The 72,089-nt window shown below is 39.4% G+C and overlaps 1 protein-coding gene across 1 annotated transcript; it reads left to right on the plus strand.

Moving 5' to 3' along the window:
• Window positions 1–18,411: 18,411 nt before the first annotated feature.
• Window positions 18,412–52,644, plus strand: LOC133754986 (MLV-related proviral Env polyprotein-like). The gene is given in 5 exon segments (XM_062185313.1): window positions 18,412–18,597; window positions 19,245–19,520; window positions 20,255–21,487; window positions 51,945–52,245; window positions 52,577–52,644. Coding segments are annotated over 5 exon segments (2,064 nt in total).
• The last annotated feature ends 19,445 nt before the right edge of the window (window positions 52,645–72,089 follow it).

Here is a 72,089-nt window from a genome sequence, read left to right on the forward strand (position 1 = left end):
CCCAGATCTTGCTACAGGCTCTGCTTTGTGTTTTTTGATATTATCAATGGACTTTATGGTTTTGAATGAATTTAAGCAGGGAATATTTTCTTTGGTGCTGGGAAACACTAATTAGTTCCACATGGATACACAAACTCAACACATTCGTGCTGTCTAGGCAGAAAACTACAGCAATTGCTGCAAACAAATATGATATTTGTTTTTGTGTAGATGACATTATATGCACTTGCCTAAGAAAATACTTTGCTATTCTCCAAAACCAGTTTGACTCTGATTATCTGAGTCCATTGCACACCAATTCCAGTGCACTTTGTCCGGATATGCCTGGAGGAAACCAGAAATATCCTCTTGTGTTATGGCTAACTCTATCCCAGATCTTGCTACAACCTCTGTGTTTGTGTTTTCTGGATATTATCAATGGACTTTACGTTTTAGAATGAATTTCAGTAGAGGAAATTTTGTTTTGTGCTGGAAATGCCTATTGGTTTCATATGCAGGACAAACAGGTTCACATCCGTGTTCTCTACACAGTAAGCTAGAGCTATCATGCAAACAGGATATTTATATTTGCAAACATGAATTTTTATCAACTTGGCCAAGAAAAAGAGTTTGCTTTTCTCAAAAACGAGTTTGAGGGTGATTTTCTGAGTCCATTGCATACCAGTTCCACAACACTTTTTATGGAAATGACTGGATGAAACCAGAAATATCATCTGGTGTTATGGCAAACTCAATCCCAGATCTTGCTAAAGGCTCTGCTTTGTGTTTTTGGATATTATCAATGGACTTTATGGTTTTGAATGAATTTAATCAGGGAATATTTTCTTTGGTGCTGGGAAACACTAATTAGTTCCACAGGGGGACACAAACTCAACACATTCGTGCTGTCTAGGCAGAAAACTACAGCAATTGCTGCAAAGAAACATGATATTTGTGTTGGTGTAGATGACATTTTATGCACTTGGCTAAGAAAATACTTTGCTAGTCTCCAAAACCAGTTTGACTGTCATTATCTGAGTCCATTGCATGCCAGTTCCACAGCACTTTGTCTGGATATGCCTGGATGAAACCAGAAATAGCCTCTTGTGTTATGGCTAACTCAATCCCAGATCTTGCTACAACCTGTGTGTTTGTGTTTTCTGGATATTATCAATAGACTCTATGTTTTAGAATGAATTTCAGTAGAAGAAATTCTGTTTGTGCTGGAAATGCTAAGTGCTTCCATATGCAGGCCGAACGTGTTCACATTCGTGTTCTCTACGCAGTAAGCTAGAGCTATCATTGCAAACAAACAGGATATTTATATTCGTAAACATGATTATTAGGCACTTGGCCAAGAAAAAGAGTTTGCTTTTCTCCAAAACCAGTTTGAGGGTGATTTTCTGAGTCCATTGCCTACCAGTTCCAAACAGGTTGAATGGAAATTACTGGATGAGACCAGAAATATCCTCTTGTGTTATGGCTAACTCAATCCCAGATCTTGCTACAGGCTCTGCTTTGTGTTTTTTGATATTATCAATGGACTTTATGGTTTTGAATGAATATAAGCAGGGAATATTTTCTTTGATGCTGGGAAACTCTATTTCCACATGGAGACTCAAACTCATTCATTTGTGTTTCTAGGCAGAAAACTACAGCAATTGCTGCAAAGAAACGTGATATTTGTGTTGGTGTAGATGGCATTTTATGCACTTGCCTAAGAAAATACTTTGCTAGTCTCTAAAACCAGCTTGACTGTGATTATCGGAGTACATTGCATACCACATCAAGTGCACTTTGTCCGGATATGCCTGAATGAAACCAGAAATCCCCACTTGTGTATGGCTAACTCAATCCCAGATCTTGCTACAGGCTCTGCTTTGTGTTTTTTGATATTATCAATGGACTTTATAGTTTTGAATGAATTTAAGGAGGGAAAATTTTCTTTGGTGCTGGGAAGCACTAATTATTTCCACATGGAGACACAAACTCAACACATTCGTGCTGTCTAGGCAGAAAACTACAGCAAATGCTGCAAAGAAACATGATATTTGTGTTGGTATAGATGACATTTCATGCACTTGCCTAACAAATTAATTTGCAGTTCTCCAAAATCAGTTTGACTGTGATTATCTGAGTCCATTGCATAAGCAGTTCCACAGCACTTTGTCTGGATATGCCTGGATGAAACCAGAAATATCCTCTTGTGTTATGGCTAACACAATCCCAGATCTTGCTACAAACTTTGTGTTTGTGTTTTTTGGATATTATCAATGGACTTTAGGTTTTTGAATGAATTTCAGTGGAGGAAATTTTGTTTTGTGCTGGAAATACTAATTGGTTCCATATGCAGGCCAAACATGTTCACATTTGTGTTTTCTAGGCAGAAAGCTAGAGCTATCATTGCAAACAAACAGGATATTGATATTCGTAAACATGACTGTTTAGAAACTTGGCCTAGAAAAGGAGTTTGCTTTTCTCCAAAACCAGTTTGAGGGTGCTTTTCTGAGTCCATTTCATACTAGTCCCACAACACTTTGTCTGGAAATGACTGGATGAAACCAGAAATATCCTCTTCTGTTATGGCAAACTCAATCCCAGATCTTGCTACAGGCTCTGCTTTGTGTTTTTTTGATATTATCAATGGACTTTATGGTTTTGAATGAATTTAAGCAGGGAATATTTTTTTTGATGCTGGGAAACTCTATTTCCACATGGAGCCTCAAACTCATTCATTTGTGTTTCTCGGCAGAAAACTACAGCAATTGCTGCAAAGAAACGTGATATTTGTGTTGGTGTAGATTTCATTTTATGCACTTCCCTATGAAAATACTTTGCTAGTCTCCAAAACCAGTTTGACTGTGATTATCTGAGTCCATTGCATACAAGTTTTACAGCACTTTGTGTGGATATGACTTGATGAAAGCAGAAATATCCTCTTGTGTTATGGCTAACTCAATCCCAGATCTTGCTACAACCTCTGTGTTTGTGTTTTCTCGAAATTATCAATGGACTTTACGTTCTAGAATGAATTTCTGTAGGAGAAATTCTGTTTTGTGCTGGAAATGCTAAGTGATTGCATATGCAGGCCCAATGTGTTCACATTTGTGTTTTCTACGCAGAAAGCTAGAGCAATCGTTGCAAACAAACAGGATATTGATATTGCAAACATGACTTTTTAGGCACTTGGCCAAAAAAAAGAGTTAGCTTTTCTCCAAAACCAGTTTGAGGGTGATTTTCTGAGTCCATTGCCTACCAGTTCCACAACAGGTTGAATGGAAATGACTGGATGAAACCACAAATATCCTCTTGTGTTATGGCTAACTCAATCCCAGACCTTGCTACAGGCTCTGCTTTGTGTTTTTTGATATTATCAATGGACTTTATGGTTTTGAATGAATTTAAGCAGGGAATATTTTCTTTGAAGCTGGGAAGCACTAAATAGTTCCACATGGGGACACAAACTCAACACATTCTTGCTGTCTAGGCAGAAAACTTCAGCAATTGCTGCAAACAAACATGATATTTGTGTTGTTGTAGATGACATTTTATGCACTTGCCTAAGAAAATACTTTGCTATTCTCCAAAACCAGCTTGACTGTGGTTATCTGAGTCCATTGCATACCAGTTCCACAGCACTTTGTCTGGATATGCCTGGATGAAACCAGAAATATCCTCTTGTGTTGTGGCTAACTCAATCCCAGATCTTGCTACAACCTCTGTGTTTGTGTTTTCTGGATATTATCAATGGACTCAATGTTTTAGAATGAATTTCAGTAGAAGAAATTCTGTTTTGTGCTGGAAATTCTAAGTGCTTCCATATGCAGGCCAAACGTGTTCACTTTCGTGTTCTCTAAGCAGTAAGCTAGAGCTATCATTGCAAACAAACAGGATATTGATATTTGCACACATGAGTTTTTATCCACTTGGCCAAGAAAAAGAGTTTGCTTTTCTCCTAAATCAGTATGAGGGTGATTTTCTGAGTCCATTGCATACCAGTTCCACAACACTTTGTCTGGAAATGACTGGATTAAACAGAAATCTCCTCTTGTGTTATGGCTAACTCAATCCCAGATCTTGCCACAACATCTGTGTTTGTATTTTCTGGATATTATCAATGCTCTTTACGTTTTAGAATGAATTTCAGTAGAGGAAATTTTGTTTTGAGCTGGAAGTGCTAAGTGCTTCCATATGCAGGCAAAACGTGTTCACATTTGTGTTTTCTGTGCAGAAAGCTATAGCAATCATTGCAAACAAACAGGATATTGATATTTGCACACATGAGTTTTTATCCACTTGGCCAAGAAAAAGAGTTTGCTTTTCTCCAAAACCAGTTTGAGGGTGATTTTCTGAGTCCATTGCCTACCAGTTCCACAACACTTTTCAGATATGACTTGATGAAACTATAAATATCCTCTGTGTTATGGCTAACTCAATCGCAGATCTTGCTACAGGCTCTGCTTTGTGTTTTTGGATATTATCAATGGACTTTATGGTTTTGAATGAATTTAAGCAGGGAATATTTACTTTGGTGCTTGGAAACACTAATTAGTTCCTCATGGAGACACAAACTCAACACATTCGTGCTTTCTAGGCAGAAAACTACAGCAATCGCTACAAACAAACATGATATTTGTGTTTGTGTAGATGACATTTTATGCACTACTCTAAGAAAATACTTTGCTGTTCTCCAAAACCAGTTTGACTGTGATTATCTGAGTACACTGCAAACCATTTCCACAGCACTCTGTCCGGATATGAATGGGTGAGAGCAGAAATCTCCTCTTGTGTTATGGCTAACTCAATCCCAGATCTTGCTACAGGCTCTGCTTTGTGTTTTTTGATATTATGAAATGACTTTTTGTTTTGAATGAATTTAAGCAGGGAATATTTTCTTTGGTGCTGGGAAACACTAATTAGTTCCACATGGAGACACAAACTCAACATGTTCGTGCTGTCTAGGCAGAAAACTACAGCAATTGCTGCCAACAAAATGATATTTGTGTTTGTGTAGATGATATTTGATGCACTTGCCTAAGAAAATAATTTGCTAATCTCCAAAACCAGTTTGACTGTGATTAACTGAGTCCATTGCATACCAGTTCCACAGCACTCTGTCCAGATATGCCTGGATGAAACCTGAAATCTCCTCTTGTGTTATGGCTTACTCAATCCCAGATCTTGCTACAACCTGTGTGTTTGTGTTTTCTTGATATTATCAATGGACTTTACATTTTAGAATGGATTTCAGTAGAGGAAATTTTGTTTTGTGCTGGAAATGCTAAGTGCTTCCATATGCAGGCCCAACGTGTTCACATTTGTGTTTTCTATGCAGCAAGCTTTAGCAATCGTTGCAAACAAGCATGATATTTATATTTGTAAATATGACTTTTTATCCTCTTGGCCAAGAAAAAGAGTTTGTTTTTCTCCAAATCCAGTTTGAGGGTGATTTTCTGAGTCCATTGCATACTAGTTCCACAACACTTTGTCCGGACATGACCGGATGAAACCAGAAATATATCCTCTTGTGTTATGGCTAACTCAATCCCAGATCATGCTAAAGGCTCTGTGTTTGTGTTTTCTGCATATCATCAATGGACTTTACGTTTTAGAATGAATTTCAGTAGAGGAAATTTTGTTTTGTGCTGGAAATTCTAAGTGCTTCCATATGCAGGCCAAACATGTTCACATTTGTGTTTTCTACGAATAAATTTAGAGCAATCGTTGCAAACAAACAGGATATTGATATTGCAAACATGACTTTTTATCCACTTGGCCAAGAAAAAGAGTTTGCTTTTCTCCAAAACCAGTTTGAGGGTGATTTTCTGAGTACACTGCATACCAGTTCCACTAAACTTTGTCTGGAAATGACTGGATGAAACCAGAAATATCGTCCTGTGTTATGGCAAACTCAATCCCAGATCTTGCTACAGGCTCTGCTTTGTGTTTTTTGGTATTATCAATATACTTTATGGTTTTGAATGAATTTAAGCAGCGAATATTTTCTTTGGTGCTGGGAAACACTAATTAGCTCCACAAGGAGACACAATCTCAACACATTCGTGCTGTCTAGCCAGAACTACAGCAATTGCTGCAAAGAAACATATTTGTGTTTGTGTAGATGACATTTTATGCACTTGCCTAGGAAAATACTTTGCTATTCTCCAAAACCAGTTTGACTGTGATTATCTGAGTTCATTGCATACCAGTTCCACAGCACTTTGTCCGGATATGCCTGGATGAAACCAGAAATATCCTCTTGTGTTATGGCTCACTAAATCCCAGATCTTGCTACTACATCTGTGTTTGTTTTTTCTGGATATTATCAATCCACTTTATTGTTTTGGATGTTTTTTATCAGGGAATATTTTATTTTATACTGGGAAACTCTAATTGTTTCCACATGGAGACACCAGCTCCACACATTCGTATTTTCTAGGAGAATGCTAGATGAACTGTGGGAAAAAAACATGATATTGCTGTTTCTATAGATGACATTTTATGCACTTGCCTAACGAAAATACTTTGTTTTTCTCCAAAACCATTTTTACTGTGATTTTCTCGGTCCATTGCATACGAATTCTACACCACTTTGTCCGGATATGCCTGGATGAAAACGGAAATATCCGGTTGTGTTTTGGCTAACTCGATCCCAGATATTGCTACAGCCCCTGTGTTCGTGTTTTGTGGATTTTATCGATGGAGTTCATTGTTTTGAAAGATTTTTTTTTATCAGGGAACATTTAATTTTGTGCTATGAAATACTAACTGGTTCTACATGGAGACACCAGCTCTACACATTCGTATATTCTAGGGAGAAAGCGAGAGGAACTGTGGCAAACAAACATGGTATTTCTGTTTGTTTACATGACATTTTATGCACTTGCCTAACTTAAAAACTTTGCTTTTCTCCAAAGCCATTTTTACTGGGATTTTCTCGGACCATTGCATACGAATTCCACACCACTTTGTCCGGATATGACTGGATGAAACCGGAAATACTCGGTTGTGTTTTGGCTAATTTAATCCCAAATTTTGCGACAGTCTCTGTGTTTGTGTTTTCTGGATATTATCAATACACTTTATTGTTTTGAATGTTTTTTATCAGGGAAATATTTTATTTTGTACTGGGAAACTCTAATTGGTTCCACATGGAGACACCAGCTCTACACATTCGTATTTTCTAGGGAGAAAGCAAGAGGAACTGTTGCAAACAAACATGATATTTCTGATTGTATACATGACATTTTATGCACTTGCCTAACGAGAAGACTTTTCTTTTTTCCAAAACCTTTTTCACTGTGATTTTCTCGGCCCATTGCATACGAATTCTGCACCACTTTGTCCGGATATGCCTGGATGAAACCGGAAACATCCGGTTTTGCTTTGGCTAACACAATCACAGATATTGTGGCAGCTCCTGTGTGTGTGTTTTCTGGATATTATCGATGTACCTTATTGTTTTCAATGTTTTTATCAGGGAACATTTAATTTTGTACTAGGAAACACACGCATTCCTATTTTCTAAGGAGAAAGCTAGAAGAACAACGCAAATAAACATTATATTTCGCTTTGTATAGGTGACATTTTATGCACTTGCCTAATGAAAAGACTCGCTTTTCTCCAAAACCATTTTTATTGTGATGTTCCCGGTTTGTTGCATATGAACTCCACACAACTTTGTTCGTATATCACTGGATGAAACCAGAAATATCTGCTTGTGTTTTGGCTAACTCAATCCCACATATTGCGACAGCCTCTGCATTTGTATTTTCTGGATATTATCGTTGGACTTTATTGTTTTGAATGTTTTCTATCAGAGAACATTTAATTTTGAGGTGGGAAACAATAGTTGGTTCAACATAGAGAAACCAGCTCTACACATTCGTATGTTCTAGGGAGAAAGCAAGAGGAACTGCGGCAAACAAACTTGATATTTCTGTTTGTATAGATGACATTTTAAGCATTTTCCTAATGAAAAGACTTTCCTTTTCTCAAAACCATTTTTACAGTGATTTTCTCGGTCGATTGCCTACGAATTCCAAACCAGTTTGTCCGGATATCACTGGATGAAACCAGAAATATCCAGTTGTGTTTTGGCTAACTCAATCCCAGATATTGCGACAGCCACTGTGTTTGTGTTTTCTTGATATTATCGTTGGAATTTATTGTTTTGAATGTTTTTTATCAGAGAACATTTAATTTTTTGCTTGAAACACTAATTGGTTCCACATGGAGACACCAGCTCTACACATTCGTGATTTCTAGGGAGAAAGCTAGAGGAACTGTCTAAAGAAACATGATGTTTCTGTTTGTATATTTGACATTTTATTCACTTGCCTAACGAAAAGACTTTGCTTTTCTCCAAAATCATTTTTACTGTGATGGTCTGTGTCCATTGTATACGAATTTCACAACACTTTGTCAGGATATGACTGGATGAAACCAGAAATATCCAGTTGTGTTTTGGCTAACAGTATCCCAGATTTTGCAACAGCCTCTGTGTTTGTGTTTTCTGGATATTATCGATGGACTTTATTGTTTTAAATGTTTTTTATCAGGGAACATTTAATTTTGCGCTTGGAAAAAGTAATTGTTTCCACATGGAGACACCAGCTGTACACATTCGTATTTTCTAGGGAGGAAGCTAGAGGAACTGCTGCAAAGAAACATGATATTTCTGTTTGTATAGATGACATTTTATGCACTAGCCAAAGGAAAAGACTTTGCTTTTCTCCATCACCATTCTTATTGTGATTTTCTTGGTCCATTGCGTATGAATTCCACACCACATTGTACAGATATGCCTGGATGAAACCAGAAATATCCGGTTGTGTTTTGGCTAACTCAATCCCAGATATTGCTACAGCCTCTGTGTTTGTGTTTTCCGGATATTATCAACGGACTTTATTGTTTTGAATGTTTTTATCAGGGAACATACAATTTTGTACCATAGAAACCCTAACTGGTTCCACATGGAGACACCAGCTCTACACATTCATATTTTCGAGGGAGAAAGCTAGAGGAACTGCGGCAAACAAACATGACATTTCTGTTTGAATAGATGACTTTTTATACACTTCCCTAACGAAAAGACTTTGCTTTTCTCCAAAACCATTTTATTGTGATTTTCTCGGTATATTAAATACGAATTCCACACCACTTTGTCTGGATATGACGGGATGAAACCAGAATTATCCGGTTGTGTTTTGGCTAACTGAATTCCAGATATTGCTACAGCATCTATGTTTGTGTTTGCCAGATATTATCGACAGACTTCATTGTTTTGAATGTTTTTTATCAGGGAACATTTAATTTTGTGCTGGGAAACACTAATTGACTCCACATGGAGACACCAGCTCTACACATTCGTATTTTCGAGGGAGAAAGCTAGAGGAACTGCGGCAAATAAACATGATATTTCTGTTTGTATAGATGACATTTTATGCACTTGCCTAAAGAAAACACTTTGTTTTCCTCCAAATCCATTTTTATTGTGATTTTCTCGATCCATTGCATACAAACTCCACACCAGTTTGTCCCGGTATGACTTTATGAAACCAGAAATATCCGGTTGTGTTTTGGCTAACTCAATCCCAGTTATTGCTACAGCCTCTGTGTTTGTGTTTCCTGGATATTATCTATGGAGTTTATTGTTTTGAATGTTTTTTATCAGGGAACATTTAGTTTTGTGCTGGGAAACACTAGTTGACTCTTCATGGAGACACCAGCTCTACACATTCGTATTTTCTAGGGAGAAAGCTAGAGGAACTGCGTCAAATAAACATGACATTTCAGTTTGAATAGATGACTTTTTATGCACTTGCCTAACGAAAAGACTTTGCTTCTCTCCAAAAACATTTTTACTGTGATTTTCTCGGTGCATTTCATATGAATTCATCCCCTTTTTGTACGGATATGACTGGATGAAACCAGAAATATCTGGTTGTGTTTTTGCTAGCTCAATTCCAGATATTGCGACAGCCTCTGTGTTTGTGTTTTCCGGATATTATCATCCGACTTTATGGTATTGAATGTTTTTATCAGGGAGCATTTAATTTTTTACCGTAGAAACACTAACTGGTTCCATATGGAGACTCCAGCTATGCACATTCGTATTTTCTAGGGAGAAACCTAGAGGAACTGTGGCAAACAAACATGATATTTCTGTTTGTATAGATAACATTTTATGCACTTGCCTAACAAAAAGACTTTGCTTTTCTCCAAAACCATTTTTACTGTGATTCTCTCGGTCCATTGCATACGAATTCCACACCACGTTGTCCTGATATGACTGGATGAAACCAGAAATATGTGGTTGTGTTTTGGCTAAATCAATCCAAAATATTGTGAAAACTTCTGTGTTTTTTTTTCTGGATATTATCAATGGATATTATTTATTTGAATGTTTTTATCAGGGAACATTTAATTTTGTACTGTTGAAACTCTAATTGGTTCAACATGGAGAGACCAGCTCTACACATTCATAATTTTAGGGAGAAAGCTAGAGGATCTGCATCAAATAAACATGACATTTCTGTTTGTGTAGATGACATTTTATGCACTTGCCTAACGAAAAACTTTGCTTTTCTCCACAATCATTTTACTGTGATTTTCCCTGTCCATTTCATACGAATTCCACACCACGATGTCCGGATATGACTGGTGAAACCAGAAATATCCGGTTGTGTTTTGGCTAATTCAATCTCAAATATTGTGAAATCCTCCGTGTTTTTATTTTCTGGATATTATCGATGGACTTTATTGTTTTGAATTTTTTTTTATCAGGGAACATTTAATTTTGTACTTGGAAACACACGCATTCCTATTTTCTAAGGAGAAAGCTAGAAGAACAACGCAAATAAACATTATATTTCGGTTTATATAGATGACATTTTATGCACTTGCCTAATGAAAAGACTCACTTTTCTCCAAAAACATTTTTATTGTGATGTCCCGGTCTGTTGCATATGAACTCCACACCACTTTGTTCGTATATGACTGGATGAAACAAGAAATATCTGCTTGTGTTTTGGCTAACTCAATCCCACATATTGCGACAGCCTCTGCGTTTGTGTTTTCTGGATATTATCGATGGTCTTTAACATTTTATGCACTTTCCTAACGAGAAGACTTTTCTTTTCTCAAAACCATTTTTACAGTGATTTTCTCGGTCGATTGCATACGAATTCCACACCAGTTTGTCCGGATATCCCTGGATGAAACCAGAAATATCCAGTTGTGTTTTGGCTAACTCAATCCGATATTACGACAGCCACTGTGTTTGTGTTTTCTTGATATTATCGTTGGAATTTATTGTTTTGAATGTTTTTTATCAGAGAACATTTAATTTTTTGCTTGAAAAACTAATTGGTTCCACATGGATACCCCAGCTCTACACATTCGTGTTTTCTAGGGAGGAAGCTGGAGCAACTGTCTAAAGAAACATGATATTTCTGTTTGTATAGATGACATTTTATTCACTTGCCTAACGAAAAGACTTTGCTTTTCTCCAAAATCATTTTTACTGTGATTGTCTGTGTCCATTGTATACGAATTTCACAAAACTTTGTCAGGATACGACTGGATGAAACCAGAAATATCCAGTTGTGTTTTGGCTAACAGTACCCCAGATTTTGCAACAGCCTCTGTGTTTGTGTTTTCTGGATATTATCGATGGACTTTATTGTTTTAAATGTTTTTTATCAGGGAACATTTAATTTTGCGCATGGAAACAGTAATTGTTTCCACATGGAGACACCAGCTGTACACATTCGTATTTTCTAGGGAGGAAGCTAGAGGAACTGCTGCAAAGAGACATGATATTTCTGTTTGTATAGATGACATTTTATGCACTAGCCAAAGGAAAAGACTTTGTTTTTCTCCATCACCATTCTTATTGTGATTTTCTTGGTCGATTGCGTATGAATTCCACACCACATTGTACAGATATGCCTGGATGAAACCAGAAATATCCGGTTGTGTTTTGGCTAACTCAATCCCAGATATTGCTACAGCCTCTGTGTTTGTGTTTTCCGGATATTATCAACGGACTTTATTGTTTTGAATGTTTTTATCAGGGAACATACAATTTTGTACCATAGAAACCCTAACTGGTTCCACATGGAGACACCAGCTCTACACATTCATATTTTCGAGGGAGAAAGCTAGAGGAACTGTGGCAAACAAACATGATATTTCTGTTTGTATAGATGACATTTTATGCACTTGCCTAAAGAAAACACTTTGTTTTCCTCCAAATCCATTTTTATTGTGATTTTCTCGATCCATTGCATACAAATTCCACACCAGTTTGTCCCGGTATGACTTTATGAAATCAGAAATATCCGGTTGTGTTTTGGCTAACTCAATCCCAGATATTGCTACAGCCTCTGTGTTTGTGTTTCCCGGATATTATCTACGGAGTTTATTGTTTTGAATGTTTTTTATCAGGGAACATTTAATTTTGTGCTGGGAAACACTAGTTGACTCTACATGGAGACACCAGCTCTACACATTCGTATTTTCTAGGGAGAAAGCTAGAGGAACTGCGGCCATCGAACATGATATTTCTGTTTGTATAGATGATATTTAATACACTTGCCTAACGAAAAGACTTTGCTTTTCTCCAAAACCATTTTATTGTGATTTTCTCGGTATATTAAACATGAATTCCACAAATGTTTGTCCAGATATGACGGGATGAAACCAGAATTATTCGGTTGTGTTTTCGCTAACTGAATTCCAGATATTGCTACAGCATCTATATTTGTGTTTGCCAGATATTATCAACAGACTTCATTGTTTTGAATGTTTTTTATCAGGGAACATTTAATTTTGTGCTGGGAAACACTAATTGATTCCACATGGAGACACCAGCTCTACACATTCGTATTTTCTAGGGAGAAAGCTAGAGGAACTGCGGCAAACAAACATGATATTTCTGTTTGTATAGATGACATTTTATGCACTTGCCTAAAGAAAACACTTTGTTTTCCTCCAAATCCATTTTTATTGAGATTTTCTCGATCCATTGCATACAAACTCCACACCAGTTTGTCCTGGTATGACTTTATGAAACCAGAAATATCCGGTTGTGTTTTGGCTAACTCAATCCCAGATATTGCTACAGCCTCTGTGTTTGTGTTTCCTGGATATTATCTATGGAGTTTATTGTTTTGAATGTTTTTTATCAGGGAACATTTAGTTTTGTGCTGGGAAACACTAGTTGACTCTACATGGAGACACCAGCTCTACACATTCGTATTTTCTAGGGAGAAAGCTAGAGGAACTACGGCAAACAAACATGATATTTCTGTTTGAATAGATGACTTTTTATACACTTCCCTAACGAAAAGACTTTGCTTTTCTCCAAAACCATTTTATTGTGATTTTCTCGATCCATTGCATACAAATTCCACACCACGTTGTCCGGATATGACTGGATGAAAACAGAAATATCCGGTTCTGTTTTGGCTAGCTCAATCCCAGATATTGTGACAGCCTCTGTGTTTGTGTTTTCCGGATATTATCAAAGGACTTTATGGTATTGAATGTTTTTATCTGGGAGCATTTAATTTTTTACCGTAGAAACACTAACTGGTTCCACATGGAGAATCCAGCTATACACATTTGTATTTTCTAGGGAGAAACCTAGAGGAACTGTGGCAAACAAACATGATATTTCTGTTTGTATAGATGACATTTTATGCACGTGCCTAACAAAAAGACTTTGCTTTTCTCCAAAACCATTTTTACTGTGATTCTCTCGGTCCATTGCATACGAATTCCACACCACTTGTCCGGATATGACTGGATGAAACCAGAAATATGTGGTTGTGTTTTGGCTAAATCAATCCAAAATATTGTGAAAACTTCTGTGTTTTTTTTTTCTGGATATTATCGATGGATTTTATTGATTTGAATGTTTTTATCAGGGAATATTTAAATTTGTACTGTTGAAACTCTAATTGGTTCAACATGGAGAGACCAGCTCTACACATTCATATTTTTTAGGGAGGAAGCTAGAGGAGCTGCATCAAATAAACCTGATATTTCTGTTTGTGTAGATGACATTTTTTGCACTTGCCTAACAAAAAGACTTTGCTTTTCTCCAATAGCCTTTTTACTGCGATTTCCTCGGTCCATAGCATACGAATTCCATACCACATTATTCGGATATGCCTGGATTTGACCCAAAATGTCCAGTTGAGTTTTGGCTAATTCAATCCCAGATATTGCGACAGCCTCTCTGTTTGTGTTTTCTGGATTTTATCGATGGACTTTATTGTTTTGAATGTTTTTATCAGGGAACATTTAATTTTGTACCGTAGAAACACTAATTGGTTCAACATGGAGACACCAGCTCTACACATTCTTATTTTCTAGGGAGAAAGCTAGAGGAACTGAGGCAAACAAACATGATATTTGTATTTGAATAGGTTACATTTTATAGAGTTCCCAACGAAATGACGATGCTTTTCTCTAAAACCATTTTACTCTGATTTTCTTGGTTCATTTCATATGAATTCCACAGCACTTTGTCCGGATATGACTGGATGAACCCAGAAATATATTCTTGTGTTATGGCTAACTGAATCCCAGATCTTGCTACAGGCTCTGCTTTGTGTTTTTTGATATTATCAATGGACTTTATAGTTTTGAATGAATTTAAGCAGGGAAAATTTTCTTTGGTGCTGGGAAACACTAATTAGTTCCACATGGAGACACAAACTCAACACATTCGTGCTGTTTAGGCAGAAAACTACAGCAATTGCTGCAAAGAAACATGATATTTGTATTGGTGTAGATGACATTTTATGCACTTCCCTAAGAAAATACTTTGCTAATCTCCAAAACCAGTTTGACTGTGATTATCTGAGTCCATTGCATACCAGTTCTAAAGCACTTTGTCCGGATATGCCTGGATGAAACCAGAAATATCTTCTTGTGTTATGGCTAACTCAATCCCAGATCTTGCTACAGGCTCTGCTTTTTGTTTTTTGATATTATCAATGGACTTTATGGTTTTGAATGAATTTAAGCAGGGGATATTTTATTTGGCGCTGGGAAGCACTAATAAGTTCCACATGGAGACTCAAACTCATTCATTTGAGATTTCTCGGCAGAAAACTACAGCAATTGCGGCAAAGAAACGTGATATTTGTGTTGGTGTAGATGACATTTTATGCACTTTTCTAAGAAAATACATTGCTATTCTGTAATAACAAGTTTAGCTGTGATTATCTGAGTCTATTGCATACTAGTTTTACAGCACTTTGTGTGGATATGACTGGATGAAACCAGAAATATCCTCTTGTATTGTGGCTAACTCAATCCCAGATCTTGCTACAACCTGTGTGTTTGTGTTTTCTGGATATTATCAATGGACTTTATGGTTGTGAATGAATTTCAGTAGAAGAAATTCTTTTTTTGTGCTGAAAATGCTAAGTGCTTCCATATGCAGGCCAAACGTGTTCACATTCGTGTTCTCTACGCAGTAAGCTAGAGCTATCATTGCAAACAAACAGGATATTTATATTCATAAACATGACGTTTTAGGCACTTGGCCAAGAAAAAGAGTTTGCTTTTCTCCATAACCAGTTTGAGGGTGATTTTCTGAGTCCATTGCCTACCAGTTCCAAACAGGTTGAATGGAAATGACTGGATGAAACCACAAATATCCTCTGTGTTATGGCTAACTCAATCCCAGATCTGGCTACAGGCTCTGCTTTGTGTTTTTTGATATTATCAATGGACTTTATGGTTTTGAATGAATTGAAGCAGGGAATATTTTCTTTGGTGCTGGGAAACACTAATTAGTTCCACATGGAGACACAAACTCAACACATTCGTGCTGTCTAGGCATTTGAGATTTCTCGGCAGAAAACTACAGCAATTGCGGCAAAGAAACATGATATTTGTGTTGGTGTAGATGACATTTTATGCACTTGCCTAAGAAATTAATTTGCAATTCTCCAAACCAGTTTGACTGTGTTTATCTGAGTCCATTGCATACCAGTTCCACAGCACTTTGTCTGGATATGCCTGGATGAGACCAGAAAATATCCTCTTGTGTTATGGCTAACTCAATCCCAGATCTTGCTACAACCTTTGTGTTTGTGTTTTCTGGATATTGAAAGAATTAGGCAGGTTAGGTTTAAGATGGAGTGGCTTGAGCTAACTGCATATTGTTCTGCTTTTGTACAAATTGGCTGGGCTTGCAATAATCTTGCAAGAAATGTGACTGCTTTCATAAGATGGCTGAGCTTGCAATATGTAACCGTTTTTAGGAACTATAAAGGCTGAAGTGAAAATATGCTAATGTTGTGGTTTTAAGCCTTAAATACTCTGTGAAACTGATGATCGGGGCCGCTCTCTCTGCACTGCACTAGAGGGTGCTGCTGAGACGTCCCATTTGCAAATGAAATAAACTTCCCTCTTGCCCTTTGCATCGATTGGTGTGGAGCTCGTGTATCTGGGGTTTGGTCAAATTGTGGGACACCTGCTCCGGGGGTCCTACATTTTGGGGGCTCGTCCGGGATCTAGACCACCCCAGATTCACCCTCCATCTCCCAATCGGAGGTAAGTCTTTTCTGTTCCGTGTATTTTTGTGTGTTCCATTGTCTATCTTCCCCGGGCGCCTGGCGTACGGGTGTTTGTGTTGCGGGCGCTAGGCGCCGAAAGAGTAGAGAGCCAGTTGTAGGAAAGGACAGACGTGTCCAGGACCCCTGGCTCAAGCCTCTGGAGGACGCTCCAGTGGCAGTCCGGGAGGAGAAGGAGGTGGATTTTGTCTCCCTCTTTCTTCGGGACAGTTCAGGAGGAGAAGGAGGTGGATTTTGTCTCCCTCTTTCTTCGGGAAAGCCTGGCTGCTAGGCAGCCACTCCCGAGCCTGCCTGTCAGGCGGCTGCTCCCATCGGAGGTTTTGGTTTCAGTTTTGTCTCGTTCCATTGTCGCGCGCAGTGTGTTTGTGTGTTTTGTAATTGTGTTCTGTGTTATAATTTACTTACCTTTCTTCTCCAATATGGGACAGGGATTAACTACACCTCTAAGCCTCACTTTAAATCATTGGAAAAAGGTCCAGGAGCGGGCCCAAAACTTGTCTGTGAGAGTGCGGAAAAAGAATTGAACAGGTTTTTGTACGACCAAATGGCCAGCCTTCAATATCGGGTGGCCACGGGATGGGACTTTTGACTCTCGTATTATCTTACAGGTGAAGAGCCAGGTCTGTAAGGAAGGGAAAGAGGGGCACCCGGATCAAGTGCCCTACATCTTTGTGTGGGAGGACCTGGTGCAAAACCCCCCAAAATGGGTAAAACCTTTCCTCTTTTCCAACAGGGTGGTGGCGGAGCTCAATCCCGCTACACCCGCCACCGCCCTGAGGATGAAGCCCAGTCCCAAGTCGCTGGCAACCGCCCTGGTGGCGGAGTCGAGCCCCAAATCCACTCCGCCCTCATCCGCGACACCCCTAGTATCAAAACTCACGGACCAAGGCAAATACCCCACCTCAACCCTTTACCCATTAAAGCAATCGGACTCCCCCAAATCTAAAAAGCCCCTAGTCCCCCCAGGCAAGCAGGAGGACCTTTTATTTTTTGATATCCCACCACCTTATGCCCCCCCTTCCCAAAAGGCCAACACCTTCTCTGGAGTCTGTGCTGGAAGGAGGGGAGGAGGAACCTCCGGCTCGTTCAACCCCCATGAGTGCCAGACTGCGTCCACATCGAGGGAGGGGGGATGAGGACAACCAGTGGAAAGCTCGGGCTTCCCCCTTTCGCTCAGTGAGGGATTACATGCAATACTGGCCGTCTTCCTCCTCCGTATAACTGGAAAACACATAACCCGTCTTCCGTCTTTTTCACAGGATCCACAAGCCCTGACGGGACTCGTAAAGCCTATTTTACTAACACATCAGCCTACCTGAGATAATTGCCAGTAGTTTTTTTTTTGCAGATTTTACTAACCACTGGAAAAAGGCATAGGGTTTATTTGAAAGCCCGTAAAAGCTTTTTCCCTTGTCTAGGGGAGGGAAGGGAAAGACTCAAACTCTACAGCCAGGTTCTCCTGACGGGTTTGACGGAACGCCTTCAGAAGCTGAAGGGGCTTCAGGGGTATACATTACCTGATTTAAAAAGGGAACGCCTAAAAAAAGGGAAGATAAAATGAGGGGGGAGAAACTAACTAGGATCCTGGCCACCATAGTTTCCAAAGCAGAGCAAGGGAGAATCAGGTCAGGAAGGGACCCGGGAGACCGACAAAGGCCCCTTCTTGACCGAGGACAATGCGCACTGGGCAAAAGAGTGCCCAAAGAAACAAACTTGTTTGGGATCCGTTCCTGTACTATCTCTAAAAAATAAAGATTAGAAAGGGGATCCAGTGGTGCACGGCTGCCACACGGGACTCGAGCTGACCTGACCGACATCCCCCTGCCAAATGCGGACTAACCTGGCATACCGACGGGAACAGCTTCCTGCAAGACAGCGAGAGAAAAGCCGGGGCAGCGGTGGTGGACGGCCGAACAAGGTCAATAGTCTGGGTTTCTGCCCCCCTGGAACCTCCGCTCAGTGGGCAGAGCTGATCGCTCTGACCCAAGCACTCCGCGCAGCCAAGGAAAATCGGGTGAACATCTACATGGACAGCAGGTACGCTTTTGCCACTGCCCATGTCCATGGGAAAAATCTATAAGCGAAGGGGGCACCTAACCTCCACGGAAGGACTCTCTTAATGCAAAATGGACCAGGGTAACTGAAGCCCGTGTAAAATAAACCCCAAGCACCTCAAACCCCCCTGAGGGGGCCAGAATCAGAAGGGCAGGACCTGGCGTAAACTGGGAGGTAAATTTTACAAAAAGATACCCCAATAAACATAAAGTTATTTGTAAACACCTTCTCAAAATGGACAGAAGCCTTCCCGACCAAGAAAAAAACCGCACTAATATTTCCCCGATTTGGACTACCAAAAGGTACTAGGGTCAGACAACGGACCCGCTTTCGTCTCCCGGGTAAGTCAGTTGGTGGCCAGAATGCTGGGGATTTAGTCAGGTAAAACGTATAAACAGAACAATTAAAAAGACCTTAACTAAATTAATAGTGGAAACTGGCACTAAAAACTGGGTCGAGTTGCTGCCAATGGCTTTGTTTAGGGCTTGTAATACACCTTCTATATGTGGATTAACACCTTATAAAATATTGTATGAAGGTCCCCCACCCGCGGCGGATTTGTTAGAACCCATTGCTGACTCTTTTGCAACTTCCCCTACCCTGTAGACTCGCTTCTGTGCCTTGCAGCTGATTCACAAGCACATAGGAAAGCAGCTGGTGGCCGCCACATATCGGTCCAGGGGTTTCGTGCTCCCACACTCGTTCCAGGCTGGGGACACCGTCTACGTTCGCAGGCACCAAACCACGACTCTTGAGCCGCGCTGGACCACCCCAGCAGCGGTAAAAGTCGACGGATTCGCCGCCTGGGTTCATGCGTTCTATGTAAAGCGAGCCCTACTGAAGGAGGACAAAACTCAGAACGATTGCCCCGCTGACCGAACAGTATGGAAGGCACAACGCACTCAAAATCCACTCAAGATAAGACTCTTAAAGACTGTTTAGTACTTGTAATACTTTTAATTTTTCTTACCCCAATTATGGGCAGCCCACATACCCCAAGGAGGCTCACATGGGAGGTGAGATCTGGTACCACTGAGGTCGTGTGGTCCGTTTCCCACGAGGCCCCTTCTGGGACGTGGTGGCCTTCATTGCACCCTAATGTGTCTCAGTTGGTAGCAGGAATAGACACCTGGGATATACCGGACTGGAGCCCAGCCGAAATCCCCAAGAAAGGAGTCCCCGCCAGCACCGCTGAAGGGTGGATCCCCATGGTCTATGGCACCGGGTGGCTTGGGTGCAGATATAAGACAAAAAGATGCCAGTTACAACAACAAAAGTTTTACGTGTGCCCTAAGGATGGCAGGTCCATGGAATAAAGGTGGCAGTGCGGGGGGCCAGAATCTCTTTACTGTAAAGCCTGGGGATGTGAAACCATGGGTCACGCATATTGAAAACCCTCCTCTAGTTGGGATTGAATTACTGTGCACCGTAATTTCACACCGGGAACAGGGCCCTCCTGCTCTATGCCCCTAAACATTTCCTTCACAGAAAAGGGAAAAAAGGCCAACATTGCTGACTGGAAAAGGGGAAGGACTTGGGGTTTAAGGTTTTATGTTTCTGACTACGATCCTGGGTTCCAATTTTCCATTCAACTTAAAGAAAAAACTATCTCTCAGTCTATAGGCCCCAACCTAGTGTTGGCGGGGTTGGCGAATCAGAGGCCGAGGCCTGTGTTGGCAAATCAAAGGCCTGTGTCTAGGGTTACAACCCCAAGATCCCAGGGCCAACCCTCGACCTCTCCACCTTCCCTGACGACAGGGGCAGCTGTGAGTCCTAACTCGTCTCCTGCTGTACGGCTGGGCACAGGGGACCGCCTCTTAGGCCTAATACATGGGGCCTTCCAAGCACTAAATGACTCTGACCCCGATAGGACCCGGAATTGCTGGCTGTGCCTTGCCTCACCTCCCCCTTATTATGAGGGAGTAGCTGTCGTTGGGAATTGGACCAACCATACTATTGTCCCTCCCCAGTGCTCCAATCTGCCATCCCACCGACTAACTCTTACAAAAGTATCAGGACAGGGACTTTGCGTAGGCTCCATTCCCCCTCAATATCAGGGCCTCTGTAATAAAACTATAACTCTCAAACCAGGCACCTATTATTTAACAGGACCAAATGGGACATTTTGGGCATGCAATACAGGCCTAACCACCTGCTTGACAGAACAAGCTCATAATTGAACTCATGAATGGTGCGTCATGGTTGAGGTATGGCCTCGGGTCACACTACATAACCCTGAGGAAGTCTACCAACAATATGAGGGAAATCTCCGGCTCCCAAGGGAATCCCTAACCATAACGCTAGCCCTCATATTGGAAAAACTTACAGTTGGGGGCATCGGAGCAGGCATAGGTACCGGAGCCACTGCTCTGTCAAAGACAAATCAGTTTTACCTGTTACAGCAAGCTATGCATTCAGATTTACAAGCTTTAAAAAAATCTGTCAGTGCCTTGGAAAAGTCCTTAACTTCACTTTCCGAGGTGGTATTACAAAATAAAAGGGGGCTGAACCTGGTATTTTTAAAGAAAGGGGGACTCTGTGCAGCCCTAAAGGAAAAGTGTTGTTTCTATGCGGATCACACTGGAGTGGTCAAAAATAGCATGGCAAAATTAAGGGAAAGACTAAAACAACGACAGAGCCATTTTGAGGCAGGACAGTCATGGTTTCAGAGCTGGTTTAACTCATCCCCTTGGTTAACATCCTTAATCTCCGCCATCACAGGACCCTTAATAATATTACTTTTAATTTTAACCTTTGGACCCTGCATAATAAATAGGCTTCTTCAGTTTATTAAAAGTAAATTGTCTATCACCCACGCCTTGGTCCTGACCCAGCAGTACCAAAGTTTAAAAACGAAGGACATAGAAAAAAAATTTCAGGATGCAGCTATTCCTTAAATTTTAAGATTAAAATTTGCCAAAAACAAGAGGAGGGAATGAAAGAATTAGGCAGGTTAGGTTTAAGATGGAGTGGCTTGAGCTAACTGCATATTGTTCTGCTTTTGTACAAATTGACCGGGCTTGCAATAATCTCGCAAGAAATGTGACTGCTTTCATAAGATGGCTGAGCTTGCAATATGTAACCGTTTTTAGGAACTATAAAGGCTGAAGTTAACAGAAAATGTACCCAACCTATATCCTGTTACAACACTACAAGTTACCACACACTACATACCCGGCTTGACAACTCCTGCCCTTGCTTGCTCAAGCTAAAGATAGAAACCGCAAGGCACGTACAGCATGTAACTTCTTCCTTTATCCTGTAATCATTTAGGTTACCCAATGAAATTGTAACACAGTGAAAATATGCTAATGTTGTGGTTTTAAGCCTTAAATACTCTGTGAAACTGATGATCGGGGCCGCTCTCTCTGCACTGCACTAGAGGGTGCTGCTGAGGTGGCCCATTTGCAAATGAAATAAACTTCCCTCTTGCCCTTTGCATCGATTGGTGTGGAGCTCGTGTATCTGGGGTTTGGTCAAATTGTGGGACACCTGCTCCAGGGGTCCTACAATATTATCAATGGACTTTACGTTTTAGAATGAATTTCAGTAGAGGAAATTTTGTTTTCTGCTGGAAATGCTAATTGGTTTCATATGCAGGCCAAACATGTACACATTTGTGTTTTCTAGGCAGAAAGCTAGAGCTATCATTGCAAACAAACAGGATATTGATATTAGTAAACATGACTGTTTAGGCACTTGGCCAAGAAAAGGAGTTTGCTTATCTCCAAAACCATTTTGAGGGTTATTTTCTGAGTCCATTGCATATCAGTTCCACAACACTTTGTCTGGAAATGACTGGATGAAACCAGAAATATCCTCTTGTGTTATGGCTAACTCAATCCCAGACCTTGCTACAGGCTCTGCTTTGTGTTTTTTGATATTATCAATGGACTTTATGGTTGTGAATGAATTTAAGCATGGATATTTTCTTTGGTGCTGGGAAGCAATAATTAGTTCCACATGGAGACACAAACTCAACACATTCGTGCTGTCTAGGCAGAAAACTACAGCAATTGCTGCAAATAAACATGATATTTGTGGTGGTGTAGGTGACATTTTATGTACTTGCATATGAAAATAATTTGCTAGTCTCCAAAACCAGTTTGACTGTGATATCTGAGTCCATTGCATACCAATTCGAGTACACTTTGTCCGGATATGCCTGGATGAAACCAGAAATCTCCTCTTGTGTTATGGCTAACTCAATCCCAGATCTTGCTATAGGCTCTGCTTTGTGTTTTTTGATATTATCAATGGACTTTATGGTTGTGAATGAATTTAAGCATGGATATTTTCTTTGGTGCTGGGAAGCAATAATTAGTTCCACATGGAGACACAAACTCAACACATTCGTGCTGTCTAGGCAGAAAACTACAGCAATTGCTGCAAAGAAACATGATTTTTGTATTGGTGTAAAAGACATTTTTTGCACTTCCCTAAGAAAATAATTCGCTAGTCTCCAAAACCAGTTTGACTGTGATTATCTGAGTCCAAGGCATACCAATTCCAGTGCACTTTTTCCGGATTTGCCTGGATGAAACCAGAAATATCCTCTTGTGTTATGGCTAACTCAATCCCAGATCTTGCTACAGGCTCTGCTTTTTGTTTTTTGATATTATCAATGGACTTTATGGTTTTGAATGAATTTAAGCAGGGAATATTTTCTTTGATGCTGGGAAACTCTATTTCCACATGGAGACTCAAACTCATTCATTTGTGTTTCTAGGCAGAAAACTACAGCAATTGCTGCAAAGAAACGTGATATTTGTGTTGGTGTAGATGGCATTTTATGCACTTGCCTAAGAAAATAGTTTTCTAGTCTCCAAAATCAGTTTGACTGTGATTAACTGAGTCCATTGCATACCAGTTCCACAGCACTTTGTCTGGATATGCCTGGATGAAACCAGAAAATATCCTCTTGTGTTATGGCTAACTCAATCCCAGATCTTGCTACAACCATTGTGTTTTTGTTTTCTGGATATTATCAATGGACTTTACGTTTTAGAATGAATTTCTGTAGAAGAAATTCTGTTTTGTGCTGGAAATGCTAAGTGATTCCATATGCAGGCCCAATGTGTTCACATTTGTGTTTTCTATGCAGAAAGCTTGAGCAATGGTTGCAAACAAACAGGATATTGATATTTGCAAACACAACTTTTTATACACTTGGCCAAGAAAAAGAGTTTGCTTTTCTGCAAAACCAGTTTGAGGGTGCTTTTCTGAGTCCATTGCCTACCAGTTCCACAACAGGTTGAATGGAAATGACTGGATGAAAACGGAAATATCCTCTTCTGTTATGGCTAACGCAATCCTAGATCTTGCTACAGGCTCTGCTTTGTGTTTTCTTGATATTATCCATGGACTATATGGTTTTGAATGAATTTAAGTAGGGAATATTTACTTTGGTGCTGGGAAGCACTAATTAGTTCCACATGTAGACAAAAACTCAACACATTCGTGCTGTCTAGGCATAAAACTACAGCAATTGCTGGAAACAAACATGATATTTGTGTTGGTGTAGATGACATTTTATGCACTTGCCTAAGAAATTAATTTGCTATTTTCCAAAACCAGTTTGACTGTGATTATCTGAGTCCATTGCATACCAGTTCCACAGCACTTTGTCCGGATATGCCTGGAGGAAAGCAGAAATATCTTCTTGTGTTATGGCTAACTCAATCCCAGATCTTGCTACAGGCTCTGCTTTTTGTTTTTTGATATTCTCAATGGACTTTATAGTTTTGAATGAATTTAAGCAGGGAATATTTTCTTTGGTGCTGGGAATCACTACTTAGTTCCACATGGAGACACAAACTCAACACATTCGTGCTGTTTAGGCAGAAATCTACAGCAAATGCTGCAAAGAAACATGATATTTCTATTGGTGTAGATGACATTTTATGCACTTGCATAAGAAAATACTTTGCTAATCTCCAAAACCAGTTTGACTGTGATTATCTGAGTCCATTGCATACCAGTTCCACAGCACTTTGTCTGGATATGCCTGGATGAAACCAGAAATATCCTCTTGTTTTATGGCTAACTCAATCCCAGATCTGCTACAACCTTTGTGTTTGTGTTTTCTGGATGTTATCAATGGACTTTACGTTTTAGAATGAATTTCAGTAGAGGAAATTTTGTTTTGTGCTGGAAATGCTAATTGGTTTCATATGCATGCCAAACATGTACACATTTGTGTTTTCTACGCAGAAATCTAGAGCTATCATTGCAAACAAACAGGATATTTATATTTGCAAACATGACTTTTTATGCACTTGGCCAAGAAAAAGAGTTTGCTTTTCTCCAAAACCAGTTTGAGGGTGCTTTTCTAAGTCCATTGCATACCAGTTCCACAACACTTTGTCTGGAAATGACTGGATGAAACCAGAAATATCCTCTTGTGTTATGGCTAACTCAATCCCAGATCTTGCTACAGGCTCTGCTTTGTGTTTTTTGATATTATCAATGGACTTTATGATTTTGAATGAATTTAAGCAGGGGATATTTTATTTGGCGCTGGGAAGCACTAATTAGTTCCACATGGAGACACAAACTCAACACATTCGTGCTGTTTAGGCAGAAATCTACAGCAAATGCTGCAAAGAAACATGATATTTGTGTTGGTGTAGATGACATTTTATGCACTTGCCTAAGAAAATACTTTGCTAATCTCCAAAAACAGTTTGACTGTGATTATCTGAGTCCATTGCATACCAGTTCCACAGCACTTTGTCTGGATATGCCTGGAGGAAAGCAGAAATATCTTCTTGTGTTATGGCTAACTCAATCCCAGATCTTGCTACAGGCTCTGCTTTGTGTTTTTTGATATTCTCAATGGACTTTATAGTTTTGAATGAATTTAAGCAGGGAATATTTTCTTTGGTGCTGGGAATCACTAATTATTTCCACATGGAGACACAAACTCAACACATTCGTGCTGTTTAGGCAGAAATCTACAGCAAATGCTGCAAAGAAACATGATATTTGTATTGGTGTAGATGACATTTTATGCACTTGCCTAAGAAAATACTTTGATAATCTCCAAAACCAGTTTGACTGTGATTATCTGAGTCCATTGCATACCAATTCCAGTGCACTTTTTCTGCATATGCCTGGATGAAACCAGAAATATCCTCTTGTGTTATGGCTAACTCAATCCCAGATCTTGCTACAGGCTCTGCTTTTTGTTTTTTGATATTATCAATGGACTTTATAGTTTTGAATGAATTTAAGCAGGGAATATTTTCTTTGGTGCTGGGAATCACTAATTATTTCCACATGGAGACACAAACTCAACACATTCGTGCTGTTTAGGCAGAAATCTACAGCAAATGCTGCAAAGAAACATGATATTTGTATTGGTGTAGATGACATTTTATGCACTTGCCTAAGAAAATACTTTGCTAATCTCCAAAACCAGTTTGACTGTGATTATCTGAGTCCATTGCATACCAATTCCAGTGCACTTTTTCTGCATATGCCTGGATGAAACCAGAAATATCCTCTTGTGTTATGGCTAACTCAATCCCAGATCTTGCTACAGGCTCTGCTTTTTGTTTTTTGATATTATGAATGGACTTTATAGTTTTGAATGAATTTAAGCAGGGAATATTTTCTTTGATGCTGTGAAACTCTATTTCCACATGGAGACTCAAAGTCATTCATTTGTGTTTTCTCGGCAGATAACTACAGCATTTGCTGCAAAGAAACATGATATTTGTGTTGGTGTAGATGATATTTTATGCAGTTGCCTAAGAAAATACTTTGCTATTCACTAAAACAAGTTTGACTGTGATTATCTGCGTCCATTTCATACAAGTTTTACAGCACTTTGTCTGGATATGACTGGATGAAAGCAGAAATATCCTCTTGTGTTATGGCTAACTCAATCCCAGATCTTGCTGCAACCTCTGTGTTTGTGTTTTCTGGAAATTATCAATGGACTTTACATTTTAGAATGAATTTCTGTAGGAGAAATTCTGTTTTGTGCTGGAAATGCTAAGTGATTCCATATGCAGGCCCAATGTGTTCACATTTGAGTTTTCTATGCAGAAAGCTAGAGCAATCATTGCAAACAAATAGGACATTGATATTTGCAAACAAGAATTTTTATCTACTTGGCCAAGAAAAAGAGTTTGCTTTTCTGCAAAACCAGTATGAGGGTGATTTTCTGGGTCCATTGCCTACCAGTTCCACAACACTTTGTGCGGATATGACTGGATGAAACCAGAAATATCCTCTGTGTTATGGCAAACTCAATCCTAGATCTTGCTACAGGCTCTGCTTTGTGTTTTCTTGATATTATCAATGGAACTTATGGTTTTGAATGAATTTAAGCAGGGAATATTTTCTTTGGTGCTGGGAAACACTAATGAGTTCCACAGGGAGACTCAAACTCAACACATTCGTGCTGTCAAGCATTATACTACAGCAATTGCTGCAAACAAACATGAAATTTGTATTTGTGTAGATGATATTTTATGCACTTGCCTAAGAAAATACTTTGCTAGTCTCCAAAACCAGTTTGACTGTGATTATCTGAGTCCATTGCATACCAGTTCCACAGCACTTTGTCTGGATATGAATGGATGAGAGCAGATCTACTGTTGTGTTATGGCTAACTCAATCCCAGATCTTGCTACAACTTCTGTGTTTGTGTTTTCTGGATTTATCAATGGAATTTTCCTTTTAGAATGAATTTCAGTAGAGGATATTTTGTTTTGTGCTGGAAATGCTAAGTGCTTCCATATGCAGGACAAACATGTTCACATTTGCGTTTTCTATGCAGAAAGCTAGAGGAATCATTGCAAACAAACAGGATATGGATATTTGCAAACATGACCTTTTATCCTCTTTGCCAAGAAATAGTGTTTGTTTTTTCTCCACAACCAGTTTGAGGGTGACTTTCTGAGTCCATTGCATACCAGTTCCACAACACTTTGTCTGGAAGTGACTGGATGAAACCAGAAATCTCCTCTTGTGTTATGGCAAACTCAATCCCAGATCTTGCTACAGGCTCTGCTTTGTGTTTTTTGATATTATGAAAGGACTTTATGGTTTTGAATGAATTTAAGCAGGGAATATATTCTGTGGTGCTTGGAAACACTAATTAGTTCCACATGGAGACACAAACTCAGCACATTCGTGCTGTCTAGGCAGCCTACTTCAGCAATTGCTGCAAACAAACATGAAATTTGTGTTGGTGTAGATGACATTTTATGCACTTGCCTAAGAAAATACTTTGCTATTCTCCAAAACCAGTTTGACTGTGCTTATCTGAGTACACTGCAAACCAGTTCCACAGCACTTTGTCCGGATATGAATGGATGAAACCAGAAATATCCTCTGTGTTATGGTTAACTCAATCCCAGATCTTGCTACAGGCTCTGCTTTGTGTTTTTTGATATTATGAAAGGACTTTATGGTTTTGAATGAATTTAAGCAGGGAATATTTTCTTTGGTGCTGGGAAACACTAATTAGTTCCACAGGGGGACACAAACTCAACACATTCGTGCTTTCTAAAAGAAAACTATAGCAATTGCTGCAAACAAACATGAAATTTGTGTTTGTGTAGATGACATTTTATTCACTTGCCTAAGAAAATACTTTGCTATTCTCCAAAACCAGTTTGACTGTGACTATCTGAGTCCATTGCATACCAGTTCCACAGCACTTTGTCTTGCTATGCCTGGATGAACCCTGAAATATCCTTTATTTTATGGCTAACTCAATCCCAGATCTTGCTACAACTTCTGTGTTTGTGTTTTCTGGATATTATCAATGGAATTTACCTTTTAGAATGAATTTCAGTAGAGGAAATTTTGTTTTGTGCTGGAAAAGCTAAGTGCTTCCATATGCAGGCCAAACATGTTCACCTTTGCGTTTTCTACACAGAAAGGTAGAGGAATCGTTGCAAACAAACAGGATATTGATATTTGCAAACATGACTTTGTATCCACTTGGCCAGAAAAAGAGTTTGCTTTTCTCCTAAATCAGTACGAGGGTGATTTTCTGAGTCCATTGCAAATCAGTTCCACAGCACTTTGTCCGGATATGCCTGGATGAAACCAGAAATCTCCTCTTGTGTTATGGCTAACTCAATCCCAGATCTTGCTACAACCTCTGTGTTTGTGTTTTCTGGATATTATCAATGGACTTTACATTTTAGAATGAATTTCAGTAGAGGAAATTTTGTTTTGAGTTGGAAGTGCTAAGTGCTTACATATGCAGGCAAAAAGTGTTCACATTTGTGTTTTCTGTGCAGAAAGCTATAGCAATCGTTGCAAACAAACAGGATATTTAAATTTGCACACATGAGTTTTTATCCACTTGGCCAAGAAAAAGAGTTTGCTTTTATCGAAAACGAGTTTGAGGGTGATTTTCTGAGTCCATTGCACACCAGTTCCACAACACTTTGTCTGGAAATGACTGGATTAAACCAGAAATCTCCTCTTGTGTTATGCCTAACTCAATCCCAGATCTTGCTACAATCTTTATGTTTGTATTTTCTGGATATTATCACTGCACTTTACGTATTAGAATGAATTTCAGTAGAGGAAATTTTGTTTTGAGCTGGGAGTGCTAAGTGCTTCCATATGCAGGCAAAACGTGTTCACATTTGTGTTTTCTGTGCAGAAAGCTATAGCAATCGCTGCAAACAAACAGGATATTGATATTTGCACACATGAGTTTTTATCCACTTGGCCAAGAAAAAGAGTTTGCTTTTCTCCAAAACCAGTTTGAGGGTGATTTTCTGAGTCCATTGCCTACCAGTTCCACAACACTTTGTCCGGATATGACTGGATGAAACCAGAAATATCCTCTGTGTTATGGCTAACTCAATCCCAGATCTTGCTACAGGCTCTACTTTGTGTTTTTTGATATTAGCAATGGACTTTATGGTTTTGAATGAATTTAAGCAGGGAATATTTTCTTTGGTGCTGGGAAACACTAATTAGTTCCACATGGAGACACAAACTCAGCACATTCGTTCTGTCTAGGCAGCCTACTTCAGCAATTGCTGCAAACAAACATGAAATTTGTGTTGGTGTAGATGACATTTTATGCACTTGCCTAAGAAAATACTTTGCTGTTCTCCAAAACCAGTTTGTGCTTATCTGAGTACACTGCAAACCAGTTCCACAGCACTTTGTCCGGATATGAATGGATGAAACCAGAAATATCCTCTGTGTTATGGTTAACTCAATCCCAGATCTTGCTACAGGCTCTGCTTTGTGTTTTTTGATATTATGAAAGGACTTTATGGTTTTGAATGAATTTAAGCAGGGAATATTTTCTTTGGTGCTGGGAAACACTAATTAGTTCCACAGGGGGACACAAACTCAACACATTCGTGCTTTCTAAAAGAAAAATATAGCAATTGCTGCAAACAAACATGAAATTTGTGTTGGTGTAGATGACATTTTATGCACTTGCCTAAGAAAATACTTTGCTATTCTCCAAAACCAGTTTGACTGTGACTATCTGAGTCCATTGCATACCAGTTCCACAGCACTTTGTCTTGCTATGCCTGGATGAACCCTGAAATATCCTTTATTTTATGGCTAACTCAATCCCAGATCTTGCTACAACGTCTGTGTTTGTGTTTTCTGGATATTATCAATGGAATTTACCTTTTAGAATGAATTTCAGTAGAGGAAATTTTGTTTTGTGCTGGAAAAGCTAAGTGCTTCCATATGCAGGCCAAACATATTCACATTTGCGTTTTCTACTCAGAAAGCTAGAGGAATCATTGTAAACAAACAGGAATTGATATTTGCAAACATGACTTTTTACCACTTGGCCAAGAAAAAGAGTTTGATTTTCTCCTAAATCAGTATGAGGGTGATTTTCTGAGTCCATTGCAAACCAGTTCCACAGCACTTTGTCCGGATATGCCTGGATGAAACCAGAAATCTCCTCTTGTGTTATGGCTAACTCAATCCCAGATCTTGCTACAACCTCTGTGTTTCTATTTTCTGGATATTATCAATGGACTTTACATTTTAGAAAGAATTTCAGTAGAGGAAATTTTGTTTTGAGCTGGAAGTGCTAAGTGCTTCCATATGCAGGCAAAACGTGTTCACATTTGTGTATTCTAGGCAGAAAGCTATAGTAATTGTTGCAAACAAACAGGATATTGATATTTGCACACATGAGTTTTTATCCACTTGGCCAAGAAAAAGAGTTTGCTTTTCTCCAAAATCAGTTTGAGGGTGATTTTCTGAGTCCATTGCATACCAGCTCCACAACACTTTGTCCGGATATGACTTGATGAAACCAGAAATATCCTCTGTGTTATGGCTAACTCAATCCCAGATCTTGCTACAGGCTCTGCTTTGTGTTTTTTTGATATTATTAAAAGACTTTCTGGTTTTGAATGAATTTAAGCAGGGAATGTTTTCTTTGGTGCTGAGAAACACTAATTAGTTCCACATGGAGACACAAAGTCAACATATTCTTGTTTTCTAGGCAGAAAATTACAGCAATTGCTGCAAACAAACATGAAATTTGTGTTTGAGTAGATGATTTTTTATACACTTGCCTAAGATTATACTTTGCTATTCTCCAAAATCAGTTTGACTGTGATTATCTGAGTCCATTGCATACCAGTTCCACAGCACCTTGTCTGGAAATGACTGGTTTAAACCAGAAATCTCCTCTTGTGTTTTGGCTAACTCAATCCCAGATCTTGCTACAATCTTTATGTTTGTATTTTCTGGATATTATCTATGGACTTTACGTTTTAGAATGAATTTCAGTAGAGGAAATTTTGTTTTGAGCTGGAAGTGCTAAGTGCTTCCATATGCAGGCAAAACGTGTTCACATTTGTGTATTCTAGGCAGAAAGCTATAGCAATCATTGCAAACAAACAGGATATTGATATTTGCACACATGAGGTTTTATCCACTTGGCCAAGGAAAAGAGTTTGCTTTTCTCCAAAACCAGTTTGAGGGTGATTTTCTGAGTCCATTGCATACCAGTTCCACAACACTTTGTCCGGATATGACTGGATGAAACCAGAAATATCCTCTGTGTTATGGCTAACTCAATCCCAGATCTTGCTACAGGCTCTGCTTTGTGTTTTTTTGATATTATCAATGGACTTTATGGTTTTGAATGAATTTAAGCAGGGAATGTTTTCTTTGGTGCTGGGAAACACTAATTAGTTCCACATGGAGACACAAACTCAACACATTCGTGTTGTCTAGGCAGCCTACTGCAGCAATTGCTGCAAACAAACATGAAATTTGTGTTGGTGTAGATGACATTTTATGCACTTGCCTAAGAAAATACTTTGCTATTCTCCAAAACCAGTTTGACTGTGATTATCTGAGTACACTGCATACCAGTTCCACAGCACTTTGTCCGGATATGAATGGATGAGAGCAGAAATCTCCTCTTTTGTAATGGCTAACTCAATCCCAGATCTTGCTACAGGCTCCGCTTTGTGTTTTTTGATATTATGAAAAGACTTTCTGGTTTTGAATGAATTTAAGCAGGGAATGTTTTCTTCTGTGTTTGTGTTTTCTGGATATTATCAATGGAATTTACCTTTTAGAATGAATTTCAGTAGAGGAAATTTTGTTTTGAGCTGGAAGTGCTAAGTGCTTCCATATGCAGGCAAAACGTGTTCACATTTGTGTATTCTAGGCAGAAAGCTATAGCAATCGTTAGAAACAAACAGGATATTGATATTTGCACACATGAGTTTTTATCCACTTGGCCAAGAAAAAGAGTTTGCTTTTCTCCAAAACCAGTTTGAGGGTGCTTTTCTGAGTCCATTGCCTACCAGTTCCACAACACTTTGTCCGGATATGACTGGATGAAACCAGAAATATCCTCTGTGTTATGGCTAACTCAATCCCAGATCTTGCTACAGGCTCTGCTTTGTGTTTTTTTGATATTATCAGTGGACTTTATGGTTTTGAATGAATTTAAGCAGGGAATGTTTTCTTTGGTGCTGAGAAACACTAATTAGTTCCACATGGAGACACAAAGTCAACACATTCTTGCTTTCTAGGCAGAAAATTACAGCAATTGCTGCAAACAAACATGAAATTTGTGTTTGAGTAGATGACTTTTTATAAACTTGCCTAAGAATATACTTTGCTATTCTCCAAAATCAGTTTGACTGTGATTATCTGAGTCCATTGCATACCAGTTCCACAGCACTTTGTCTGGAAATGACTGGTTTAAACCAGAAATCTCCTCTTGTGTTATGCCTAACTCAATCCCAGATCTTGCTACAATCTTTATGTTTGTATTTTCTGGATATTATCAATGGACTTTACGTTTTAGAATGAATTTCAGTAGAGGAAATTTTGTTTTGAGCTGGAAGTGCTAAGTGCTTCCATATGCAGGCAAAACGTGTTCACATTTGTGTATTCTAGGCAGAAAGCTATAGCAATCGTTAGAAACAAACAGGATATTGATATTTGCACACATGAGTTTTTATCCACTTGGCCAAGAAAAAGAGTTTGCTTTTCTCCAAAACCCGTTTGAGGGTGCTTTTCTGAGTCCATTGCCTACCAGTTCCACAACACTTTGTCCGGATATGACTGGATGAAACCAGAAATATCCTCTGTGTTATGGCTAACTCAATCCCAGATCTTGCTACAGGCTCTGCTTTGTATTTTTTTGATATTATCAGTGGACTTTATGGTTTTGAATGAATTTAAGCGCGAATATTTTCTTTGGTGCTGAGAAACACTAATTAGTTCCACATGGAAACACAAACTCAACACATTCATGTTGTCTAGGCAGCCTACGGCAGCAATTGCTGCAAACAAACATGAAATTTGTGTTGGTGTAGATGACATTTTATGCACTTGCCTAAGAAAATACTTTGCTATTCTCCAAAACCAGTTTGACTGTGATTATCTGAGTACACTGCATACCAGTTCCACAGCACTTTGTCCGGATATGAATGGATGAGAGCAGAAATCTCCTCTTGTGTTATGGCTAACTCAATCCCAGATCTTGCTACAGGCTCTGCTTTGTGTTTTTTGATATTATGAAAGGACTTTATGGTTTTGAATGAATTTAAGCAGGGAATATTTTCTTTGGTGCTGGGAAACACTAATTAGTTCCACAGGGGGACACAAACTCAACACATTCGTGATTTCTAAAAGAAAAATATAGCAATTGCTGCAAACAAACATGAAATTTGTATTTGTGTAGATGACATTTTATGCACTTGCCTAAGAATATACTTTGCTATTCTCCAAAACCAGTTTGACTGTGATTATCTGAGTCCATTGCATACCAGTTCCACAGCACTTTGTCCGGAAATGACTGGATGAAACCAGAAATATCCTCTTGTGTTATGGCTAACTCAATCCCAGATCTTGCTACAACTTCCGTGTTTGTGTTTTCTGGATATTATCAATTGAATTTACCTTTTAGAATGAATTTCAGTAGAGGAAATTTTGTTTTGTGCTGGAAAAGCTAAGTGCTTCCATATGCAGGCCAAACGTCTTCACATGCCTGTTTTCTACACAGAAAGCTAGAGGAATCGTTGCAAACAAACAGGATATTTATATTTGCAAGCATGACTTTTTATCCACTTGGCCAAGAAAAAGCGTTTGCTTTTCTCCTAAATCAGTATGAGGGTGATTTTCTGAGTCCATTGCCTACCAGTTCCACAACACTTTGTCTGGAAATGACTGGATTAAACCAGAAATCTCCTCTTGTGTTATGCCTAACTCAATCCCAGATCTTGCTACAACATCTGTGTTTGTATTTTCTAGATATTATCAATGCACTTTACGTTTTAGAATGAATTTCAGTAGAGGAAATTTTGTTTTGAGCTGGAAGTGCTAAGTGCTTCCATATGCAGGCAAAACGTGTTCACATTTGTGTTTTCTGTGCAGAAAGCTATAGCAATCATTGCAAACAAACAGGTTATTGATATTTGCACACATGAGTTTTTATCCACTTGGCCAAGAAAAATAGTTTGCTTTTCTCCAAAACCAGTTTGAGGGTGCTTTTCTGAGTCCATTGCATACCAGTTCCACAGCACTCTGTCCGGATATGCCTGGATGAAACCAGAAATATACTCTTGTGTTATGGCTTACTCAATCCCAGATCTTGCTACAACCTCTGTGTTTGTGTTTTCTGGATATTAATGGAATTTACCTTTTAGAATGAATTTCAGTAGAGGAAATTTTGTTTTGTGCTGGAAAAGCTAAGTGCTTCCATATGCAGGCCAAATGTCTTCACATGCCTGTTTTCTACGCAGAAAGCTAGAGGGATCGTTGCAAACAAACAGGATATTTATAATTGCAAGCATGACTTTTTATCCACTTGTCCAAGAAAAAGAGTTTGCTTTTCTCCAAATCCAGTTTGAGGGTGATTTTCTGAGTCCATTGCATACCAGTTCCACAACACTTTGTCTGGAAATGATTGGATGAAACCAGAAATATCCTCTTGTGTTATGGCTAACTGAATCGCAGATCTTGCTACAGGCTCTGCTTTGTGTTTTTTGATATTAGCAATGGACTTTATGGTTTTGAATGAATTTAAGCAGGGGATATTTACTTGGTGCTTGGAAACACTAATTAGTTCCTCATGGAGGCACAAACTCAACACATTCGTGCTGTCTAGGCAGAAAACTACAGCAATCGCTACAAACAAACATGATATTTGTGTTTGTGTAGATGACATTTTATGCACTACTCTAAGAAAATACTTTGCTGTTCTCCAAAACCAGTTTGACTGTGATTATCTGAGTACACTGCATACCATTTCCACAGCACTCTGTCCGGATATGAATGGATGAGAGCAGAAATCTCCTCTTGTGTTATGGCTAACTCAATCCCAGATCTTGCTACAGGCTCTGCTTTGTGTTTTTTGATATTATGAAATGACTTTTTGTTTTGAATGAATTTAAGCAGGGAATATTTTCTTTGGTGCTGGGAAACACTAATTAGTTCCACATGGAGACAGAAACACAACATGTTCGTGCTGTCTAGGCAGAAAACTACAGCAATTGCTGCCAACAAAATGATATTTGTGTTTGTGTAGATGATATTTGATGCACTTGCCTAAGAAAATACTTTGCTATTCTCCAAAACCAGTTTGACTGTGATTATCTGAGTCCATTGCATACCAGTTCCACAGCACGCTGTGCGGATATGCCTGGATGAAACCTGAAATCTCCTCTTGTGTTATGGCTTACTCAATCCCAGATCTTGCTACAACCTGTGTGTTTGTGTTTTCTTGATATTATCAATTGACTTTACATTTTAGAATGGATTTCAGTAGAGGAAATTTTGTTTTGTGCTGGAAATGCTAAGTGCTTCCATATGCAGGCCCAACGTGTTCACATTCGTGTTTTCTACGCAGCAAGCTTTAGCCATCGTTGCAAAGAAGCATGATATTTATATTTGTAAATATGACTTTTTATCCACTTGGCCAAGAAAAAGAGTTTGCTTTTCTCCAAATCCAGTTTGAGGGTGATTTTCTGAGTCCATTGCATACTAGTTCCACAACACTTTGTCCGGATATGACCGGATGAAACCAGAAATATATCCTCTTGTGTTATGGCTAACTCAATCCCAGATCATGCTAAAGGCTCTGTGTTTGTGTTTTCTGCATATCATCAATGGACTTTACGTTTTAGAATGAATTTCAGTAGAGGAAATTTTTGTTTTGTGCTGGAAATTCTAAGTGCTTCCATATGCAGGCCAAACATGTTCACATTTGTGTTTTCTACAAATAAAGTTAGAGCAATCGTTGCAAACAAACAGGATATTGATATTTGCAAACATGACTTTTTATCCACTTGGCCAAGAAAAAGAGTTTGCTTTTCTCCAAAACCAGCTTGAGGGTGATTTTCTGAGTACACTGCATACCAGTTCCACAGAACTTTGTCTGGAAATGACTGGATGAAACCAGAAATATCATCCTGTATTATGGCAAACTCAATCCCAGATCTTGCTACAGGCTCTGCTTTGTGTTTTTTGGTATTATCAATGGACTTTATGGTTTTGAATGAATGTAAGCAGGGAATATTTTCTTTGGTGCTGGGAAACACTAATTAGCTCCACAAGGAGACACAATCTCAACACATTCGTGCTGTCTAGGCAGAAAACTACAGCAATTGCTGCAAAGAAACATGATATTTGTGTTTGTGTAGATGACATTTTATGCACTTGCCTAGGAAAATACTTTGCTATTCTCCAAAACCAGTTTGACTGTGATTATCTGAGTTCATTGCATACCAGTACCACAGCACTTTGTCCGGATATGCCTGGATGAAACCAGAAATATCCTCTTGTGTTATGGCTCACTGAATCCCAGATCTTGCTACCACATCTGTGTTTGTGTTTTCTGGATATTATCATTCCACTTTATTGTTTTGAATGTTTTTTATCAGGGAATATTTTATTTTATACTGGGAAACTCTAATTGTTTCCACATGGAGACACCAGCTCTACACATTCGTATTTTCTAGGAGAATGCTAGATCAACTGTGGGGAAAAAATGATATTTCTGTTTCTATAGATGACATTTTATGCACTTGCCTAACGAAAATACTTTGTTTTTCTCCAAAACCATTTTTACTGTGATTTTCTCGGTCCATTGCATACGAATTCTACACCACTTTGTCCGGATATGCCTGGATGAAAACGGAAATATCCGGTTGTGTTTTGGCTAACTCAATCCCAGATATTGCTACAGCCCCTGTGTTCGTGTTTTCTGGATTTTATCGATGGAGTTTATTGTTTTGAAAGATTTTTTTTATCAGGGAACATTTAATTTTGTGCTATGAAACACTAACTGGTTCTACATGGAGACACCAGCTCTACACATTCGTATATTCTAGGGAGAAAGCGAGAGGAGCTGTGGCAAACAAACATGGTATTTCTGTTTGTTTACATGACATTTTATTCACTTGCCTAACTTAAAAACTTTGCTTTTCTCCAAAGCCATTTTTACTGTGATTTTCTCGGACCATTGCATACGAATTCCACACCACTTTGTCCAGATATGACTGGATGAAACCGGAAATACTCGGTTGTGTTTTGGCTAATTTAATCCCAAATTTTGCGACAGTCTCTGTGTTTGTGTTTTCTGGATATTATCAATACACTTTTATTGTTTTGAATGTTTTTTATCAGGGAATATTTTATTTTGTACTGGGAAACTCTAATTGGTTCCACATGGAGACACCAGCTCTACACATTCGTATTTTCTAGGGAGAAAGCAAGAGGAACTGTTGCAAACAAACATGATATTTCTGATTGTATACATGACATTTTATGCACTTGCCTAACAAGAAGACTTTTTTTTTTCCAAAACCTTTTTCACTGTGATTTTCTCGGCCCATTGCATACGAATTCTGCACCACTTTGTCCGGATATGACTGGATGAAACCGGAAACATCCGGTTTTGCTTTGGCTAACACAATCGCAGATATTGCGGCAGCTCCTGTGTGTGTATTCTGGATATTATCGATTTACTTTATTGTTTTCAATGTTTTTATCAGGGAACATTTAATTTTGTACTTGGAAACACACGCATTCCTATTTTCTAAGGAGAAAGCTAGAAGAACACTGCAAATAAACATTATATTTCGGTTTGTATAGGTGACATTTTATGCACTTGCCTAATGAAAAGACTCGCTTTTCTCCAAAACCATTTTTATTGTGATGTTTCCGGTTTGTTGCATATGAACTCCACACAACTTTGTTCGTATATCACTGGATGAAACCAGAAATATGTGGTTGTGTTTTGGCTAAATCAATCCAAAATATTGTGAAAACTTCTGTGTTTTTTTTTTCTGGATATTATCAATGGATATTATTTATTTGAATGTTTTTATCAGGGAACATTTAATTTTGTACTGTTGAAACTCTAATTGGTTCAACATGGAGAGACCAGCTCTACACATTCATAATTTTAGGGAGAAAGCTAGAGGATCTGCATCAAATAAACATGACATTTCTGTTTGTGTAGATGACATTTTATGCACTTGCCTAACGAAAAACTTTGCTTTTCTCAAAAATCATTTTATTGTGATTTTCCCTGTCCATTTCATACGAATTCCACACCACAATGTCCGGATATGACTGGTGAAACCAGAAATATCCGGTTGTGTTTTGGCTAACTCAATCTCAAATATTGTGAAATCCTCCGTGTTTTTATTTTCTGGATATTATCGATGGACTTTATTGTTTTGAATTTTTTTATCAGGGAACATTTAATTTTGTACTTGGAAACACACGCATTCCTATTTTCTAAGGAGAAAGCTAGAAGAACAACGGCAAATAAATATTATATTTCGCTTTGTATAGATGACATTTTATGCACTTGCCTAATGAAAAGACTCACTTTTCTCCAAAAACATTTTTATTGTGATGTCCAGGTCTGTTGCATATGAACTCCACACCACTTTGTTCGTATATGACTGGATGAAACAAGAAATATCTGCTTGTGTTTTGGCTAACTCAATCCCACATATTGCGACAGCCTCTGCGTTTGTGTTTTCTGGATATTATCGATGGTCTTTAACCTTTTGAATGTTTTCTATCAGAGAACATTTAATTTTGAGCTGGGAAACAATAGTTGGTTCAACATAGAGAAACCAGCTCTACACATTCGTATTTTCTAGGGAGAAAGCAAGAGGAACTGCGGCAAACAAACTTGATATTTCTGTTTGTATAGATGACATTTTATGCACTTTCCTAATGAAAAGAGTTTCCTTTTCTCAAAACCATTTTTACAGTGATTTTCTCGGTCGATTGCATACGAATTCCACACCGGTTTGTCCGGATATGACTGGATGAAACCAGAAATATCCAGTTGTGTTTTGGCTAACTCAATCCGATATTGCGACAGCCACTGTGTTTGTGTTTTCTTGATATTATCGTTGGAATTTATTGTTTTGAATGTTTTTTATCAGAGAACATTTAATTTTTTGCTTGAAACACTAATTGGTTCCACATGGAGACACCAGCTCTACACATTCGTGTTTTCTAGGGAGGAAGCTGGAGCAACTGTCTAAAGAAACATGATATTTCTGTTTGTATAGATGACATTTTATTCACTTGCCTAACGAAAAGACTTTGCTTTTCTCCAGAATCATTTTTACTGTGATTGTCTGTGTCCATTGTATACGAATTTCACAACACTTTGTCAGGATACGACTGGATGAAACCAGAAATATCCAGTTGTGTTTTGGCTAACAGTACCCCAGATTTTGCAACGGCCTCTGTGTTTGTGTTTTCTGGATATTATCGATGGACTTTATTGTTTTAAATGTTTTTTATCAGGGAACATTTAATTTTGCGCTTGGAAAAAGTAATTCTTTCCACATGGAGACACCAGCTCTAGGGAGGAAGCTAGAGGAACTGCTGCAAAGAAACATGATATTTCTGTTTGTATAGATGACATTTTATGCACTAGCCAAAGGAAAAGACTTTGCTTTTCTCCATCACCATTCTTATTGTGATTTTCTTGGTCCATTGCGTATGAATTCCACACCACATTGTACAGATATGCCTGGATGAAAACGGAAATATCCGGTTGTGTTTTGGCTAACTCAATCCCAGATATTGCTACAGCCTCTGTGTTTGTGTTTTCCGGATATTATCAACGGACTTTATTGTTTTGAATGTTTTTATCACGGAACATACAATTTTGTACCATAGAAACCCTAACTGGTTCCACATGGAGACACCAGATCTACACATTCATATTTTCGAGGGAGAAAGCTAGAGAAACTGTGGCAAACAAACATGATATTTCTGTTTGTATAGATGACATTTTATGCACTTGCCTAAAGAAAACACTTTGTTTTCCTCCAAATCCATTTTTATTGTGATTTTCTCGATCCATTGCATACAGATTCCACACCAGTTTGTCCCGGTATGACTTTATGAAATCAGAAATATCCGGTTGTGTTTTGGCTAACTCAATCCCAGATATCGCTACAGACTCTGTGTTTGTGTTTCCTGGATATTATCTACGGAGTTTATTGTTTTGAATGTTTTTTATCAGGGAACATTTAATTTTGTGCTGGGAAACACTAGTTGACTCTACATGGAGACACCAGCTCTACACATTCGTATTTTCTAGGGAGAAAGCTAGAGGAACTGCGGCCATCGAACATGATATTTCTGTTTGAATAGATGACTTTTAATACACTTCCCTAACGAAAAGACTTTGCTTTTCTCCAAAACCATTTTATTGTGATTTTCTCGGTATATTAAACATGAATTCCACAAATGTTTGTCCAGATATGACGGGATGAAACCAGAATTATCCGGTTGTGTTTTGGCTAACTGAATTCCAGATATTGCTACAGCATCTATGTTTGTGTTTGCCAGATATTATCGACAGACTTCATTGTTTTGAATGTTTTTTATCAGGGAACATTTAATTTTGTGCTGGGAAACACTAATTGACTCCACATGGAGACACCAGCTCTACACATTCGTGTTTTCGAGGGAGAAAGCTAGAGGAACTGCGGCAAACAAACATGATATTTCTGTTTGTATAGATGACATTTTATGCACTTGCCTAAAGAAAACACTTTGTTTTCCTCCAAATCCATTTTTATTGTGATTTTCTCGATCCATTGCATACAAACTCCACACCAGTTTGTCCCGGTATGACTTTATGAAACCAGAAATATCCGGTTGTGTTTTGGCTAACTCAATCCCAGATATTGCTACAGCCTCTGTGTTTGTGTTTCCTGGATATTATCTATGGAGTTTATTGTTTTGAATGTTTTTTATCAGGGAACATTTAGTTTTGTGCTGGGAAACACTAGTTGACTCTTCATGGAGACACCAGCTCTACACATTCGTATTTTCTAGGGAGAAAGCTAGAGGAACTGCGTCAAATAAACATGACATTTCAGTTTGAATAGATGACTTTTTATGCACTTGCCTAACAAAAAGACTTTGCTTCTCTCCAAAAACATTTTTACTGTGATTTTCTCGGTGCATTTTATACGAATTCATCCCCTTTTTGTACGGATATGACTGGATGAAACCAGAAATATCTGGTTGTGTTTTTGCTAGCTCAATTCCAGATATTGCGACAGCCTCTGTGTTTGTGTTTTCCGGATATTATCATCCGACTTTATTGTATTGAATGTTTTTATCAGGGAGCATTTAATTTTTTACCGTAGAAACACTAACTGGTTCCATATGGAGACTCCAGCTATGCACATTCGTATTTTCTAGGGAGAAACCTAGAGGAACTGTGGCAAACAAACATGATATTTCTGTTTGTATAGATGACATTTTATGCACGTGCCTAACAAAAAGACTTTGCTTTTCTCCAAAACCATTTTTACTGTGATTCTCTCGGTCCATTGCATACGAATGCCACTCCACATTGTCCGGATATGACTGGATGAAACCAGAAATATGTGGTTGTGTTTTGGCTAAATCAATCCAAAATATTGTGAAAACTTCTGTGTTTTTTTTCTGTATATTATCAATGGATATTATTTATTTGAATGTTTTTATCAGGGAACATTTAATTTTGTACTGTTGAAACTCTAATTGGTTCAACATGGAGAGACCAGCTCTACACATTCATAATTTTAGGGAGAAAGCTAGAGGATCTGCATCAAATAAACATGACATTTCTGTTTGTGTAGATGACATTTTATGCACTTGCCTAACGAAAAACTTTGCTTTTCTCAAAAATCATTTTATTGTGATTTTCCCTGTCCATTTCATACGAATTCCACACCACGATGTCCGGATATGACTGGTGAAACCAGAAATATCCGGTTGTGTTTTGGCTAACTCAATCTCAAATATTGTGAAATCCTCCGTGTTTTTATTTTCTGGATATTATCGATGGACTTTATTGTTTTGAATTTTTTTATCAGGGAACATTTAATTTTGTACTTGGAAACACACGCATTCCTATTTTCTAAGGAGAAAGCTAGAAGAACAACGGCAAATAAATATTATATTTCGCTTTGTATAGATGACATTTTATGCACTTGCCTAATGAAAAGACTCACTTTTCTCCAAAAACATTGTTATTGTGTTGTCCCGGTCTGTTGCATATGAACTCCACACCACTTTGTTCGTATATGACTGGATGAAACAAGAAATATCTGCTTGTGTTTTGGCTAACTCAATCCCACATATTGCGACAGCCTCTGCGTTTGTGTTTTCTGGATATTATCGATGGTCTTTAACCTTTTGAATGTTTTCTATCAGAGAACATTTAATTTTGAGCTGGGAAACAATAGTTGGTTCAACATAGAGAAACCAGCTCTACACATTCGTATTTTCTAGGGAGAAAGCAAGAGGAACTGCGGCAAACAAACTTGATATTTCTGTTTGTATAGATGACATTTTATGCACTTTCCTAATGAAAAGATTTTCCTTTTCTCAAAACCATTTTTACAGTGATTTTCTCGGTTGATTGCATACGAATTCCACACCGGTTTGTCTGGATATGACTGGATGAAACCAGAAATATCCAGTTGTGTTTTGGCTAACTCAATCCGATATTGCGACAGCCACTGTGTTTGTGTTTTCTTGATATTATCGTTGGAATTTATTGTTTTGAATGTTTTTTATCAGAGAACATTTAATTTTTTGCTTGAAACACTAATTGGTTCCACATGGAGACACCAGCTCTACACATTCGTGTTTTCTAGGGAGGAAGCTGGAGCAACTGTCTAAAGAAACATGATATTTCTGTTTGTATAGATGACATTTTATTCACTTGCCTAACGAAAAGACTTTGCTTTTCTCCAGAATCATTTTTACTGTGATTGTCTGTGTCCATTGTATACGAATTTCACAACACTTTGTCAGGATACGACTGGATGAAACCAGAAATATCCAGTTGTGTTTTGGCTAACAGTACCCCAGATTTTGCAACGGCCTCTGTGTTTGTGTTTTCTGGATATTATAGATGGACTTTATGGTTTTAAATGTTTTTTATCAGGGAACATTTAATTTTGCGCATGGAAACAGTAATTGTTTCCACATGGAGACACCAGCTGTACACATTCGTATTTTCTAGGGAGGAAGCTAGAGGAACTGCTGCAAAGAAACATGATATTTCTGTTTGTATAGATGACATTTTATGCACTAGCCAAAGGAAAAGACTTTGCTTTTCTCCATCACCATTCTTATTGTGATTTTCTTGGTCCATTGCGTATGAATTCCACACCACATTGTACAGATATGCCTGGATGAAACCAGAAATATCCGGTTGTGTTTTGGCTAACTCAATCCCAGATATTGCTACAGCCTCTGTGTTTGTGTTTTCCGGATATTATCAACGGACTTTATTGTTTTGAATGTTTTTATCAGGGAACATACAATTTTGTACCATAGAAACCCTAACTGGTTCCACATGGAGACACCAGCTCTACACATTCATATTTTCGAGGGAGAAAGCTAGAGGAACTGCGGCAAACAAACATGACATTTCTGTTTGAATAGATGACTTTTTATACACTTCCCTAACGAAAAGACTTTGCTTTTCTCCAAAACCATTTTATTGTGATTTTCTCGGTATATTAAATACGAATTCCACACCACTTTGTCTGGATATGACGGGATGAAACCAGAATTATCCGGTTGTGTTTTGGCTAACTGAATTCCAGATATTGCTACAGCATCTATGTTTGTGTTTGCCAGATATTATCGACAGACTTCATTGTTTTGAATGTTTTTTATCAGGGAACATTTAATTTTGTGCTGGGAAACACTAATTGACTCCACATGGAGACACCAGCTCTACACATTCGTATTTTCAAGGGAGAAAGCTAGAGGAACTGCGGCAAACAAACATGATATTTCTGTTTGTATAGATGACATTTTATGCACTTGCCTAACGAAAACACTTTGTTTTCCTCCAAATCCATTTTTATTGTGATTTTCTCGATCCATTGCATACAAACTCCACACCAGTTTGTCCTGGTATGACTTTATGAAACCAGAAATATCCGGTTGTGTTTTGGCTAACTCAATCCCAGATATTGCTACAGCCTCTGTGTTTGTGTTTCCTGGATATTATCTATGGAGTTTATTGTTTTGAATGTTTTTTATCAGGGAACATTTAGTTTTGTGCTGGGAAACACTAGTTGACTCTTCATGGAGACACCAGCTCTACACATTCGTATTTTCTAGGGAGAAAGCTAGAGGAACTGCGGCAAACAAACATGATATTTCTGTTTGAATAGATGACTTTTTATACACTTCCCTAACGAAAAGACTTTGCTTTTCTCCAAAACCATTTTATTGTGATTTTCTCGATCCATTGCATACAAATTCCACACCACGTTGTCCGGATATGACTGGATGAAAACAGAAATATCCGGTTCTGTTTTGGCTAGCTCAATCCCAGATATTGTGACAGCCTCTGTGTTTGTGTTTTCCGGATATTATCAAAGGACTTTATGGTATTGAATGTTTTTATCAGGGAGCATTTAATTTTTTACCGTAGAAACACTAACTGGTTCCACATGGAGAATCCAGCTATACACATTTGTATTTTCTAGGGAGAAACCTAGAGGAACTGTGGCAAACAAACATGATATTTCTGTTTGTATAGATGACATTTTATGCACGTGCCTAACAAAAAGACTTTGCTTTTCTCCAAAACCATTTTTACTGTGATTCTCTCGGTCCATTGCATACGAATTCCACACCACTTGTCCAGATATGACTGGATGAAACCAGAAATATGTGGTTGTGTTTTGGCTAAATCAATCCAAAATATTGTGAAAACTTCTGTGTTTTTTTTTCTGGATATTATCGATGGATTTTATTGATTTGAATGTTTTTATCAGGGAATATTTAAATTTGTACTGTTGAAACTCTAATTGGTTCAACATGGAGAGACCAGCTCTACACATTCATATTTTTTAGGGAGAAAGCTAGAGGAGCTGCATCAAATAAACCTGATATTTCTGTTTGTGTAGACGACATTTTTTGCACTTGCCTAACAAAAAGACTTTGCTTTTCTCCAATAGCCTTTTTACTGCGATTTTCTCGGTCCATTGCATACGAATTCCACACCACATTATTCGGATATGCCTGGATTTGACCCAAAATGTCCAGTTGAGTTTTGGCTAATTCAATCCCAGATATTGCGACAGCCTGTTTGTGTTTTCTGGATTTTATCGATGGACTTTATTGTTTTGAATGTTTTTATCAGGGAACATTTAATTTTGTACGGTAGAAACACTAATTGGTGTAATCATTTAGGTTACCCAATGAAATTGTAACACAGTGAAAATATGCTAATGTTGTGGTTTTAAGCCTTAAATACTCTGTGAAACTGATGATCGGAGCCGCTCTCTCTGCACTGCACTAGAGGGTGGTGCTGAGACGGCCCATTTGCAAATGAAATAAACTTCCCTCTTGCCCTTTGCATCAATTGTTGTGGAACTCGTGTATCTGGGGTTTGGTCAAATTGTGGGACACCTGCTCCAGGGGTCCTACAATATTATCAATGGACTTTACGTTTTAGAATGAATTTCAGTAGAGGAAATTTTGTTTTGTGCTGGAAATGCTAATTGGTTTCATATGCAGGCCAAACATGTTCACATTTGTGTTTTCTAGGCAGAAAGCTAGAGCTATAATTGCAAACAAACAGGATATTGATATTTGCTCACATGAGTTTTTATCCACTTGGCCAAGAAAAGGAGTTTGCTTTTCTCCAAAACCATTTTGAGGGTGATTTTCTGAGTCCATTGCATATCAGTTCCACAACACTTTGATGCTGGGAAACTCTATTTCCACATGGAAACTCAAACTCATTCATTTGTGTTTCTAGGCAGAAAACTACAGCAATTGCTGCAAAGAAACGTGATATTTGTGTTGGTGTAGATGGCATTTTATGCACTTGCCTAAGAAAATACTTTTCTAGTCTCCAAAACCAGTTTGACTGTGATTATCTGAGTCCATTGCATACCAGTTCCACAGCACTTTGTCTGGATATGCCTGGATGAAACCAGAAAATATCCTCTTGTGTTATGGCTAACTCAATCCCAGATCTTGCTACAACCATTGTGTTTTTGTTTTCTGGATATTATCAATGGACTTTACGTTTTAGAATGAATTTCTGTAGAAGAAATTCTGTTTTGTGCTGAAAATGCTAAGTGATTCCATATGCAGGCCCAATGTGTTCACATTTGTGTTTTCTATGCAGAAAGCTTGAGCAATCGTTGCAAACAAACAGGATATTGATATTTGCAAACACAAATTTTTATACACTTGGCCAAGAAAAAGAGTTTGCTTTTCTGCAAAACCAGTTTGAGGGTGCTTTTCTGAGTCCATTGCCTACCAGTTCCACAACAGGTTGAATGGAAATGACTGGATGAAAACGGAAATATCCTCTTCTGTTATGGCTAACGCAATCCTAGATCTTGCTATAGGCTCTGCTTTGTGTTTTCTTGATATTATCAATGGACTCTATGGCTTTGAATGAATTTAAGTAGGGAATATTTACTTTGGTGCTGGGAAGCACTAATTAGTTCCACATGTAGACAAAAACTCAACACATTCGTGCTGTCTAGGCAGAAAACTACAACAATTGCTGGAAACAAACATGATATTTGTGTTGGTGTAGATGACATTTTATGCACTTGCCTAAGAAATTAATTTGCTATTCTCCAAAACCAGTTTGACTGTGATTATCTGAGTCCATTGCATAACAGTTCCACAGCACCTTGTCTGGATATGCCTGGATGAAACCAGAAATATCCTCTTGTGTTATGGCTAACTCAATCCCAGATCATGCTGCAACCTTTGTGTTTGTGTTTTCTGGATATTATCAATGGACTTTACGTTTTAGAATGAATTTCAGTAGAGGAAATTTTGTTTTGTGCTGGAAATGCTAATTGGTTTCATATGCAGGCCAAACATGTTCACATTTGTGTTTTCTATGCAGAAAGCTAGCGCTATCATTGCAAACAAACAGGATATTCATATTTGTAAACATGACAGCTTATGCACTTGGCCAAGAAAAGGAGTTTACTTTTCTCCAAAACCAGTATGAGGGTGATTTTCTGAGTCCATTGCATACCAGTTCCACAACACTTTGTCTGGAAATGACTGGATGAAACCAGAAATATCCTCTTGTTTTATGGAAAACTCAATCCCAGACCTTGCTACAGGCTTTGCTTTGTGTTTTTTGATATTATCAATGGACTTTATGGTTTTGAATGAATTTAATCAGGGAATATTTACTTTGGTGCTGGGAATCACTAATTAGTTCCACATGGAGACATTTTATTCACTTGCCTAAGAAAATACTTTGCTAGTCTCTAAAACCAGTTTGACTGTGATTATCTGAGTCCATTGCATACCACATCCAGTGCACTTTGTCCGGATATGCCTGGATGAAACCAGAAATATCTTCTTGTGTTATGGCTAACTCAATCCCAGATCTTGCTACAGGCTCTGCTTTTTGTTTTTTGATATTATCAATGGACTTTATGGTTTTGAATGAATTTAAGCAGGGAATATTTTTTTTGGTGCTGGGAAACACTAATTAGTTCCACATGGAGACACAAACTCAACACATTCGTGCTGTTTAGGCAGAAAACTACAGCAAATGCTGCAAAGAAACATGATATTTGTATTGGTGTAGATGACATTTTATGCACTTCCCTAAGAAAATACTTTGCTAATCTCCAAAACCAGTTTGACTGTGATTATCTGAGTCCATTGCATACCAGTTCCACAGCACTTTTTCCGGATATGCCTGGATGAAACCAGAAATATCTTCTTGTGTTATGGCTAACTCAATCCCAGATCTTGCTACAGGCTCTGCTTTTTGTTTTTTGATATTATCAATGGACTTCATGGTTTTGAATGAATTTAAGCAGGGGATATTTTATTTGGCGCTGGGAAGCACTAATAAGTTCCACATGGAGACTCAAACTCATTCATTTGAGATTTCTCGGCAGAAAACTACAGCAATTGCGGCAAAGAAACGTGATATTTGTGTTGGTGTAGATGACATTTTATGCACTTTTCTAAGAAAATACTTTGCTATTCTGCAATAACAAGTTTAGCTGTGATTATCTGAGTCTATTGTATACCAGTTTTACAGCACTTTGTCCGGATATGACTGGATGAAACCACAAATATCCTCTTGTGTTATGGCTAACTCAATCCCAGATCTTGCTACAGTCTCTGTGTTTGTGTTTTCTGGATATTATCAATGGACTCTATCTATTAGAATGAATTTAAGTAGAAGAAATTCTGTTTTGTGCTGGAAATGCTAAGTGCTTCCATATGCAGGCCAAACGTGTTCACATTCGTGTTCTCTACGCAGTAAGCTAGAGCTATCATTGCAAACAAACAGGATATTTATATTCGTAAACATGATTTTTAGGCACTTGGCCAAGAAAAACAGTTTGCTTTTCTCCAAAACCAGTTTGAGGGTGATTTTCTGAGTCCATTGCATAGCAGTGCCACAAAACTTTGTCTGGAAATGACTGGATGAAACTCGAAATATCCTCTTGTGTTATGGAAAACTCAATCCCAGACCTTGCTACAGGCTCTGCTTTTTGTTTTTTGATATTATCAATGGAGTTTATGGTTGTGAATGAATTTAAGCATGGAAAATTTTCTTTGGTGCTGGGAAGCAATAATTAGTTCCACATGGAGACACAAACTCAACACATTCGTGCTGTCTAGGCAGAAAAATACAGCAATTGCTGCAAACAAACATGATATTTGTGTTGGTGTAGGTGACATTTTATGTACTTGCCTAAGAAAATACTTTGCTAGTCTCCAAAACCAGTTTGACTGTGATATCTGTGTCCATTGCATACCAATTCCAGTGCACTTTGTCCGGATATGCCTGGATGAAACCAGAAATCTCCTCTTGTGTTATGGCTAACTCAATCCCAGATCTTGCAACAGGATCTGCTTTGTGTTTTTTGATATTATCAATGGACTTTATAGTTTTGAATGAATTTAAGCAGGGAATATTTTCTTTGGTGCTGGGAAGCACTAATTAGTTCCACATGGAGACACAAACTCAACACATTCGTGCTGTCTAGGCAGAAAACTACAGCAATTGTTGCAAACAAACATGATATTTGTGTTTGTGTAGATGACATTTTATGCACTTGCCTAAGAAATTAATTTGCTATTCTCCAAAACCAGTTTGACTGTGATTATCTGAGTCCATTGCATACCAGTTCCACAGCACTTTGTCCGGAAATGCCTGGATGAAACCAGAAATATCCTCTTGTGTTATGGCTAACTCAATCTCAGATCTTGCTACAACCTTTGTGTTTGTGTTTTCTGGATATTATCAATGGACTTTACGTTTTAGAATGAATTTCAGTGGAGGAAATTTTGTTTTGTGCTGGAAATGCTAATTGGTTTATATGCAGGCCAAACATGTTCACATTTGTGTTTTCTATGCAGAAAGCTAGCGCTATCATTGCAAACAAACAGGATATTCATATTCGTAAACATGACTGTTTAGGCACTTCTCCAAGAAAAGGAGTTTGCTTTTCTCCAAAACCAGTTTGAGAGTGATTTTCTGAGTCCATTGCATACCAGTTCCACAACAGGTTGAATGGAAATGACTGGATGAAACCAGAAATATCCGCTTGTGTTATGGCATACTCAATCCCAGACCTTGCTACAGGCTCTGTTTTGTGTTTTTTGATATTATCAATGGACTTTATGGTTTTGAATGAATTTAATCAGGGAATATTTTCTTTGGTGCTGGGAATCACTGCTTAGTTCCACATGGAGACACAAACTCAACACATTCATTTTGTCTAGGCAGAAAACTACAGCAATTGCTGCAAAAAAACATGATACTTGTTGTGGTGTAGATGACATTTTATGCACTTCCCTAAGAAAATACCTTGCTAGTCTCTAAAACCAGTTTGACTATGATTATCTGAGTCCATTTGAGAGAGTAAGGCAGGCTGCGTTTAAAATGGAGTTGCTTGAGCTAACTGCATATTGTTTTGCTTCTGTGCAAAATAGCTGGGCTTGCAAAATGCTTTTATAAGATAACTGAACTTTAGCTGAACTTGTAGCATGTGATGATTGTGTTAATGCTTTCATGAGATAATTGAGCATGTGATAATTATTTTAGGAGCTATGTTAAGTTTTTGGTCACGATGACCCCGTATTTGTGCTTGCTCAAGTACTTTGTTCCTTTACCCTGGAAAAACCCTTTACCTTGTGATTTGTTTTGTCATGCTGTGGTTTATCTTGTGATCTTTTGTAATGCTGTGGAGATATGCTAATGTTGTGGTTTTAAGCCTTAAATACTCTGTGCGGTTGATGATCGGGGCCTCTCTTCTCGCACTGCACCAGAGGGTGTTGCTGTGCTTTGAGACAGCCCATCTGCGCAGATGTAATAAACTTCCTCATGCTCTTTGCATCAATTGGAGTGGAATTCGTGCATCTGGGGTCAGTCGGATCGTGAGACACCTTTCTGGGGTCTTACATTCTTGGGGGCTCGTCCGGGATTCGAGACCCCAGACCCACGCTCCATTTTCCAATCGGAGGTAAGTCTTTGCTGTTTTAAGTATTTTTGTGTGTTTTGTTGATTTTTTATTATTTTATTTTTTCCCGGGGCGCTTGACGTACCGGAGGTTTATGTTTTAGCTGTACGGGCGGCTAGGCGTCCGGGCGCTAGGCGCCGAAGGAATTGAGCCAGTAGTAGGTAAGGACAGACGTGTCTGCGACCCCTGGCTCGGGCCCTGGAGGACGCTCCAGTGGTGGTGTCTTGGGGGAGGCTGGCCAGGCAGCTCTCCCACCAGGTAAAAGGTCTTCTTCCCCGGGAGAAGGGCTGGTGGCAGCAGCCACTCCCGTCGGAAGTTTTGGTTTCAGTTTTGTCTTGGTTTTGCGCGCAGTGTCTTTGTGAGTCTTGTGGTTGTTTTCTGTGTTCTAATATATCTTCCTTATTTGCCTTTCCCCTCCAACACGGGACAGGAATTAACTACACCTTTGAGTCTTACTTTAGATCATTGGAGAGAGGTCCGGGAGCGGGCCCAAAACTTGTCTGTGAGAGTGCAGAAGAACTGGACAAGTTTTTGTACGTCCGAGTGGCCAGCCTTCAACATCGGGTGGCCGCGGGATGGGACTTTTGACTCTCGAATTATCTTACAGGTGAAGAGCCAGGTCTGCAGGGAAGGCAAAGAAGGGCACCCGGATCAAGTGCCCTATATCTTTGTGTGGGAGGACCTGGCACAATACCCCCCAAAATGGGTAAAACCCTTTCTCCCGGCTGACCGAGTTGTGGCGGGTGCCTTACCCGCCCCGCCCCCGTCCGTAACACCTTTAAAACCGCAACCCGCGGATCAGAGCGGGCTCCCGTCAGTTGACATCTTTGTGTGGGAAGACCCAGCGCAAAATTCGCTGGTTGCCCCTGCCTCGGCCCTTTACCCATTAAAGGAGTTAGACTCCCTCAAGGCAAAGAAACCCTCGGTCCTCCCGGGCGGGCAGGAGGATCTTTTGCTTTTTGACACCCCACCGCGTTACGCACCCCTCCCGAGAGAGCCTACGGCACCTTCCCCGGATTCTACGCAGGGAGAAGGGGAGGAGGACCCTCCGGCTCGTTCAACCCCCATGAGTGCCAGACTGCGCTTGCGTCGGGGAGGGGGGAGTGAGGGTGGGCAGTGGGAGGCTCAGGCTTTCCCACTCCGCTCAGTGGGGGGTCAGATGCAATACTGGCCATTTTCAGCTTCAGATTTGTACAATTGGAAAACCCATAACCCGCCTTTTTCTCAAGATCCACAAGCTTTGACAGGATTAATTGAATCTATTCTTTTAACCCACCAACCGACCTGGGATGACTGCCAGCAGCTCCTGCAGGCTCTCCTGACCACGGAGGAGAGACAGCGAGTTCTCACGGAAGCTCGAAAAAATGTTCCAGGGGACAACGGTCAACCTACCCAACTGCCGAACGAGATTGATGCAGCATTCCCGTTGACCAGACCGGATTGGGATTTTAGTACGGCAGTCGGTAGGGAACGACTTCGTCTCTATCGCCAGATTCTCCTGACAGGTCTCAGAGGGGCAGGGAGATGCCCCACCAATTTGGCTAAGGTACGTGCCATAACTCAGGGTAATGAGGAGACCCCGGCGGGGTTTCTAGAAAGATTAATGGAGGGATACCGGATGTACACCCCGTTTGACCCCCAGGCTGCTGACCGGCAGTCAGACGTAATAATGTCTTTCATTGGCCAATCGGCCCCAGATATCCGAGCGCGGCTGCAGAGACTGGAGGGCTTACAGGGTTATACATTGCAGGATCTCCTAAAAGAGGCAGAGAGAATCTTTAATAAGAGGGAAACTAAAGAAGAAAAAGAGGAAAGAATGCAAAAAGAACAGGATCAGAGAGACAAAAAGAAAAATAGGGAACTAGCTAAAATTTTGGTCACCGCAGTAAGCGAATCAAATAGGCAGGATAGGTCAGGTTATGGTAGAGGTCAAACAAAGAAATACCCGGGAGACAAAAATAGACCGCGGATAGAACGAGACCAGTGTGCGTACTGTAAGGAGAGAGGACACTGGGCCAGAGACTGTCCAAACAAAAATGCCACCAGAAGAAGAAAGGAGACTGACATTCCAGTTCTTCCCCTGGGGGAAGAGGACGATTACTAGGGGGCCAGGAGCCTCCCCCTGAGCCCCGGGTAACCCTGAGAGTGGGAGGCAGGCCGGTCACGTTTATGGTGGATACCGGAGCTCAGCACTCTGTTTCAAACAAAAATATTGGCCCCCTTAGCTCAAAAATTTCTTGCGTCCAGGGAGCAACTGGAAGAAAAATGTGCCGTTGGACCACAGAACGACAGGTAGATCTAGCCACTGGCCAAGTCACCCACTCATTTCTTTTAGTACCAGACTGCCCGTATCCATTATTAGGAAGAGATTTGCTATCTAAGGTGGGAGCCCAGATTCATTTCCAGAAAGAAGGGGCCTCAGTGACAGACTCTGGAGGGCGCCTTCTACAAGTATTGACTTTACAATTAAGAGATGAACATCGTCTATATGACGGAGAAAAAATAAAAACCCCACTAGCCCCTGAGTGGATCGAAAAGTTTCCGAGTTCTTGGGCAGAGACCGGAGGGATAGGATTAGCAATTCAGCAGCCACCTATAATAGTAAATGTAAAGCCTACAGCTGAACCAATATCTGTACGGCAGTATCCTATGACCAAGGAAGCAAAGGATGGAATCCGGCCCCACATTAAGAGACTGCTGGACTTGGGAATATTAAAACCCTGCCAATCCCCTTGGAACACACCCTTACTGCCGGTACGGAAACCAGGCACCAATGACTTCCGACCTGTGCAGGACTTACGCGAGGTAAATTGTCAGGTTGAAGACATTCACCCGACCGTGCCAAATCCGTACAACTTACTGAGCACTTTGCCTCCATCGCGCACTTGGTATACAGTGCTAGATTTAAAAGATGCTTTCTTCTGTCTGAGATTAAGCCCCCAGAGCCAACCCTTGTTCACATTCAAATGGAAGGACCCGGAGACTGGATTCTCAGGGCAATTGACTTGGACCAGACTCCCACAAGGATTTAAAAATTCGCCCACACTATTCGATGAGGCCTTACATCATGACTTGGCAAGCTTTAGGATGAGTAACCCTCAATGGACTCTTTTACAGTATGTGGATGACTTACTCCTGGCAGCAGAAACTGAAGAGGACTGTAAACGGGGCACGGAATCCCTGCTCCAGAAGCTAGGCGAGCTGGGATATCGCGCCTCTGCCAAAAAGGCCCAAATATGTGCCCGACAGGTAGTTTACCTGGGTTATAAATTGAGAGGGGGCAGGAGGTGGCTAACGGAGGGACGTAAACAGGCGGTGGCGCTTATACCCCCACCTAAAAACCCACGCCAGTTGAGGGAATTTCTGGGAAGTGCCGGTTTCTGCCGCCTGTGGATTCCTGGGTTTGCGGAGATTGCGGCTTCCCTATATCCCCTCACAAAAAACAATTCCCCTTACATCTGGGGAGAAGAATAGCAGTTGGCCTTCGATCAACTAAAAAAAGCCCTCTTGGAAGCCCCCGCACTAAGCCTGCCTGACCCCAACAAGCCTTTTATCCTATATATAGACGAAAGAGGGGGGATTGCAAAGGGAGTCTTGACCCAAAAATTAGGGCCTTGGAAGAGGCCGGTGGCCTATTTTTCAAAGAAATTGGACAGTGTCGCCTCTGGGTGGCCCCCGTGTCTTCGCATGATAGCGGCGGTGGCCACGATTGTGAAAGATTCTGACAAACTGACTCTTGGACAGCCACTGACCGTAGTGACGTCTCATGCTATTGAGACGGTCATACGTCAGCCACCTGATCGATGGCTATCAAATGCCAGAATTACCCATTACCAAGCAATGTTACTCAACCCCGAGCGCATCCGGTTTGGAACGACGGCCTCTCTTAACCCCGCCACTCTACTGCCGGAACCAGGAGACCATACGCAGGTCAGCCACAATTGCCAACAGGTGCTAGCTGAAGTCTATGGGACCCGTGAGGACTTGACAGATCAGCCCCTGTCAGACGCGGAGTACACCTGGTACACAGATGGCAGTAGCTTCCTCCATCAAGGTGAGAGGAGGGCAGGGGCGGCGGTGGTTGACGGGAAGACTGTTGTTTGGGCCTCTGCCTTACCACCAGGCACTTCAGCACAGAAAGCTGAGTTGGTAGCTCTGACTGAGGCCTTAAAACAGGCAAAAGGGAAGAGGGTAAACATTTATACAGACAGTCGATACGCCTTCGCTACAGTGCATGTGCATGGTGAAATATATAAAAGAAGGGGACTGCTTACTTCAGCAGGCAGAGAAATTAAAAATAAGCAGGAAATCCTAGACCTCCTACAGGCCCTCTTCTTGCCAAAGAAGGTGGGCATCATACATTGCCCTGGCCACCAAAAAGGAGAGGATCCAGTGGCACAGGGTAACCGGATGGCGGATGAGGTGGCCAGAACTAGCGCCTTGGGTAGCTGTGTGTTAAACATCGATGTGCAAGAACCTCCCAGCCGGGGGCCGGAATGGAATTATACCGAACAAGATGTGGCAGCCATACAAAGGCTAGGGGGAATTTACGACGAGACCACTAAAAGCTGGAAAATACAGGGCAAAGTCGTGCTGCCCACAAAAGAAACTAGAAGATTAGTGCAAGATCTACATAGATGGACACATTTAGGGTATAAGAAATTAAAGACCTTACTGGATAGGGAGGAGATTTCTCATTTTTTATTGGGACTACATGCAGCAGTAAAACAAACCATAGAGGCCTGCATCCCATGCACCAAGGTAAATCCCAGATGTTCTAAAATACCTGAAGGAGTCCGGATACGGGGGGCTAGGCCTGGAATTAATTGGGAAATAGATTTCACAGAGGTCCGCCCAAGCAGATATGGAATTAAGTACCTTCTAGTGTTCGTAGATACCTTTTCCGGCTGGCCTGAAGCATTTCCAGTGAAGAAGGAGACAGCACAAGTTGTGGTTAAGAAGCTATTAGAAGAAATCTTCCCGCGGTTTGGCTTACCTAAGGTATTGGGGTCGGATAATGGACCCGCCTTCGTCTCCAGGGTAAGTCAGTTGGTGACCAAAGTGCTGGGGATTGATTGGAAATTGCATTGTGCGTACAGGCCCCAGAGTTCAGGTCAGGTAGAACGAATGAACAGAACAATTAAGGAGACCTTGACTAAATTGACAATGGAGACTGGCACTAGAGACTGGGTCGAACTGCTGCCGATGGCTTTGTTTAGGGCTCGTAACACACCTTCTGTATGTGGATTAACACCCTATGAAATATTGTACGGAGGCCCTCCACCCGCGGCAGATTTGTTGGGACCCAGTATTGACTCATTTGCAACATCCTCTACTTTGCAGACCCGCTTCCAAGCCTTGCAGCTCATCCACAGGCATATAGGGAAGCAGCTGGCTGCCGTATACCAGTCCAAGTGCCCTACGCTCCCGCATTCGTTCCAGATTGGGGACATTGTCTACGTCCGCAGACACCAGACTAAGACGCTTGAGCCACGTTGGAAGGGACCCTACACGGTATTATTGACTACGCCGACCGCGATAAAGGTAGACGGAATTGCCGCCTGGATACACGTGTCACACGTCAAGAGGGCGACAGCTGAACAGAGACAAGAGACCGACGACCCTGCCGACGAACCGACACCGAAATGGAAACTACAACGTACTCAAAATCCACTCAAGATAAGAATTTCAAAAACTGTCTAGTACTGCTTATAATTTTCTTTACCCCTATTATGGGCGGCCCACATGCCCCGGTAAGGCTCACATGGGAGGTGCAATCTAGTACCGCGGAGGTCGTGTGGTCCGTTACCCACGTGGCCCCCTCCGGGACATGGTGGCCTGCCTTACACCCTGATGTATGTAAGCTAGTAGAGGGAATGGACAACTGGGATACACCAGACGGGGGCCTGGCTAAACCCCCCCCCGTAGTCTATGGTGTTGTGCTCGCCCCTGGTGCATTGGTCCATGGCCCCCCGTGGCTTGGGTGCGGGTCTAAGATAAAAAGATGCCAGTTACAACAACAAGAGTTTTATGTGTGCCCTAAGGATGGCAGGTCTACAAAAGAAAGGAGGCGATGCGGGGGAGCAGAGTCTTTCTACTGTAAGGCCTGGGGATGTGAAACCACTGGTCACGCATATTGGAAACCCTCCTCTAGTTGGGATTGGATTACTGTACACCGTAATTTTATCCCTGGAAGAGATCCCAACTGCTCTATGCCCCTTAATGTTTCTTTCACAGAAGAAGGGAAAAAGGCCAACCTTACTGACTGGAAAAGGGGAAGAACATGGGGCTTAAGGTTTTATGTTTCTGATTACAATCCCGGGCTCCTATTTAAAATTCAACTTAAAGAGGAAGCCCTTCCCCAAATTGGAGGTCCCAGTGTGTTAGGGAGGTGGGAGGCTGCATTGTCTGGACGAAGGCCCGTGACTGTAGTCGCAACCTCAACTTCCCGAGGGCCCGTGACTGTAGTCGCAACCTCAACTTCCCACCAAAGGCCTGTACTTAGGGCCACAACTATAGAATCCCAGGGCAAACCCACGACCTTTATACCCTCCCAGATGGCAAATATATCTGAAAGTTTTAATTCGACTAAATCGTCCCCTACTGTACGGCCGGATAGTTTTTTAGTTTTACTTTTATTTTTAGTTTTTGTAATACATGGGCTTTCTGCTGCCGCCTATGCCATGGTCCTAGCAAGGCAGGACCGAAGGCAGGACCAAAGACAGGACCACAGTGTTGAGACTGAAACCATAGAGGAAATATATATAAATGTTCTTTAAAATTTTAAGATTAAAATTTGCACATAAAAAGAGGAGGGAATGAGAGAGTAAGGCAGGCTGGGTTTAAAATGGAATTGCTTGAGCTAACTGCATATTGTTTTGCTTCTGTGCAAAATAGCTGGGCTTGCAAAATGCTTTTATAAGATAACTGAACTTTAGCTGAACTTGTAGCATGTGATGATTGTGTTAATGCTTTCATGAGATAATTGAGCATGTGATAATTATTTTAGGAGCTATGTTAAGTTTTTGGTCACGATGACCCCGTATTTGTGCTTGCTCAAGTACTTTGTTCCTTTACCCTGGAAAAACCCTTTACCTTGTGATTTGTTTTGTCATGCTGTGGTTTATCTTGTGATCTTTTGTAATGCTGTGGAGATATGCTAATGTTGTGGTTTTAAGCCTTAAATACTCTGTGCGGTTGATGATCGGGGCCTCTCTTCTCGCACTGCACCAGAGGGTGTTGCTGTGCTTTGAGACAGCCCATCTGCGCAGATGTAATAAACTTCCTCATGCTCTTTGCATCGATTGGAGTGGAATTCGTGCATCTGGGGTCGGTCGGATCGTGAGACACCTTTCTGGGGTCTCACACATTGCATACCAGTTCCACAGCACTTTGTCCGGATATGCCTGGAGGAAAGCAGAAATATCTTCTTGTGTTATGGCTAACACAATCCCAGATCTTGAAACAGGCTCTGCTTTTTGTTTTTTGATATTATCAATGGACTTTATAGTTTTGAATGAATTTAAGCAGGGAATATTTTCTTTGGTGCTGGGAATCACTACTTAGTTCCACATGGAGACACAAACTCAACACATTCGTGCTGTTTAGGCAGAAATCTACAGCAAATGCTGCAAAGAAACATGATATTTGTATTGGTGTAGATGACATTTTATGCACTTGCCTAAGAAAATACTTTGCTAATCTCCAAAACCAGTTTAACTGTGATTATCTGAGTCCATTGCATACCAGTTCCACAGCACTTTGTCTGGATATGCCTGGATGAAACCAGAAATATCCTCTTGTTTTATGGCTAACTCAATCCCAGATCTTGCTACAACCTTTGTGTTTGTGTTTTCTGGATGTTATCAATGGACTTTACGTTTTAGAATGAATTTCAGTAGAGGAAATTTTGTTTTGTGCTGGAAATGCTAAGTGCTTCCATATGCAGGACAAACATGTTCACATTAGTGTTTTCTATGCAGAAAGCTAGCGCTATCATTGCAAACAAACAGGATATTCATATTCGTAAACATGACTGTTTAGGCACTTGGCCAAGAAAAGGAGTTTGCTTTTCTCCAAAACCAGTTTGAGGGTGATTTTCTGAGTCCATTGCATACCAGTTCCAAAACAGGTTGAATGGAAATGACTGGATGAAACCAGAAATATCCGCTTGTGTTATGGCATACTCAATCCCAGACCTTGCTACAGGCTCTGTTTTGTGTTTTTTGATATTATCAATGGACTTTATGGTTTCGAATGAATTTAATCAGGGAATATTTTCTTTGGTGCAGGGAATCACTACTTAGTTCCACATGGAGACACAAACTCAACACATTCATTTTGTCTAGGCAGAAAACTACAGCAATTGCTGCAAAAAAACATGATATTTGTTTTGGTGTAGATGACATTTTATGCACTTCCCTAAGAAAATACTTTGCTAGTCTCTAAAACCAGTTTGACTGTGATTATCTGAGTCCATTGCATACCAGTTCCACAGCACTTTGTCCGGATATGCCTGGAGGAAAGCAGAAATATCTTCTTGTGTTATGGCTAACTCAATCCCAGATCTTGCTACAGGCTCTGCTTTTTGTTTTTTGATATTATCAATGGACTTTATAGTTTTGAATGAATTTAAGCAGGGAATATTTTCTTTGGTGCTGGGAAACACTAATTAGTTCCACATGGAGACACAAACTCAACACATTCGTGCTGTTTAGGCAGAAAACTACAGCAATTGCTGCAAAGAAACATGATATTTGTATTGGTGTAGATGACATTTTATGCACTTGCCTAAGAATATACTTTGCTAATCTCCAAAACCAGTTTAACTGTGATTATCTGAGTCCATTGCATACCAGTTCCACAGCACTTTGTCTGGATATGCCTGGATGAAACCAGAAATATCCTCTTGTTTTATGGCTAACTCAATCCCAGATCTTGCTACAACCTTTGTGTTTGTGTTTTCTGGATGTTATCAATGGACTTTACGTTTTAGAATGAATTTCAGTAGAGGAAATTTTGTTTTGTGCTGGAAATGCTAAGTGCTTCCATATGCAGGACAAACATGTTCACATTTGTGTTTTCTATGCAGAAAGCTAGCGCTATCATTGCAAACAAACAGGATATTCATATTCGTAAACATGACTGTTTAGGCACTTCGCCAAGAAAAGGAGTTTGCTTTTCTCCAAAACCAGTTTGAGGGTGATTTTCTGATTCCATTGCATACCAGTTCCAAAACAGGTTGAATGGAAATGACTGGATGAAACCAGAAATATCCGCTTGTGTTATGGCATACTCAATCCCAGACCTTGCTACAGGCTCTGTTTTGTGTTTTTTAATATTATCAATGGACTTTATGGTTTCGAATGAATTTAATCAGGGAATATTTTCTTTGGTGCTGGGAATCACTACTTAGTTCCACATGGAGACACAAACTCAACACATTTATTTTGTCTAGGCAGAAAACTACAGCAATTGCTGCAAAAAAACATGATATTTGTTTTGGTGTAGATGACATTTTATGCACTTCCCTAAGAAAATACTTTGCTAGTCTCTAAAACCAGTTTGACTGTGATTATCTGAGTCCATTGCATACCAGTTCCACAGCACTTTGTCCGGATATGCCTGGAGGAAAGCAGAAATATCTTCTTGTGTTATGGCTAACTCAATCCCAGATCTTGCTACAGGCTCTGCTTTTTGTTTTTTGATATTATCAATGGACTTTATAGTTTTGAATGAATTTAAGCAGGGAATATTTTCTTTGGTGCTGGGAATCACTACTTAGTTCCACATGGAGACACAAACTCAACACATTCGTGCTGTTTAGGCAGAAATCTACAGCAATTGCTGCAAAGAAACATGATATTTGTATTGGTGTAGATGACATTTTATGCACTTGCCTAAGAAAATACTTTGCTAATCTCCAAAACCAGTTTGACTGTGATTATCTGAGTCCATTGCATACCAGTTCCACAGCACTTTGTCTGGATATGCCTGGATGAAACCAGAAATATCCTCTTGTGTTATGGCTAACTCAATCCCAGATCTTGCTACAACCTTTGTGTTTGTGTTTTCTGGATGTTATCAATGGACTTTACGTTTTAGAATGAATTTCAGTAGAGGAAATTTTGTTTTGTGCTGGAAATGCTAATTGGTTTCATATGCATGCCAAACATGTACACATTTGTGTTTTCTACGCAGAAATCTAGAGCTATCATTGCAAACAAACAGGATATTTATATTTGCAAACATGACTTTTTATGCACTTGGCCAAGAAAAAGAGTTTGCTTTTCTCCAAAACCAGTTTGAGGGTGCTTTTCTAAGTCCATTGCATACCAGTTCCACAACACTTTGTCTGGAAATGACTGGATGAAACCAGAAATATCCTCTTGTGTTATGGCTAACTCAATCCCAGATCTTGCTACAGGCTCTGCTTTGTGTTTTTTGATATTATCAATGGACTTTATGATTTTGAATGAATTTAAACAGGGGATATTTTATTTGGTGCTGGGAAGCACTAATAAGTTCCACATGGAGACACAAACTCAACACATTCGTGCTGTTTAGGCAGAAATCTACAGCAAATGCTGCAAAGAAACATGATATTTGTGTTGGTGTAGATGACATTTTATGCACTTGCCTAAGAAAATACTTTGCTAATCTCCAAAAACAGTTTGACTGTGATTATCTGAGTCCATTGCATACCAGTTCCACAGCACTTTGTCCGGATATGCCTGGAGCAAAGCAGAAATATCTTCTTGTGTTATGGCTAACTCAATCCCAGATCTTGCTACAGGCTCTGCTTTGTGTTTTTTGATATTCTCAATGGACTTTATAGTTTTGAATGAATTTAAGCAGGGAATATTTTCTTTGGTGCTGGGAATCACTAATTATTTCCACATGGAGACACAAACTCAACACATTCGTGCTGTTTAGGCAGAAATCTACAGCAAATGCTGCAAAGAAACATGATATTTGTATTGGTGTAGATGACATTTTATGCACTTGCCAAAGAAAATACTTTGATAATCTCCAAAACCAGTTTGACTGTGATTATCTGAGTCCATTGCATACCAATTCCAGTGCACTTTGTCTGGATATGCCTGGATGAAACCAGAAATCTCCTCTTGTGTTATGGCTAACTCAATCCCAGATCTTGCTACAGGCTCTGCTTTTTGTTTTTTGATATTCTCAATGGACTTTATAGTTTTGAATGAATTTAAGCAGGGAATATTTTATTTGATGCTGGGAAACTCTATTTCCACATGGAGTCTCAAAGTCATTCATTTGTGTTTTCTCGGCAGATAACTACAGCAATTGCTGCAAAGAAACATGATATTTGTGTTGGTGTAGATGATATTTTATGCACTTGCCTAAGAAAATACTTTGCTATTCACTAAATCCAGTTTGACTGTGATTATCTGCGTCCATTTCATACAAGTTTTACAGCACTTTGTCTGGATATGACTGGATGAAAGCAGAAATATCCTCTTGTGTTATGGCTAACTCAATCCTAGATCTTGCTGCAACCTCTGTGTTTGTGTTTTCTGGAAATTATCAATGGACTTTACATTTTAGAATGAATTTCTGTAGGAGAAATTCTGTATTGTGCTGGAAATGCTAAGTGATTCCATATGCAGGCCCAATGTGTTCACATTTGAGTTTTCTACGCAGAAAGCTAGAGCAATCGTTGCAAACAAATAGGACATTGATATTTGCAAACAAGAATTTTTATCTACTTGGCCAAGAAAAAGAGTTTGCTTTTCTCCAAAACCAGTATGAGGGTGATTTTCTGGGTCCATTGCCTACCAGTTCCACAACACTTTGTCCGGATATGACTGGATGAAACCAGAAATATCCTCTGTGTTATGGCAAACTCAATCCTAGATCTTGCTACAGGCTCTGCTTTGTGTTTTTTGATATTATCAATGGAACTTATGGTTTTGAATGAAATTAAGCAGGGAATATTTTCTTTGGTGCTGGGAAACACTAATGAGTTCCACAGGGAGACTCAAACTCAACACATTCTTGCTGTTAAGCATTATACTACAGCAATTGCTGCAAGCAAACATGAAATTTGTATTTGTGTAGATGACATTTTATGCACTTGCCTAAGAAAATACTTTGCTATTCTCCAAAACCAGTTTGACTGTGTTTATCTGAGTCCATTGCATACCAGTTCCACAGCACTTTGTCTGGATATGCCTGGATGAAACCAGAAATATCCTCTTGTGTTATGGCTAACTCAATCCCAGATCTTGCTACAACTTCTGTGTTTGTGTTTTCTGGATTTATCAATGGAATTTTCCTTTTAGAATGAATTTCAGTAGAGGATATTTTGTTTTGTGCTGGAAATGCTAAGTGCTTCCATATGCAGGACAAACATGTTCACATTTGCGTTTTCTACTCAGAAAGGTAGAGGAATCATTGCAAACAAACAGGATATTGATATTTGCAAACATGACCTTTTATCCTCTTTGCCAAGAAATAGTGTTTGTTTTTTCTCCACAACCAGTTTCAGGGTGACTTTCTGAGTCCATTGCATACCATTTCCACAACACTTTGTCTGGAAGTGACTGGATGAAACCAGAAATCTCCTCTTGTGTTATGGCAAACTCAATCCCAGATCTTGCTACAGGCTCTGCTTTGTGTTTTTTGATATTATGAAAGGACTTTATGGTTTTGAATGAATTTAAGCAGGGAATATATTCTGTGGTGCTTGGAAACACTAATTAGTTCCACATGAAGACTCAAAATCATTCATTTCTGATTTCTAGGCAGAGGACTACAGCAATTGCTGCAAAGAAACATGATATTTTGTTTGTGTAGATGACATTTTATGCAGTTGTCTAAAAAAATACTTTGCTATTCTCCAAAACCAGTTTGACTGTGATTATCTGAGTCCATTGCATACCAGTTCCACAGCACTTTGTCTTGCTATGCCTGGATGAACCCTGAAATATCCTTTTATGTTATGGCTAACTCAATCCCAGATCTTGCTACAACTTCTGTGTTTGTGTTTTCTGGATATTATCAATGGAGTTTACCTTTTAGAATGAATTTCAGTAGAGGAAATTTTGTTTTGTGCTGGAAAAGCTAAGTGCTTCCATATGCAGGCCAAACATGTTCACCTTTGCGTTTTCTACACAGAAAGCTAGAGGAATCGTTGCAAACAAACAGGATATTGATATTTGCAAACATGACTTTGTATCCACTTGGCCAGAAAAAGAGTTTGCTTTTCTCCTAAATCAGTATGAGGGTGATTTTCTGAGTCCATTGCAAATCAGTTCCACAGCACTTTGTCCGGATATGCCTGGATGAAACCAGAAATCTCCTCTTGTGTTATGGCTAACTCAATCCCAGATCTTGCTACAACCTCTGTGTTTGTGTTTTCTGGATATTATCAATGGACTTTACATTTTAGAATGAATTTCAGTAGAGGGAATTTTGTTTTGAGTTGGAAGTGCTAAGTGCTTACATATGCAGGCAAAAAGTGTTCACATTTGTGTTTTCTGTGCAGAAAGCTATAGCAATCGTTGCAAACAAACAGGATATTTAAATTTGCACACATGAGTTTTTATCCACTTGGCCAAGAAAAAGAGTTTGCTTTTCTCCAAAACGAGTTTGAGGGTGATTTTCTGAGTCCATTGCACACCAGTTCCACAACACTTTGTCTGGAAATGACTGGATTAAACCAGAAATCTCCTCTTGTGTTATGCCTAACTCAATCCCAGATCTTGCTACAATCTTTATGTTTGTATTTTCTGGATATTATCAATGCACTTTACATTTTAGAATGAATTTCAGTAGAGGAAATTTTGTTTTGAGCTGGGAGTGCTAAGTGCTTCCATATGCAGGCAAAACGTGTTCACATTTGTGTTTTCTGTGCAGAAAGCTATAGCAATCGCTGCAAACAAACAGGATATTGATATTTGCACACATGAGTTTTTATCCACTTGGCCAAGAAAAAGAGTTTGCTTTTCTCCAAAACCAGTTTGAGGGTGATTTTCTGAGTCCATTGCCTACCAGTTCCACAACACTTTGTCCGGATATGACTGGATGAAACCAGAAATATCCTCTGTGTTATGGCTAACTCAATCCCAGATCTTGCTACAGGCTCTACTTTGTGTTTTTTGATATTATCAATGGACTTTATGGTTTTGAATGAATTTAAGCAGCGAATATTTTCTTTGGTGCTGGGAAACACTAATTAGTTCCAAATGGAGACACAAACTCAGCACATTCGTGCTGTCTAGGCAGCCTACTGCAGCAATTGCTGCAAACAAACATGAAATTTGTGTTGGTGTAGATGACATTTTATGCACTTGCCTAAGAAAATACTTTGCTGTTCTCCAAAACCAGTTTGTGCTTATCTGAGTACACTGCAAACCAGTTCCACAGCACTTTGTCCGGATATGAATGGATGAAACCAGAAATATCCTCTGTGTTATGGTTAACTCAATCCCAGATCTTGCTACAGGCTCTGCTTTGTGTTTTTTGATATTATGAAAGGACTTTATGGTTTTCAATGAATTTAAGCAGGGAATATTTTCTTTGGTGCTGGGAAACACTAATTAGTTCCACAGGGGGACACAAACTCAACACATTCGTGCTTTCTAAAAGAAAACTATAGCAATTGCTGCAAACAAACATGAAATTTGTGTTTGTGTAGATGACGTTTTATTCACTTGCCTAAGAAAATACTTTGCTATTCTCCAAAACCAGTTTGACTGTGACTATCTGAGTCCATTGCATACCAGTTCCACAGCACTTTGTCTTGCTATGCCTGGATGAACCCTGAAATATCCTTTATTTTATGGCTAACTCAATCCCAGATCTTGCTACAACTTCTGTGTTTGTGTTTTCTGGATATATTAATGGAATTTACCTTTTAGAATGAATTTCAGTAGAGGAAATTTTGTTTTGTGCTGGAAAAGCTAAGTGCTTCCATATGCAGGCCAAACATGCTCACATTTGTGTTTTCTAGGCAGAAAGCTAGAGGAATCGTTGCAAACAAACAGGATATTGATATTTGCACACATGAGGTTTTATCCACTTGGCCAAGGAAAAGAGTTTGCTTTTCTCCAAAACCAGTTTGAGGGTGATTTTCTGAGTCCATTGCATACCAGTTCCACAGCACTTTGTCTGGAAATGATTGGATGAAACCAGAAATATCCTCTTGTGTTATGGCAAACTCAATCCCAGATCTTGCTACAGGCTCTGCTTTGTGTTTTTTGATATTTTCAATGGACTTTATGGTTTTGAATGAATTTAATCAGGGAATATTTTCTTTGGTGCTGGGAAACACTAATTAGTTAGACATGGAGACACAAACTCAACACATTCGTGCTGTCTAGGCAGAAAACTACAGCAATTGCTGCAAAGAAACATGATATTTGTGTTGGTGTAGATGACATTTTATGCACTTGCCTAAGAAAATACTTTGCTATTCTCCAAAACCAGTTTGACTGTGATTATCTGAGTCCATTGCATACCAGTTCCACAGCACTCTGTCCGGATATGCCTGGATGAAACCAGAAATCTACTCTTGTGTTATGGCTTACTCAATCCCAGATCTTGCTACAACCTCTGTGTTTGTGTTTTCTGGATATTAATGGAATTTACCTTTTAGAATGAATTTCAGTAGAGGAAATTTTGTTTTGTGCTGGAAAAGCTAAGTGCTTCCATATGCAGGCCAAACGTCTTCACATGCCTGTTTTCTACGTAGAAAGCTAGAGGAATCGTTGCAAACAAACAGGATATTTATATTTGCAAGCATGACTTTTTATCCACTTGGCCAAGAAAAAGAGTTTGCTTTTCTCCTAAATCGGTATGAGGGTGATTTTCTGAGTCCATTGCATACTAGTTCCACAACACTTTGTCTGGAAATGACTGGATTAAACCAGAAATCTCCTCTTGTGTTATGCCTAACTCAATCCCAGATCTTGCTACAACATCTGTGTTTGTATTTTCTGGATATTATCAATGCACGTTACATTTTAGAATGAATTTCAGTAGAGGAAATTTTGTTTTGAGCTGGAAGTGCTAAGTGCTTCCATAGGCAGGCAAAACGTGTTCACATTTGTGTTTTCTGTGCAGAAAGCTATAGCAATCGCTGCAAACAAACAGGATATTGATATTTGCACACATGAGGTTTTATCCACTTGGCCAAGAAAAAGAGTTTGCTTTTCTCCAAAACCAGTTTGAGGGTGATTTTCTGAGTCCATTGCCTACCAGTTCCACAACACTTTGTGCGGATATGACTGGATGAAACCAGAAATATCCTCTGTGTTATGGCTAACTCAATCCCAGATCTTGCTACAGGCTCTGCTTTGTGTTTTTTTTTGATATTATCAATGGACTTTATGGTTTTGAATGAATTTAAGCAGCGAATATTTTCTTTGGTGCTGGGAAACACTAATTAGTTCCACATGGAGACACAAACTCAACACATTCGTGTTGTCTAGGCAGCCTACTGCAGCAATTGCTGCAAACAAACATGATATTTGTGTTTGTTTAGATGACATTTTATGCACTTGCCTAAGAAAATACTTTGCTATTCTCCAAAACCAGTTTGACTGTGATTATCTGAGTACACTGCATACCATTTCCACAGCACTTTGTCCGGATATGAATGGATGAGAGCAGAAATCTCCTCTTTTGTTATGGCTAACTCAATCCCAGATCTTGCTACAGGCTCTGCTTTGTGTTTTTTGATATTATGAAAAGACTTTATGGTTTTGAATGAATTTAAGAAGGGAATATTTTCTTTGGTGCTGGGAAACACTAATTAGTTCCACAGGGGGACACAAACTCAACACATTCGTGCTTTCTAAAAGAAAAATATAGCAATTGCTGAAAACAAACATGAAATTTGTATTTGTGTAGATGACATTTTATGCACTTGCCTAAGAATATACTTTGCTATTCTCCAAAACCAGTTTGACTGTGATTATCTGAGTCCATTGCATACCAGTTCCACAGCACTTTGTCCGGATATGACTTTATGAAACTAGAAATATCCTCTTGTGTTATGGCTAACTCAATCCCAGATCTTGCTACAACTTCTGTGTTTGTGGTTTCTGGATATTATCAATGGAATTTACCTTTTAGAATGAATTTCAGTAGAGGAAATTTTTGTTTTGTGCTGGAAATTCTAAGTGCTTCCATATGCAGGCCAAACATGCTCACATTTGTGTTTTCTAGGCTGAAAGCTAGAGGAATCGTTGCAAACAAACAGGATATTGATATTTGCACACATGAGCTTTTATCCACTTGGCCAAGGAAAAGAGTTTGCTTTTCTCCAAAACCAGTTTGAGGGTGATTTTCTGAGTCGATTGCATACCAGTTCCACAACACTTTGTCTGGAAATGATTGGATGAAACCAGAAATATCCTCTTGTGTTATGGCAAACTCAATCCCAGATCTTGCTACAGGCTCTGCTTTGTGTTTTTTGATATTTTCAATGGACTTTATGGTTTTGAATGAATTTAATCAGGGAATATTTTCTTTGGTGCTGGGAAACACTAATTAGTTCCACATGGAGACACAAACTCAACACATTCGTGCTGTCTAGGCAGAAAACTACAGCAACTGCTGCAAAGAAACATGATATTTGTGTTGGTGTAGATGACATTTTATGCACTTGCCTAAGAAAATACTTTGCTATTCTCCAAAACCAGTTTGACTGTGATTATCTGAGTCCATTGCATACCAGTTCCACAGCACTCTGTCCGGATATGCCTGGATGAAACCAGAAGTCTACTCTTGTGTTATGGCTTACTCAATCCCAGATCTTGCTACAACCTCTGTGTTTGTGTTTTCTGGATATTAATGGAATTTACCTTTTAGAATGAATTTCAGTAGAGGAAATTTTGTTTTGTGCTGGAAAAGCTAAGTGCTTCCATATGCAGGCCAAACGTCTTCACATGCCTGTTTTCTAAGCAGAAAGCTAGAGGAATCGTTGCAAACAAACAGGATATTTTTATTTGCAAGCATGACTTTTTATCCACTTGGCCAAGAAAAAGAGTTTGCTTTTCTCCTAAATCAGTATGAGGGTGATTTTCTGAGCCCATTGCATACCAGTTCCACAACCCTTTGTCTGGAAATGACTGGATTAAACCAGAAATCTCCTCTTGTGTTATGCCTAACTCAATCCCAGATCTTGCTACAACATCTGTGTTTGTATTTTCTGGATATTATCAATGCACGTTACGTTTTAGAATGAATTTCAGTAGAGGAAATTTTGTTTTGAGCTGGAAGTGCTAAGTGCTTCCATAGGCAGGCAAAACGTGTTCACATTTGTGTTTTCTGTGCAGAAAGCTATAGCAATCATTGCAAACAAACAGGATATTGATATTTGCACACATGAGGTTTTATCCACTTGGCCAAGAAAAAGAGTTTGCTTTTCTCCAAAACCAGTTTGAGGGTGATTTTCTGAGTCCATTGCCTACCAGTTCCACAACACTTTTCAGATATGACTTGATGAAACCAGAAATATCCTCTGTGTTATGGCTAACTCAATCGCAGTTCTTGCTACAGGCTCTGCTTTGTGTTTTTTGATATTAGCAATGGACTTTATGGTTTTGAATGAATTTAAGCAGGGAATATTTACTTTGGTGCTTGGAAACACTAATTAGTTCCTCATGGAGACACAAACTCAACACATTCGTGTTGTCTAGGCAGAAAACTACAGCAATTGCTACAAACAAACATGATATTTGTGTTTGTTTAGATGACATTTTATGCACTACTCTAAGAAAATACTTTGCTATTCTCCAAAACCAGTTTGACTGTGATTATCTGAGTACACTGCATACCATTTCCACAGCACTCTGTCCGGATATGAATGGGTGAGAGCAGAAATCTCCTCTTGTGTTATGGCTAACTCAATCCCAGATCTTGCTACAGGCTCTGCTTTGTGTTTTTTGATATTATGAAATGACTTTTGGTTTTAAATGAATTTAAGCAGGGAATATTTTCTTTGGTGCTGGGAAACACTAAATAGTTCCACATGGAGACAGAAACTCAACATGTTCGTGCTGTCTAGGCAGAAAACTACAGCAACTGCTGCCAACAAAATGATATTTGCCTTTGTGTAGATGATATTTGATGCACTTGCCTAAGAAAATACTTTGCTATTCTCCAAAACCAGTTTGACTGTGACTATCTGAGTCCATTGCATACCAGTTCAACAGCACTCTGTCCGGATATGCCTGGATGAAACCAGAAATCTACTCTTGTGTTATGACTTACTCAATCCCAGATCTTGCTACAACCTGTGTGTTTGTGTTTTCTTGATATTATCAATGGACTTTACATTTTAAAATGGATTTCAGTAGAGGAAATTTTGTTTTGTGCTGGAAATGTTAAGTGCTTCCATATGCAGGCCCAACGTGTTCACATTCGTGTTTTCTACGCAGCAAGCTTTAGCAATCGTTGCAAACAAGCATGATATTTATATTTGTAAATATGACTTTTTATCCACTTGGCCAAGAAAAAGAGTTTGCTTTTCTCCAAATCCAGTTTGAGGGTGATTTTCTGAGTCCATTGCATACTAGTTCCACAACACTTTGTCCGGATATGACCGGATGAAACCAGAAATATATCCTCTTGTGTTATGGCTAACTCAATCCCAGATCATGCTAAAGGCTCTGTGTTTGTGTTTTCTGAATATCATCAATGGACTTTACATTTTAGAATGAATTTCAGTAGAGGAAATTTTTGTTTTGTGCTGGAAATTCTAAGTGCTTCCATATGCAGGCCAAACATGCTCACATTTGTGTTTTCTACGAATAAAGTTAGAGGAATCGTTGCAAACAAACAGGATATTGATATTTGCAAACATGACTTTTTATCCACTTGGCCAAGAAAAGGAGTTTGCTTTTCTCCAAAACCAGTTTGAGGGTGATTTTCTGAGTACACTGCATACCAGTTCCACAAAACTTTGTCTGGAAATGACTGGATGAAACCAGAAATATCGTCCTGTGTTATGGCAAACTCAATCCCAGATCTTGCTACAGGCTCTGCTTTGTGTTTTTTGGTATTATCAATGGACTTTATGGTTTTGAATGAATTTAAGCAGGGAATATTTTCTTTGGTGCTGGGAAACACTAATTAGCTCCACAAGGAGACACAATCTCAACACATTCGTGCTGTCTAGGCAGAAAACTACAGCAATTGCTGCAAAGAAACATGATATTTGTGTTTGTGTAGATGACATTTTATGCACTTGCCTAGCAAAATACTTTGCTATTCTCCAAAACCAGTTTGACTGTGATTATCTGAGTACACTGCATACCATTTCCACAGCACTTTGTCCGGATATGAATGGATGAGAGCAGAAATCTCCTCTTTTGTTATGGCTAACTCAATCCCAGATCTTGCTACAGGCTCTGCTTTGTGTTTTTTGATATTATGAAAGGACTTTATGGTTTTGAATGAATTTAAGAAGGGAATATTTTCTTTGGTGCTGGGAAACACTAATTAGTTCCACAGGGGGACACAAACTCAACACATTCGTGCTTTCTAAAAGAAAAATATAGCAATTGCTGAAAACAAACATGAAATTTGTATTTGTGTAGATGACATTTTATGCACTTGCCTAAGAATATACTTTGCTATTCTCCAAAACCAGTTTGACTGTGATTATCTGAGTCCATTGCATACCAGTTCCACAGCACTTTGTCCGGATATGACTTTATGAAACTAGAAATATCCTCTTGTGTTATGGCTAACTCAATCCCAGATCTTGCTACAACTTCTGTGTTTGTGGTTTCTGGATATTATCAATGGAATTTACCTTTTAGAATGAATTTCAGTAGAGGAAATTTTTGTTTTGTGCTGGAAATTCTAAGTGCTTCCATATGCAGGCCAAACATGCTCACATTTGTGTTTTCTAGGCAGAAAGCTAGAGGAATCGTTGCAAACAAACAGGATATTGATATTT

Source organism: Lepus europaeus, unplaced genomic scaffold (genome assembly GCF_033115175.1).
Source record: "Lepus europaeus isolate LE1 unplaced genomic scaffold, mLepTim1.pri SCAFFOLD_37, whole genome shotgun sequence".
Classification (NCBI taxonomy): Eukaryota; Metazoa; Chordata; class Mammalia; order Lagomorpha; family Leporidae; genus Lepus; species Lepus europaeus.